This window comes from Homalodisca vitripennis, chromosome 7, assembly GCF_021130785.1.
Source record: "Homalodisca vitripennis isolate AUS2020 chromosome 7, UT_GWSS_2.1, whole genome shotgun sequence".
NCBI classification, from domain to species: domain Eukaryota; kingdom Metazoa; phylum Arthropoda; class Insecta; order Hemiptera; family Cicadellidae; genus Homalodisca; species Homalodisca vitripennis.
This window is the reverse complement of record NC_060213.1, coordinates 365,048-437,136: the sequence shown is the minus strand read 5'-3', so window position 1 is coordinate 437,136 and position 72,089 is coordinate 365,048.

Genomic DNA, 72,089 nt, shown 5'->3' with positions numbered 1-72,089 from the left:
CTTTTATTTGAATCATTTTATGTATAATGCAAATAATTATTAGTTTTTTATGTAATATTTACACTTATCAGTCAACGCTTGATATGCTCCAAAAAGTCAAGGTTTTCCTGTTTACCAACCATGGGTACGTAAAATATTCAAAACCGAAAATATTTTATTAAGTGAGTCTGTTTATGACATGTCAAAATTTTATGTTGACATAAATTGAAGCTAATTTCTATCGTAGTTTTAAAATACATGTATAATATGTTTAAGAATGTATAAGTCCTAATAATTAGAGCCTAAAAATTAGAATCCTAAAATAAAAAATACATTTCAAACATTAAAAGATTATAATATTATAAAAATTTATTTTCTTTCGGAACCTTGAATGGAAAATTTTTCAGACAGAATAAATTTGTAGTTGCTGAGGCTAGTTAGAAACAATGTTCACAAATATATTTATTTGACTAATTGATTTGTAATTATGATATAATGGTATATGTTATAAATTAATACTTTCATGTGTGTACAGAAAATAACTGTTACAGTACTTCCAAATCTATCTGTATTTATAGTATTTATAGTCTATCTGTATTGTAATATAAATATTTTATAAGTATTGAGTAATCCAATAGCATTTGAAATACTATGCTAAACTATATATTTTCCAAAACAAGTTTCGGTTTCTAGCACTTTGGTGGAACGTAGAACTCATGTAGTTGTTATATACTTTAGTAACGTGAGTTCTGTCTGTAAATGTTGGTAAAGAAAGAAACTGATTTTGTAGATTCTGGAATACGATTAAAGTGATTCCAATTAATCCACAGCAATACTGATGTTATTATTATCGTGAAAATACAAATGCAGGAAAGTCATAATTTTGTAGTAAAAGTCACAGTTCATAATTTCCAATCAAATGAGCTTGCTTTGTTGATTTACCAAACACAAGTGCTTTAATATAAATAACCTCTGCTTTTTAAACATAATAATGTTGCATTAACGTAAATTTTCACGTATAACAGATTTCTGGTCAGTAGACCCTGGAATAAACATTAATACTTGTTTTTAATGCAGGGTTACAATTAAGTCTGGGGACCTTTTTTTAATTTTTAAACTACACAATAAAAAATACCAAAGTTCACACGTGCTTACTGGTGATAGTAACGCACACATCTGCCCAATTAACGACCGGATAATCCCTTTGGGGGACGGTCCACAAGGAGTCAGACAAAATTCTTAAATAGCAGCATAGGTCAAGTTTTGTTTCAAATTAAAGGTCTTACTTAGCAGAGTACAATTCCGGCAAACCGGATTTCAAAAGGTGGATTTCATTCAGTAGTTTATAAGCTGCTGATTGTATTTTAAAAACTATTGAAAAATTGTTAAATTATTAAAAAGTATTACAAGTAAAAACCAATTTTTAAATACCTGTGATCAAAGTAAGTGTTCGAAATGTTCCCCTCCCATCATCTGACAATGTAGTAATCGAAGCCAGGAATCAATAATTATTACCAATTAACACAACTACTGTTAGAATGTGAAAGTGGCTCTTTGGGTTTTCCCAAAGAGTGAAATTTGACCCCCAAGTAAAACATTGACTGGCAACCGTTGTTATCTGCACGTATTTTGTTAGGAAGGTAACAGTTCAGTTTGCACTGAAGCTTTCAGCGGGTTTAGTTATGCAGATGGAATAATTTTCAGTCATTAACAAGTTTTAAAATTTAGTTATTAAATTGTTTATTTACTGTTATGTCACTTAGTGAGCGTGAAAGGATAACTCTTTTAATGATGCGTGGGTGGGGAGATAATGAAAAGATCATATGAAGCAGTTAAAAAGTTATTCAATTAATACTTTTCCAGAGAGATATACTATCTCTAAGTCCACAGTAATAAAAGACGGTGGCCCGTTTTGTAGAGACTGGTAGCGTTAACGATAGTGTCAGAACTAGAAAGACCAACAACAGTGACGGGTGATGGCCGCATCATTAGATGTTCTTCAGTCTTTTCGTCGAGAATCCAAATGAATCAGTTAGATCTGGTTGCAGAAACTCATGAAATTTCTCGTGAGTCAGTCAGAAAAGTGTTAAAAAAGGCAGCTTTCAAGGCGTACCGAGTACATGTGATTGAGGTACTAAACGAAGACGACTTCGATCGGCGGCTCGAATTTTGTGAAGTAATGATGGATAGGATTGACCGAAAACAAATCCTTTTGAAAGATATTTTATTTTCTGATGAGGCATCATTTATGTTAAATGGCAGTGTTAATAGACATAATTGTCGGTATTGGGACAACAGCAATCCGCACTGGAAAGAAGAGAGTCATACACAGCATCCACAGAAACTTAACGTTTGGGCAGGTATTATAGGAAATCAAATTGTGTGCCCATTATTTATCAATGGTAATTTAAAAATGGTAAGTCGTATCTAGCAATGCTCCAAAATGAGATAATTCCTGCACTACAAGCTACTCTTGTGTCGACAATTTCAAAGAATTTATTTCCTAACAAGATGGCGTACCACCACACTTTGCTCTCTTTGTTAGAGACTATTTGGATAAAATATTCTCTCACAGATGGATGTTAAGACGTGGTGCAGTAGAGTGGCCTGCTCGTTCCCCTGATTTATCTCCGCTGGGATTTTTTTTCTTTGGGAATACCTCAAAGATAAAGTTTATCGCACTAAGCCTTGAGATTTTGTGCGCACCTAAGAAATCTCATAGTCCAAGAAGCTTAAGATATTCCTCGTGACTACCTTCAAAATGCAGTGGATGGCTTTTACAACCACCTAGAACATTGCCAGACGATGGGAGGGGAACATTTTGAACACTTACTTTGATCGCAGGTACTTAAAAATTGGTGTTTTACTTGTAATTACTTAATAATTTTACATTGTTCAATTGTTTTAAAACTCCAAATATCACAGTAACTACTGAATGAATCCATTTTTTATTTAAGTCCGGTTTGCGGTATTGTACTCTGTTAAGTGAGAACTTTAATTTGATATCAAATTTTGACTATGCTGCTATTTAGGAATTTTGTCTGACTCCTTGTGGACCGTCGCTCAAAGGGATTATCCGGTCGGTAATTGGGCAGATGTGTGTGCGTTACTATCACCAGTAATCACGTGTGAACTTTGGTATTTCTTTCTATTGTGGTTCAAAAATTAAAAAAGAGGTCCCAGACTTAATTATCTCCCTGTATAACATATTACTCAGTAATATTTTTTTCAATGGCAAAAGTTTCGCAATTCATGACACGCTAGTCATTTAATACATATTAAAGAGACTTATCAAAGAAAGAACATTTAAGAACTCATATACTTATTCTAAGAACTGTTTAAAAAATAAAATTAAAAAACTGTACGATGTTATGTGATAATAACGCGCTTCTTATTATTTATCTATGCTTATAGAAGTTCGATGAAGCTATGTTTCAACAAATCTATGAGATGATTTGGGATAGGCCGGGGTATAGTTCAACATTATGGATAATATAAAATTTTAATCTTTGACATTTATGAGAAAGATGACTTAGCTAAGTTCTTAAGCTATAATGAAATAACTGCATAACCTAATTAAACATATAGATTTTAAACATATACGTAGGTTTTGACATACATTATACTTACAATGTTAACAGATGTTTCACTTAAAAGTTGTTATTATTGAAACTTTGATTAGTTGTAGCCGGTTTTTTTTTATTAAAATTATTTAAAATGTAATTTAACGTTCGTTACTAATAAGACTTTGCTCACTCTGTGTATACGGAATGTGACATAACAATAATTACCTTTGAATCACGTTGTGTCTTTGATGTCGCTAAGGCTTTTGTCAGTCTGAACCACCTTGTCACTGCTGACACTCTGATGTAATTAGGGATTCAATTCATGTTGGTACGCCTGATGTTCTGTTGTAATGTGATTTATTTGCTTCATCTTGATACCGTTTAGGGGTATTAGTGAAAGCCACCGGAAATATAATTTATTTTCATTATATTCTGCTTATATTTGTTCAATCTATGACTTATCCTGAGAGGATTATTGACTAGATAGACGGACGGCAACAGTGCAGTTCTGCATGCAAGAGTGGACGACTCCACAACACAGTGTGCGTCAAGTGATTACATTTCCATCAATCCAAGTCTCTAATCTTTTTAACAATCCGAGTTTGATGTTTTAAAACTAAACCCTGTACAGGTCTTTATTCGTAACTGTCAAAAGATTTTCCCTTTTTTTGATTACTAACTTCTTTTACTTTGAATAAATATATACTCCTTATGCAGAATATATGTGTTGAAACGATGAACTAGAAGCTTTCACAGTAAATGGAATAATTTAGTTCAGATACAATAGAGAATATCTTAACTTCAATAGAAACGTTCTATACTTGTTATTGTTGTGAGAATACATTAATTTAAATTTATTCTGTCTTTAATTGTAGTTTACACGATCAATAGAATGCTTTGAATGATCTTAATCGTAACCAAGTGGAAAGACTGTGGCTCTGTCAAAAATAGGTTTCAGATACGATTACCAAGTAGGTAGATAATTGTATTGCCTAATAGGCTATGTTCAACTAAAATAATATTTAGGTTTAAATTACATTTAAAAAATTTATAAATAAGGCTATATAAAAATCAAAAGGATTTTGGATTGTAAATGTACTCCTAAAGTATGGAAAATATGCCCGTTGTCTGTCAAAGAAAATAATATAGTTTAATGTAATTCATAGTTTTACTTATTATACTCTATTATCTTTCTTAACACTTAATTGATATGTATACCCAATACAGTACACAAATCTAAATAACTTTACTTCGAAATCTAAATAATCTTCCAAACGCTATACTAATAGGTTGAGCGTTAATGAAGCGCACACCTTAAATCGTTAAAATCTTTTTATTTGTTTATATCTATCTGTATACCTGTCAAAATGTTATCTTGAAAAAAACTTACCAAAAGACTTTTGCATTAGGCTTCATTTCTATATTTATTGTATACTATAAAATCATGTACGTATTGTAACAATAAGTGTATGTCCAGCGATGGAGTTTAGCTTATCATTGTTGAAGGATATCAATCAGCAGACTGACAAAATTTGCTTTTGTAACCAAAAAAAATTAGCTCGGACAGCAGGGCTGCTCTGCAGGAATTGGCCAACCATGACTGTAATTCGAAGACAGTCTGGGAATGCCATAAGGTCATGAAATTGCTGGCGAAAACCAATAAAGTTATTCTAACTTGGGTGCCTGGACATAGAGGAATCACAGGCAATGAAGGGGCAGACAGTTGTGCTAACTTGGGAGCCAACTGTCCTCTTACCGGTCCTAAACCATCGTGTGGGGTCTCATATAACTTAGCACGTAGATCAGTTACCAAGTGGATGGTTAACAAACACCTACAACATTGGAGAAATACTGAGGGGAATGTACAAGCAAAGCGGATGCTCAAGGGACCATCAAGGAACATTGCAGCAAATGCCCTTAGAATAAGTAGAACGGAGATCCGAAAGGTGACTGGTTTTATTACAGGTCATTGGATATTCCGAAGTCACCTGAACAGAATAGGTATTCCAGTTCAGGAAACACTGTGCAGGAAATGTGGCGAGGCTAACGAAACAGCCAAGTACGTCATATTTGAATGTCCGGCATTACAGAGCAAACGCTCAAGATCCCTAGGTGTTATTATGCATACGGAAGAGGGGTTGGAACAGGAAAGCATTGTTCAGAAGATCTCATGGTTTTGTAAAGGCCTGGGATTTGATACAGCTTAAACCTGGGAGAGGGTGCACAATAAGCCGGATGGCTGAGAGGCAACTACCAGGCCTAGGAAACCTGGCCCTCTGTTACAAAAAAAAACCTAGAAAAATACTAACCGTTTATCTGTCTATTTGACGGCAGCATATTCAAATAATTAAATGAGATATTGATTTTGATTTTGCATTTAACTTAAGCGAAGACTACGCGGCATGTTGTATGGCGTACTCATACGTTGTCATTAATAGCGAACATGACGGGCCATTATCTCATCATTATTTTATAATGTTTTGTACTTCTAGCATTCTTGTTCTACTGGCACAGTGGTAAAGTAATTGTGGTTATAAAAGAACGTACATTTTTAGTAGTTTGAAGCTGAAATAAAATTCAATTTGAAAATCTGTATTATATTTTTAATACAGTAAAGAAATAGTGGGACGTACCTGTATTTTTAAATCCACATCCGAATTAATATTGCAATTTTAACAGTATGTCGATTGTGAGAAAAAAATAAAATCTGTCGTTAGAGAAATCAGGATACCTAAAACTGTACAACTATAAGGAGAGATATCCAAAGAGGACTCTCCTATTCTTGATTTTGAATGTATTCTGATCGTTTTTCCTTAAGAAGAACTAGATTTACAGAAGTATTTCAATAAGTAGCAATTCTATCGTAGTAATTATTTTTTACTGTGGTGTCATATAACGTATCCGTAACAAACTGTTTATCAATAATGTCAGAAGTTCCATTTTATCTAGGACCAATATATAACTAATATCCACCAGGCCAAGTGGAATACCGATTACATTGAATGATGAATAAATTACAACCCTGGTTATTGGAGGGAAATAACAAAGCATTTTAAAACACACCTTGGTTTTACATGGGTTTTGTGGACAGACACAGAATTGAAAACTTTATTAACTCAGGTTTACAGGGAACCAACATTGAAATTACTCATTTATGCACACTACACCACGATCGCTCCTCATACCCTGTAAGAAAACCCTGAACACGCGTATGTGGTATGCAAATACTATATAACAATTAGAATAATATTAAAATATAATGTGAACTATATAATAAATGAAACACACGTGAAAAGTGTAAAATACGAATTTTTAACAATTTAACTTATTAAATGACATCTTTTTTACTTATATATTTATATCCACACAAAAATTGTTTTAATATATGATTGCATGTGGAAAATATTTACAAAATGTAATAATGGCGAAAAACTATAAAAATTAAAATTCAGAATGGAATAAAATAATTTAGAACATTATAAACCATATTTTTTATCTTCGTGAAGAAAATCTAGTAAACCAAAAAAACTAATATTTAAGTTATGATTAATGTCATATAACTCAGTAGTTTACGTAAGACATTTGGCAAAATTTGGGCAAGTTTTAGTATATCTAGAAAATACTACAAAGTATTGAAGATTGGTAGTGTACTACGTTTTGCATATAAGTTAGGAAAAATGTTTAATTAAACGTTTGATCTTTTACATTGAAATTAAATTTTCTTTCATTACTTTTATATTTAATCGACGTTATCCAACCCTTTTTATTCAAAACCGAAAAAATAATCATAATTAAAAATATAGTTTAAGAGTTATCAAAACAATTTTAAACTGAGCTGGGGTAAGTTTTGGATAGAGTAGTATAACATCCACAAAACAGGAAAGAGTAACAAGAACATTTACAGGATTTTTCAAAGCCAGGGGTTTAGCAACCAGACGCGGCGTAACACGATGCTGGGGTAAGTCTTGGATAGAGTAGTATATCATCCAAAACCCTAGGAAAGAGAAACAAGAACATTTACAGGATTTATCAAAGCCAGCGGTTTAGAAACCAGACACGGAATGACACGAAGCTGGGGTAAGTTTTGGATAGCGTAGTATATCATCCACAACCCTTGGAAAAAGTAACAAAAAGATTTACAGGATTTATCAAAGCCAGGGTTTTCGCAACCAAAGGCGTCACTGCACATAGTTGGGGGAAGTGATGGATGGAGAAGTATATCATCCAAAACCCTAGGAAAGAAAAACAAGAACATTTACAGGATTTATCAAAGCCAGGGGTTTAGCAACCAGAAGCGTCACTACAAAAAACTGGGGTAGGTTATGGATGGAGAAGTATATCATCCAAAACCCTAGGAAAGAGTGACAAGAACATTTACTGGACTTATCAAAGCTAGAGATTAGCAACCAGACGCGTCAATACACAAAGCTGGGGTAAGTGATGGATGGATAAGTACGTATATCATCCATACACACGGTGTACACAACAACTTCTTGTACACTACAGTGTGCTGGAATTATAGCAGATAGCGTTGCGTTCGGGGTCATAATTTTGTTAATTTACAATCGGAGTTGAGCCTTTACAGACAACACACTAGACGGGTGAAAGTTTTGGGCATACATTAATATGTGTTAAACCTTAGCATATAGAATCTATTAACATTTTACACTGTTAAAACGGCTTAACTACTTTGTAATAAAAAAACTATTTACGCTTGCATTGTAGGGAGATCCGTGGGTGGTATATTGTTTACAAACCTTGATCGATTTATTCAATTTCGAATAATTACATATTGCAATATAATTCTGTAAACCACAAATAGGGAAGTTTATTAATAATAAAATGGGGGCTTTTTAAATAAAACAAGTATTGAACTTTTAGCTGCCGTCACTTTATATATGAATATCTTAATGGTTTATCAATTACTCTATCAATTGTAGATTACATGAGTACATACCCAAAATGTATTATGATCAGAAAGAGTAAGTTTATCATACAAAACTAGGTGGCATTGTAATTTTGTACAGGATTGAGATTTCTTTGTAGCTATTGCATACATTGGTAGATTCTGTAGACTGAATAAATAAGAATATTGATTTTATTTTAACAGCCACCGTTCTATACAAAACAATTGATTGCGGTGTAGCGTTCTAATAATAAATAATTTAAAATTATATGCATATTTATCTAGGCTAACAATTAAAATTCCCAAAAAATTCACCCGTGGGCCGTCCTCACAACAGCGGTGTGGGTGTTATTTAACAGGAGAGTAATTAATACACCTGTAGAACATTGTGAAATTTATGGCGATTCTATTTGCTATGATTTAAGTAATATTGAGTTGCTTCAAGACATCTTACACACCCTGTAGTTATAGCATATTTGTGTGTAACTGTGGGCCTGCAGCCTTATCATGTTCCCCCTTTGTTATTGTCAATAGACTATCAGAAAAATACACAGAAAATAGAATAGTAGTCATAGAAGTGACCTATATTAGTATCAAGTATAAATTACATTATCAGGGATTTTAACATAACTACATTAAAATGTGACATTTTCAACGGTTTGAGATTCCCAAAATATCTCTTATCCGAGTTCTCAATGTTCTTAAACTGTGGTGAGGTTTAATTTAAAATATACTCAATGGGAATGAGTACTATGTGTGTTATAAATTAAATATTGACAATATTTATCATTCAAGTTCAGAAATATTTTCCGATTTACTAGAATATGTGGGTTAAACTATACTAGTAGTAAAATATGGTGTTATAGACAGCATTATACAATTGAGGATATAAAAAAGCTACTCTGATTTAAATATAGGTATAAAACATCGGTAATGTTATGGCTTGTACTAACTTCTATTGAAGTATTATGAGAAATTTAAAAACGTAAGAAACATTAATTTTTGTAATAAGTGAAGAAATTTTGCAAATTTTAGGTCTCCTCGATGTCATCAAGTGAAAGAATTAAAATACTAAATAAAAGAAAAAAGTTTTAATTACTAGTAATAAAACCTAATTCTAGAATATTTAAACAGTTTGTTAACATTCTGTAGTAATAATAGAGAGTTGATACTGTACCCGTGGGCGTATGAAGGTTCATCACGTATAATGAAATTCCGCGATAATTAATTGTAAACAGAGAGCTGATTGATGTATTCTTCTCAGTAAAATGGGACAAAGATGAACGATGTTAAACTCACTCTAATCTTAGCTATCTTTGGCGCTATGGAAATTAACTATTAGTTCTTTCTATTAAACTACAATAATACAAAACTAATGATGTACTGTGGTTATTATAAAGTATTAGTCATACCACCAAAGTAATACAAGTTTATTTATCTCATAAAAATATGAAATCCGCTTAAAAACACTGTGTTTAACTACAATATTTTTACGAATAGAAGCTAAAAAAAAATAAATTGACAAATTTAATATCGTAAAAATAACGTATCTTGGTTTTCTATTCATAAGTTTACATTTTAAATGTTATTGGTAGAACTAGAAATATATATTGGAATTTTCAGAAAGCTATAAAAATTATTTTTCTAGTTTTGTTTTTATTTTTATGTAATACTTTGTAACACAAAATTTAATGACCTATAATTGTACAGTATCTTCATGGTGTCCTAAAACAATATTTACACTCATATGTATTGCACAATTAAAAGAATACCGGTACTGAAAATCAATTATACCGGACGTAGATTACCATGCCCACAAGTAGTTACTTCTTGACTGTATAACACTTTTTATACCTATGCATTACATATTCTTGATTAGGGCAACAATGAACACGCTACTGGGGGATCAGAAATGACTTAGACCAAGTTTTAAGTCCAAACCCTTTTTGAAAAATGTATCCTTCTCAGATCAGGTATCCCTATAATTATGTTATCGTAGTAACAAGGCTAACTTTAATAATGCGTGTGAAATAAAATTCCTTCTATCTAGAAATACTTTTTCGAAATACCTGACATAAGTGTCATTGCTCATTTCTTTGTTTTTGTATGTCCTCAACAAGGGCTACTGAAAAACATGTACCGGTACTTGTGAAATATGTCTACCTTATATTCAAAATTATTGTTGTACTTCAATAAGGTATATCATAAATGCTCCCGCTGTAATAAATGTGGATTAGATATTTTTTTACTAGTCTGGCCAAATTGGTGCTAGTAGTGCTAAAATAGTTGGAGCTATTCATTCAATTTACTATATAGCAGAGACATTTTTTTGTATTTCATTGATGCTCATAAAAATTTTTATTTTCTGATTTCAAGGTCACAAATCCTAACTCTTTATATTAAATTTTAATTTTTCTTAAACTGATTAGGAGATTGCAAGGTAATCCAGTATTATCAACTATTTTTTTTTATCATTTATTTATCAAGGGTTTTTTAAGGATATCCTGGCTTATATATTGGCTTCCTTGGCATTGTGATTCATTTTACAGTTGCAGTGTAAATAGAGAAAATTAATACTAATATGGCTCAACTAGTCTTCATTTCCTAGAGTAAAAGTCCGAAAAACAACAAACCTTCAATCGCGTAAACGGTGGATAAAATTAAGGATATATCTCCCTCTTACACCATTACTGCTTTTTATCACAGTTGGTTTCTCAGTCTTACGTATGTATATATATTTTCTTCACCGGGACGACGGCTAACTCAACTATAAACTTAGGTTTCTGGCTGCTTGGCTCAAACATTTGTCTTAGTAAAGACTAATATTATATAAAAATTAAAAAAATTTGAATTCCATAATTTTTATACTATTTATTTAATATGTGCTTTAAAATTTGTTAATATAACAGTACTTTTTTATGTTATAATTACGCATTTGTAGCGTGTTAAAATACCATATAAAACTCCCCATTTTGCGTATGTTACAATATTATAAATTAAATGTTTAGTTACATTTAAAAAATAAGTTTTTAAATTACAAACCAGTAAGTCTGTGCCAGAGGAATTAGTTTATGATTACTATGTCATTAAATCAAAAAATTCGCAGTTAAAAGAAAACAACTTGAAGGACAACCATGAGTACAAAGCTTAGTACTAAAGCTGTACCTTCCTCTGATGAAAGTTGATAACCTTTGATGAAAGGTAATATCACACTCAAAGAGCTGCACATTTGGCCTCCAAACCAACCCTGCCCAGCTACAAAGAATACATGGGACATTTTCATCACGCAAACTCTCTTTCTCGTTTATTCTTAAGTTTAATAATACTTTTTTTCCGTTATATTAACTGGTTAATATGTTATCTGTTTCGTAGTGATCAATACTCGTAATATCTTACTGTCTAAAACTTCATTATTTTTGTAGTACTAATAGAATACGCTTAGAGAAATATATTGTATTTAGGTTCAATTGTTAAAAGCGTATTATCTGGTGGACGTTACCTCTATTAGGAACACAAATTACTGGTTACAAATTACTAAGAGTTTTACAAGCTCTTCTTAAAACAGTGTCGTTATTTGTCCATACGTCTGTCTGATGATCTGGCCCAATGTGAAACAGGTCTTGATAGAAAGGTGCTAAAGACTTGAAACTTGGTAGATGAATCTCTCTTTGTTTAAAGAAAGTAAGCAAAGGATCAGGGTGCAGTCCGTCCGTCTGTGTGTTTGTGTGGGAAATCTAAAAAGATATGTTCTAGATAATTTAAACTTCAAATACAGGTTCCCCTTGGCAAAAGTGAGAATTTTCCTGATTTTGAGGTGAAATTTTCAAAGTCAGTCAGTCCAAATTGAGTGTCTGTCAGTCTACCTGTCTGTCCGTCTACCTGTCTGTGCGATATCTATTAATGTAACGGATAATGGATCGCTTGTTTCCTGAAAAGATATCCACATTTAGGATTAAGGTCACCTGAGACGACCTTGGGATTTTAAGGATTTTAACAAGATTGCTGCAAAAATGATTTTTAATCCTGATTGGGGAACAGACCAAAAACAATTACTCCGCCTATCGAATGTGCACTTAAATACATTAGTCTACAAAAGTACTGTAGAAAAGTCATTTAAGTACGTTCGTAAAGTCTTTAATAGTCAGGCAAGAGGCCGGATCTATGACCTCGGCTAAGAGTGGGGTTCTGTACTCTATGGTGATGTGTGTATCAGCTGGAGGCTCATAAATCTTTTGCCATGAAAGTGTGAAGCTTCAAACGATAGAGGAAGCTTCACCCTACTGGATGGATGCAGTCAGAGCTTTTTGTAAATTGGTTGTCTTTTTTTAATGCAAACCAAATCCTCAGAAGATGATCAAGTTCTGTTGATATTAGATGGATATTCTACTCATCTAAAAACCACTAAAAATTAAGTTCATTAACATGAAAAGAGCTAATCATACAGCTGCTGAGTGCCTCTCACGTCAATGCTGTCATTAATTACAGCCCTCCAATATGTCTTTCATGGGCCCCTTAACACCTTTTACGTTCAGAGGGTTGAGTGATTACGTGGGCAAACAGTTTTTTTGGAAAAGCCTACAGTAAGGTGAATGTTCCACTCAATGCGGTGAACGGATTTAGATAACTTGGTATTGAACCGCTTGTATCTAGTGCACGAATCACATGGAGTTGGATAACGCTGAGGTCGTAGTAATGAATACTCAATTTGCAAAGTTTACCTATAAGTCTAATTGTGGCATAAAAACATAAAAGCAATACTTATAGATGTTAAAAGTAAAATAATGCACTGCCCCGTTGCTTCCAAATAGAGTGATAAGAACTAAATGTTATCATGGGTGTAGGCCTTGTGGTTCCAATGTTCTATGGGAATTTCGCATAAGAACTTAAACATAATTTAAAACATTAAAATTAACTTCCCTTCACTTTGATGTCGACTCTCAAGCGCAGGCGTCAGCATCTTGTCTCGGCATTGCAGCTGTAGCCGGAAAAATTTAAGATTAGTAGAATAGAAGTCTAATATATGATTGCTAGAACCACTCGAAATTAAATCAGAGATTCGGTTGAAGTTTAACTCGCCTAAAACAAAATCACGACAGTATTAAACATTTATCGAGACAACTTAAGACTCATCACAACGTGGTCTTTTTAAAAGGAAATCACCACACTATTATCAATATTAATCAGATAAATAAAACATCAACCAAGATAAGTTACTTTACTACTTACAACTTTACTTTATTCCACATTCAAAATTAGATGTCTCGCATAAAAGGGCTTATGATACGAAACTTATGATACGAAAATATAAATTTTAATTACGAACAAGGCACGCGAAATGTTACACGGCAGCGAGATGATCAGCTACTAAGTTCTGGACAGAAAAAATTAATACGCGTGCTAATAAAGTTATTAATCCACCAAGAATTTTGTTCCAAGAACATCGGATGTAACTTATATTCCAGTAACGAGTAACGGGGCTGCGAAAATATGTATTACATAAAATAGAACTAAATAACGGCACACGCTTAATGAAGACATCTTCTCAGAAGAAACATTTGCTGCAGCAGAGGCTATGGACACACTACTTTAATTACCTTAGTATCAAAGACAGAAGGTCTAATGCTATAGATCCACTACCCGCTGACAAAGATGCCGCCCCTTCATTGCAAGCTACTCTGCGAATAAAGAGAAATGAGCTGAATAAAGGTTATGGAGTGCTATTATTAGAAGGTCCATCTGTTAGTCGAGAAAGCTGAAAAAGAAGGAAAAGAAAAATTTATAAAACGGGAAATGGCTGATGAAAAATACTCTGCCTACTAAGATAGTTTATAAAAAAGAAATGGAATACGCAAGAAACCTCAGGTTAGCAATGTTATGAAAAAAGCTATTTAACAACTCAGACGAGGATAGAGATTGTTTAAATTTTAACCATTCATTTTCGGCTTCAACTTGTGATGAGCGTTAGATAAAGTGTCCATAATGTTGATTGTTTATATGAAAATAGTTTCTACTCCATACCAAAATCGCTTTTCTATTTTAGTACAGTTTTTGGTTTTATTTGATATTAAAAATAAAGAATACTAAAGAAATTATATTTTTTCTATTGTAAAGGAAATATACATTTCTTACAAGTAACCTTTTATAATTAACAATACGTTTCCTTAATCTAATAACCACAGTTTCACTACGTAGCCACTTGAAACTACCCCAGGGAGCACCAAATGGTCCCTTGTAAACATTTTGGAAAAATTTATTTGTAAGGAATTTACCTTTTAACTATCACAACGAAAATTTTATCAGATATATCGTAAAAGCTGTGTTATATTTTACACAATTTTCAAGGCGACCTTAAACCAGTAAAAATACTAAATAATATTAATCTGCCTGTTATTCCTATCTTTTCTCTAAGAATATTCATGACAATGTATTCATGTGAAATGTACTTTAGTTGTTTTTTATGTAAAGTACAATTTATTTAAATCAATTTTCTGAGTTGTTTCCATACTTGAGTAATTATTGTTGTTTGTTAATCTTTATTTTTATTTTTGTTATGTTTTGGATATTTATAACTTGTTATATCTTTGGATACTTATTATTTATTATCAAATTTTTGTATACCTATTTTGTTACTTTATGTACATTTTTCATCTGATTGTATTAATTGTATTTTCCGTTGTATTCTACCATCTATGCTTGTCTTTGTAAATTGGCTGCTGCAGTTGGAAATAAAATAAAATAAAATAAAATGTGATTGAAAGAAGTATACTTCCTTACATATTGTTTTATGATTACATACTTGAACATACTGTTATTTTACATTTCCTGACCAGTAAATAAACTGGATGACGTCATATAATTGAACAACTCCAGCCTTAAGCGCGCATGTAGGTCCACCATTAGCATGGTATTGGGCGGTGACGATAATAATACCGTGGCCAGTAAAAATCATTTGCACGTTATTTACCGTCCATTTCCTGGTACTTATTGAAGATATAATTGGAGTAGTTACTTTCTGGCAGTTGTTATTATATTAGACATTCATACTAAATGGACCCGATTTCCTGTTTATTAAATAGTGAACGTTTATAGCCTTAATAGTAGGTCCTACAGAGAATGTTAAAAACGTGGCATCTGACCAAAGTGTGAAGTGCAAGTCGATTCAGTATTTGATTATGTTGGGTTTTGTTTTGGAAATTGGACTTCGATAATAAAACAGCAGAGTCGATACTGAAACTTCCATGGTTCGGAAATTACATAAAACTAATACTTTTCTTAGTGATATTGCTTATTTGTCTTTATTACTACCTGCCAAAGAGAAGACAAATATAGTAAAAAATAACTAAAACTCATTCAACATTTACATCGTTCATCTTTAATTCATACATAAATTGAGTATTTTATTCATTAAATATATTAAATCAAATGTATTGAAATTTATAATAATTTATACTTTATATACAAAATAACCATTTTTATTATTACTACAAAAGCAATGATAGGCTATTAAATCATGTTTTAATGAAACCGACACACTATTATTATTAATACGAAGCACAATAATATAATAACTTATTACAAAAATAAAAAGCTTTATTTGGAATCAAGCTTAAATCAAGTTTATCAACATGATTTCCTGTAACGTCTGTTTTAGTAATTTATTAAAGATTAATTGCTATTTTAGAAATAAATATTTACAAAAAGAAGTTTTAGATTGAAGAATTAAAATAAGTTATGATGTGTGTTGTAATATGTCATGAATTTACAGCTTGTATGATTCTAACGCTAAATTACTGCGTATATATTTGTAACTTTATAGGATTAAGTGTGTAATTGATTACAAAATCGTGTTGTTTGTTATTTTTGTTATTACAATTGTTTGTAAATGTTAACTAAATCATGTTACTTGTACTGATATACTGATATTTTAAAAGAGTTTTACATTACGTAGTAAAAATAAATCGTTTACCGTTAAAAATGTATGCGTCAGGGTTTTAAAATAGAACATTACTGCTAGACTTGCTACATTTAAACGAACCAAAACCGGAAACGGAACAATAAACTAGGGATAACGCGAGTCCCAACAAAGAAAATCGCAATTTATTTCAGCAAGGGTAGGAATAATATTTTCTATTTAGCTTAGTTCCAGGCTGCTTCATGAATGATAAATAATTTAGATAAATGGATTCTGTTTTAATCAAGAGAATAGTTTTTAAAACTACGATAGTTTAAGTTTAAAAAATTAATACAAACATTATTTTAATCAACGCATTTTGCATTCAATTTAACAATAAAAATGAATTTAATCTTAAAAAGAGAGGAACCAATAATCTTGGTGGTTTTTATTGATAAATTATAGTACCTCTTGCTTATTTATAGGAAATTTGTATAGTAACAGACACAATACCGTTCTCATGTATATATGTAAAAGAGCTGAAATAATATTGATATGTTATACTTAGAATATTTTTCTATTGATTGGTATTAAAGTACAATTTTGTTAAACTAATACTTAATATTTTAGTTTTACAAGTTATTAATAGTTTCACAAATATTGCTTCAACCAGGAACATAGGTTTGTAAATACAACTGTAGAAATTGTAGAACCTTACCCACTTTGAATGCCACTTTGAATGCCACTTTGAATGTACAATTCTAATACCTCTCATAAGATTTTTAAAGCTCTAAAATTCCATATATCACGATAGTGACAATAATTATGTTAGGAAAGTGTTCTTTTCTGGTTTTAAAATGATCCAACGTTGAACTGGCTTTTAAACATAATCGGTTTTAATTTGTTACGAATACAGTGATCATGGTTATTAAATATATAAAATAAGTAAAATGTGAAACTGTTAGACAGTTTTCTGAAGCGTCAGTAAGCTTGGTAATTCTGATTTCAACTTTAAACATTAAAATCCATTAAGTATGATTAACACATTCGGTACCAGAGGTTGCACAACCAGACTATGTTGAAAAGTACAAAACTAGGTACTGTGACGCTTGGTTGCTAAAATGTGTCAAACGTATTATCATTATATATATATAAGAATAATAATTTATATTTAATGTCTTTAAAATTTAATATATAAAATATTTATTCTAAATTGTAAAGAAGTTTTTAAAGACAGTTTTTGTTGAACCTTTACTTTTTTCTTTACCACTCATTCAAACAATTCCACTTTTCTTCTGATAGAGGAAGTATTTGACTACCAAGGTACGCAAAGCTTGTTTTCTACAGATGGGTGACTTTAAACGTAAAATTTGCTTGTTCCCGTAAGGTGTTGCTAGTGTATAAAAAAAAACAAATTTAATATTTATTATCGTATAAAAATTTAGTGTTTGACCCCCCTACCTGAAAATATTTCACACAATCCAATTTTTATAACAAAAAAAGAATGCATTATTATGAAAAGTACACCGTTCATATGTACAGAGTAGATGTATAACTAGCTCCCAAATTTTATAAAAGATGTTAACATTTTTTTATCTTCACAACAGTGTGTTAGAGAAAAACATTGCAACTGTTATTCTGACAAAACAATATTTCCAATTTCAAATGGACTCCACGTTGAATATATATAAACCGCAGTAACCGTTTCAATTCATGGGTTTAATTTTGTGTTTCTTTATTATGTATCCATGTTCAGTGTTCTATGTCATTTTATATATACAAAAAATGCAATGATAAAAAATAACGGGTCTTAATATCTGCTAATGAATGAATGACTAAAAGGTCGAATGAGTAGTATGCTCCTAAAATTAGTTAAAACGGAAGACGATGTCTCAACAATGGCGTGTATATCACTTTAATTATGTATATAATAATGTGATGGAATTGTGTCAAAAATCCATTGAGACATCCAATGTCACCATTTCCTGCATGATTGTATATCGATAGATCTACTGTCACCGTTCCCTGCATGATTGTATATTGAGAGAGCTACTGTCACCGTTCCCTGCATGATTGTATATTGAGTGGTCTACTGTCACCGTTTCGTGTATGATTGTATATTGAGAGATCTACTGTCACCGTTCCCTGCGTGATTGTATATTGAGAGACCTACTGTCACCGTTTCGTGCATGATTGTATATTGAGAGATCTACTGTTACCGTTTCCAGCATGATTGTATATTGATAGATCTACTGTTACCGTTTCCGGCATGATTGTATATTGATAGATCTACTATTACCGTTTCCGGCATGATTGTATATTGATAGATCTACTATTACCGTTCCCTGCGTGATTGTATATTGAGAGATCTACTGTCACCGTTCCCTGCGTGATTGTACATTGAGAGATCTACTGTAACCGTTTCGTGCATGATTGTATATTGAGAGATCTACTGTCACCGTTCCCTGCGTGATTGTATATTGAGAGATCTACTGTCACCATTCCCTGCATGATTGTATATTAAGAGATCTACTGTCACCGATCCCTGCGTGATTGTACATTGAGAGATCTACTGTCAAAGTTTCGTGCATGATTGTATATTTGGGAGATCTTTTGTCTCTGTTTCCGGCATAATTGTATATTGAGAGATCTACTGTCACCGTCTCCTGTGGGATTGTATATCGAGAGGTCTACTGTCACCATTCCCTGCATGATTGTATATTGAGAGATCTAATGTCACCGTTTCTTGCATGATTTTATATAGAGAGATCTACTGTCACCGTTTCCTGCATGATTGTATATTTAAAGATTTAATGTCACAAATTTCTGCATGATTGTATACACATCAAAGCAGAAGAATGAAGTGATGTATCGTCACTAATCCTTGGATGATGTCTGCCGGCAAACTCGAAATGAGGTCATCATCTCAGAAATTACGTTAAGTGGTCTTTGATGACATGTAGCTGTAACTTCGTTACTCGCCCTGTCATCCAAACAATTCCTAGGGCTCTCCTTTAGATGATGTCACACTCTGTGATTGGTATAAATAGAAAGTACAAGACACAAGCTTAACTTTGGTGGTCCAGAATTTCAGATATAAAGTGACGGAAGGGAAACGTAAATTACGATTGATGATATTTGGAATATGTTTTGTCGATGGAGGTAGTATATAAAAACATCTAACAAAAATTAGGAAAGGGAAATTGTAAAATAAATCTCATATACGTCTACTGGGACGCAATTTTATATATTTATACGCCTATTTTTAGTCTTTGTTTAAACCACCATACCTACTTCGCTTCAATCAATATCTATAACTATAACAGACATACACTTTTTTATTATAGAGATGCCAAATAACAAAAGCTATTTGTAACAATAATCTAATCATTACTAATGATCTTTGCTACATGAAGTCATATAATAGTATATAATACCTAAACAACTTACTCGCATCGTTGGTATCATATAATCTACTTATTTAACACTTGATTTTAAATTTAGAGATTTAAATTAAAAAGAGAGCTTTAAAAGAGAGCTACTATTATATGCCTACATTTCAACCCTACTGATTCACAACATTTGCTCACTGTAAACTCCTTTACGACGAAATAAGTGATGTGATTGGAAACATCATATTAAACATCTCCATTTACCTAGTCTATTCTAAGAAATGCATACCTATTGCTAATAGAATGATCCATAGCCCCCTAAATGAAGGCATCTTCCCAAGCTGTCTGAAAGTGGCCAAGGTCTACCCTAAGCATAAAAGCGGCAAAACTACTGAAGCAGTCAACTACCGGCCCATATCACTGACATCAAACTTACACAGCATAACCTTCTGACTACTAGACAACATGGATTCATCAAGAACAGGTCAACAACATCAGCGGTAACACAGCTTGTTGAAAGCATTATTGATAAACTGGAACATGGCCAAATAGCAACCAGCATACTGCTTGATTTCAGTAAAGCATTCGACTGCATTGATCATAAACTTATTTTAGAAAATCTTAATATCCTTTGTATAACAGGAAAAGAAGCAAAATGGTTTAAAAAGCTACCAGAGTGACAGGAAACGACTAGTAGAGCTCACCTGTAAGGTAAACAACAAAATACAGAGAGTAAAAAGTACTGCTACAAAAATGTCCTAGTGCTTATTGAGACAAAAAACTAATCAACTCATATATTCACAACAGTTTCAAATAATTATTGTGGACTACCAGAACTAGAAACTGTGTCATCAAATAAGTACTTAGGCATGATACTTGATAACACCCTTTCCTGGACCTCACATGTGGACCATCATTGTCAAAATCTAAACTGCGGGCTATATGCTGTGCGAAGATTAGTGCAGATAAGTGACAAAGCAATAGTGCTGACTGCCTATTACTCGTTGTTTGAAGCACACCTAAGATATGGGCTCGTAGTATGGGGAGGCACAAGCGCAACAAATCTGCAAAGGGTGTTAGTAATACAAAAAAGAGCAATACGAACATTAAAAGGACTAAAACAGCAAGAGTCCTGCAGGGAAGCTTTTAAAGATTTCAAAATTTTAACAATAACCTCACTATACATACGTGAAGTTATAATATATGCTTTAAGATCAGGCCAAGCCAGATTGGTGGATTAACATAACTACAACACCTGACACAGACACAACTTTCAACTACAGGCACATCGATTCAGCTTGTATTAAAAAAAGCCTTCTTATCGAGGTGCTGCCTTCTTTAACTGGCAACCAAATGACTGACAGAAACTACAGGATAAACAGTTCAAGAAAGCACTTTCAGACTGGCTCAGACCGATCCGTATACACCATACAGGAGTTTCAGGACTGGAGGAGCCTATAGAACTGAAACTACTTTCATTATTATTGTTATGACGCAACACTGTACTCAATGTATATGTGTATAAAGATTGATTTGATTCTAAGATTGATTTGATTTTATTTGATTTGAGCCTCTCAAGAGATTCAGCCTCCACAGGTAATAAAAGGAGTGACTGGTGGAATTTACAATTATTAGCTTAACATGTATTGATCATATATTAACATACGTTACAAAAACCAATCACATCTCATACGATTAAATTATCAAACTAATATTTATCGCAATGCTAAATGCTAATATAAAACCATTGGGAGTGGATACAAAATAACGATTTTCCAAAAAGTTGCACTATGACTCATGAACCCTTGTACTTCCATAATCCCACATACGCATCCTTGGAATTCAAGTGACTTTTTATGATTAATTATGATGGAGTATTCTCTCCCCTGCACGTATTAGAAGAGCCTGGAACACAGCTAGTTTTCCCTTCTCTCAAGATCACATTACTGAAATGATAAAACTGCCCAACAGATCTTGAAAGGGGGTGGTGACCATACTTTAAAACCATTCCCATCTTGTATGTGTGATATACTAAAGGAAAACAAAGTTTTTTATAACTATGTAAATACGTTTTTTTCTAACTTCTTGTTCTAAATTAACAGAAAAATATCCATCACCGAATCAACTTGAGCGCCAATCACGAATAAGAGCGCATTCTTTTTAAATGGCATTCCAAACAATCTTGGTAAAATTTGTGTTATTTAAAAGATATTCAAAACTGTTTATTATATGTCTCTATTTAAACTCAAACAATCTTTGAATTTTTGAAATGTAGGAGGTTAAATTATAAATGCTTACGATTTGATTTTTCCACATAAACACAATTGTTTCATTTACTAAGTAATCTGTTTCTTTCTGAAAAGGGAAGGAAATTTTAGCCAGTATGACGATATGTTTCAGCACAGATGCTTACCGAGAATAAGGTACATGCTATTCCCATTGTCAATGGGAGTTAAAGTTTCTCTTGCAAAAATTCAGCCCCGCACCTGTCGCTATAACAGATAAAGCTGCAGGCAACATCGAATTATTTATTATATTACCTGTATATTCATACTAATACCCTTCATCTAGTTTCCCGTCAGAATAACTTGTACTATAAAACAACTACTTATAACAGACAAAGATTCTTAGCACGATAATAAGAAATTTAAATTTAAATTTAAAATTTTTCAGCTAGACAGTCCTAAGCTCAGTCAGTTGAGCCGTTCAGACGTGTGTTCTGCTACGTGTTACGTCAATTTAAATTTATTTGGTATTTTCTCACTACCCGTCCATAACTGTACACATACAGAAGATTTACATTAATAGTTAACGTTACTAAATTTGTTAAATCATGGTCGCTAATTGTGGTGTTTGCAATCTAGTCTGTGCTACTGACGGAAGTGAGGTTAGGTGTACTGCTTTCACAATGTGATAGTATCTACCATGCTAATTGTGTTAAAGATAGCCTAGATGAAGCTAAAACCCGATCTCAACTACAGACATGGAAATGTAAGAAATGTAAGGATAGCACTACTACGAAAAAAGGTAATAATACTGTTCCAATTAATGAAGGAATAACAAAAGACTTCCTAACACAAGCCTTAAATAACCTTCAAACACAAGTGTTTAAACGCACTGGCCAAATCGAGTAGTGAAATGGTTGAGCTTACTAACTCCATGCAGTTTATGTCAGATAAAATGGACACAGCTAATTCTCTAATACTTAAACTTAATAAAGAGTTTGCCGGAATTAAGAAAGAGAATGCTGAACTCCGTGCTGAAAACACTAAGCTTAAAATCTGAGGTTATCGATCTTAAAGAGACAGTTAGGTCTCTTGAACAGTACTCCAGGAGGTGCAACCGAAATATGGTGGCATTCCCGTAACCCCAAATGAAGATGCAACAACTAACGTAAAGGATGTCGGAGCAGCCCTAGGCCTACAAGTGGAGGATGCCGATATTGCAGCTGCCCATAGGATTCATCCTTCAAAGAGGGACCGACCTCCATCGCTGATTGTCCAGTTCCTGAAGAAGAATGTTGAAGGACACTTGGTTAACCAAGGCTAGATCAATCAAACCTTGACGGCTGATAAGGTAAATAATTCTTTTCCTCGACAGACTGTCTATTTAAATGATCACCTGTCTCCGAAGAATAAAATATTTCTTGCTGATCTCAAAAAGAAAAGTAGGGAGTTGGGCTTTGCCTATGCTTGGAATAGGGATGGAAAATTCTTTGTCAGGAGGGCTGATGGCGATAAGTGTATTAAAATTAATACGTATGAGGATATTCTTAACCTGTGTCCTAGGTAAATGCACATATATGGGAGCTAAATATAAATACTCTGTAAGTTATCATATGTCCTTTATTATTAAGCATATACGTAAGTTATTATTGCCTGTAAACATTAATAAGTGGTTTTAGTTTTGTTATTCTAAATAGGCCTAAGCATAAATTCCTTGACTTTATACTTTGAATTTTCCTAAGTCCGCTATAACTTACCTGAATGAATATAATGGATAAAAGTAGTCAAGCTCTCAGCCCAGACATTACACTCACAAGTTATTTTGATTCCCAAGGGTCCGAGCATTGTTATAGTTTTAATTTATGCTAATATTAGAAGTATACGGAAAAATTTTGATAGCTTTTATTTTAGAATTAAGTAAGATTAAAAAAAGGTGTACGTTTATTGTTCTAAGTGAAACTTGGATAAGTTCCGACGAATTAGAATTTATACAGTCTTTCCTGATTACAATATGTTTGCATACTGTAACAATAACTATAGAGCTGGTGGCGTTATGTGCTTTGTTGATGAGTGTATTACTTCCTGCCAAATGGAAAACTGTATTGATATCGGCTGATGTACTTCTTTTAAATATTAAAATTAATAATCTATTATTTTTTAACCTACTGTGCATATATAGACAAAATAAACTCTTCTGAGAAGGTCTATGTGGATGAATTGGCTCATATTTTAACTAACTTAAACAATAGCATATTGTATATAGGTGATATAAACTAAGACATTCTAGAAGATAACAGCTCAACTCGAAACTATCTCAGTACTATGAATAATAATGGATTAACTTCACTTGTTAATGTTCCGACTAGAATTGCTACGCTTTCTAGTACCTGTTTGGATCATGTATTTGTTAGGAATAGAAATTTAAATAATTTCAATGTTTCAGTTTTTGATATTGGGCTAACTGATCATTGTTTAATAGGCCTCAAGATTTATTCAAAATAACACGATAAATATTAACGATCGTATTATGAATATGTCCTCTCCGAATAAGTTTGTTATTGATTACGAAAAGGTTAGGTATAAATTGAGGGACATAGATAATGAAGATTTCTTCCAAACTGAAAACGTCAATTTTAGCTTATGATAAGTTTCATGATTACCTTGTTAAAATTATTAATGGCAGCAGATTGGACCCAACTAGTAACAAAAAAATCAGTAAGGCAAAAATACTTAGTCCATGGATTAATAAGAAACTTATACTACTTATCTCAAAGAGAACAAAATTATACAAAAATTGCTAAAAAGCGACCATACGATATAAATTTTACAGCTTATTATATAAACGTTTTTGTAAAAATTTGCAGTTAGAGATAGATAAAACCAAAAATGAATTTTTCGCAAAGAAAATTAGTAATTGCAATGGAGATGTATCACAACAATGGAAAGTAATCAATGGTATATTTGGTGAGGCTTCAATTAAATGCGTTAACAAAATAGAGCTGTGTGATGGGTCAGTAATCTTAGAACCAAGGGAGATTGCCGAAGAGATAAGTAAGTACCTGATAAGAGTACAGACTGATCTAGTGAAAGAGGGCCGACCTTGTACAGTCACAGCACCAAATACAACAACCTTTACACACACCCAACTCATTTTTCCTGATACCTACTACTATTTTCGATGGTAATTGGAATTGTAAAAAAACTTAAAAATAAAAAAGTCCGCTGGTATTGATGGCTTTAAATGGTAGAATTGATTAGAAAAATGTCATCGATTTGATTGCTCCTGCATTGGTATACATAATCAATTTGAGCTTCCAAAATGGAGTTTTCCCTGAAAAACCTCAAACACAGAGCATTGTATTACCAATTCTTAAAAAAACAAATTCAATAAAATTAGACAATTTAAGACCGATAAGCCTTCTTTCAGTTTTCTCTAAAATTATTGAAAAGATTGTAATAATTCGTCTAGTCTCTTTTCTCAATAATAGAAGATTTTTCAGTACATTACCAGTTTGGGTTTACAAAGGGGAAATCAACAGAGGACGCTCTCATTGACGTAAAACTAACTTGATATACGGTAGCTTAAAACAATAGTAAATTGACAACTGGTATTTTTGTTGACTTTAAAAAGGCTTTTGACCTGGTAAATCACAAAATACTCCTAAATAAACTTTGAGTCAGCCGTATCAGGGGTTCCGCCTTAAGCTGGTTTCAACAGCTACTTAACTGGGAGAAAGCAACAAGTGAGAATAGGTAACCACCTTAGTACTCCCCTCAATAACTGGGACAGGAGTGCCCCAGAGTTCCGTTATCTCTGCGACTTTATTCTTACTTTATATAAATGATTTATTACAAACTAATTTTAAAGGAAAAGTATTTGCATTTGCTGATGATTTGGCGTTATTTTACTCTCATTCTGATGTAGATTGCTTGGGAGATATTATGGCTCATGATATCGCAAAATTTACAAAATTGGTGTGAAGCTAACAGAATGATATTTAATGTTGACAAAACAAAGTATATTAATTTTAGCCTTTCAGATTACAACATTCCGTTTCACTTTAAAATTTCATGATTATAATTGTAGTTATATTGATTGCAACTGTCAACATATAGAAAAGGTCAATAACATTAAATATTTGGGTATAGTCTTTGATAGTAGGTTAACATGGGAAAACCATATAACCGACCTTCATAAGAAATTACGCATGTCAATAAGAAAGTTCTATTTTTTTGAAAAAAACTGTTGTGATAAAGAACTATTAAGAACATTATATTATGCACTAATCCATTCACGGATGCAGTACGGAATAAATTATTGGGGTGGGACGTTTAAAATATCTAATTTAAAAATTTAAGAGTTACTCAAAACTACTTCCTCAGAATAATTTTAAGTAAACAAAAACTGACAGTTTCATTTCCACTTTACGTTGATTTAAAAATATTACGATTCAACATCTGTTTGTATATAAGGTGTTAAGAACCTTCTTTATTAGAAGCGGGAATAATGGAAACCAAAAATTTGTTTTACTCTAACCGTAATGTACAACATGGTACAATAAGAATTCCTAAAGTGAAAAAGAAATGTTTAGGCATTCCTTCCAATACCTTGTACCTAAATATTTTAATCAAATACCAATTTCTTTTAGGACTTGTAATTCATTTAAAGCAAATTGTGCTAAACTGTTTAACTGGCTTTTATTGCAGGAAGATGTTAATCTTTTAAATTATGTCCTCAGATAGAATGTAGTTCAGTTAGTTTAGCATGAAATTGAAATTAGTATATTTACATATTATTATATTTATATATTTCTTATTTAATTATTTATTTATTGTTATATGTGTTAAATGATATATTGTTGATTTGGTATGGTTATTGTTAAAATGTAATTGTTATTGTTAAAATTTTATTATTGTTATTGATGTGTTATTATTAGTTTAATTGTTGTTATTCTGTGTTGAGTTATTGATATAATGAATACCGACATGTATGTGTGTATGTATGTATAAATGTATGTGTATATATTATGCATGTGTGTGTATGTATGTGTATATATTGTATATGATCTACAGTAAGATGAGTTAGTGCACTCAGTTACAAGAAGGAAGGAAAAGTTATATATTTGTTATTTCATTATTTATTTGTTACATGTGTTGAGTGATATATTGTTGTTTTGGTACGGTTATTGTTCAAATGTTATTGTTATTGCTAATATGTTATTGATATTGTTAAGATTTTATTATTGTTATTTATGTGTTATTATTAGTTTAATTGTTGTTATTCTGTGTTGAGTTATTGATATAATGAATACCGACATGTATGTGTGTATGTATGTATGTATGTATGTATGTATGTGTACATATATGCATGTGTGTATGTATGTGTATATATTGTATATGATCTACAGTAAGATGAGTTAGTGCACTCAGTTACAAGAAGGAAGGAAAAGTTATATATTTGTTATTTCATTATTTTTGTTACATGTGTTGAGTGATATATTGTTGTTTTGGTACGGTTATTGTTAAAATGTTATTGTTATTTGCTAATATGTTATTGTTATTGTTAAGATTTTATTATTATTATTGATGGGTGTTACTAGTAGTTTAATTGCTGTTATTATGTATTGAGTTATTAACGCCATGAATAACGACATATATATTGTATATGTTCTACAGTAAAAATAAGTTAGTGCACTCAGTAACAAGAAGGAAGGAAAAGTTAGAATTGGATTAGCTTACCCAGATTGAGGTTAGTTACACACAACACAATACTTGTATCACTTGTATTAATTACCACACAATCACAACTATTAATTTTCACAACACAGCCACTTGTGACAGTTTAAAACAAAATATAGGAAAACACAATAAGGATAGGATAGTAAATTGTAAATGGATAGTTTAGTATTTATTTTTGATGGATTATGTCACTGAGTATCCAGAGTGACGCCGGCTAATGCATGACTGAATGAGGCACCAATTTGGACAAACCTCTGTCTGAGAGCGAAACTGAACTTTGCTCTCTGAGCAGGTTAGACAACCAATGAAAATAAAATCACTGTTGGCCGGCGTTATTTCAACAATATTTGGATATTCATAGAAACCTATCAGCTCTGGTTCACGTCAGTAGTATTAAAAAAATAAATAAAATAAAAAAGAAAACACTACAATTGGAGGCTCGATTTTAAATAACTACATAAGTTGCTGGACTCTAGATTAAGTGTATTAATATTATTATTAGATTATATCACTGGCCACACTACTGGTAATAGTGGTCAGTAAATTCCGAAAAGTTATTGTGAATTATACTTTGTAAAATTATTGATGGAATAAATTATTATTATTATTATTATTTTTATTTTCAAAGCTTACATTAAAATGCATCAAGGCTCTGAATGTAGGTATCAAAATTGTCTTAGGCAGTGGACGATATGTAAAGTTGTGGTAAGGAAGATTTCCAGGTAGTTTAATCACAACACATATTTACAATACACAGGGTTTGAAGGGAAGACTAAAGGAATTTTTAAAAACGTACGAAGTTTCTAACGCTGTAAAAGTATCTTCTTCTAGAATAAAGCAACGAAACTCAGAATGTTACAATAAGTTACATAGTTAAGTTATTTTCACGTATATTTGATGCTTATTTGTTTTAACATTTTCATCCGTCAATAAATAATTAGTAACTACATATATTGTGAATGTGTTTATGTAAGGAATGTTAGCTTTCCACTTATCCAGCCCGACTGAATATTCATTGCGCGAACAATTTAATCCACGGTTGGTATGTTGTACATCTGACATGACACCACATCGTGGGACATCCTGGTTGACGTACAAGATGTATGTGTCACTGCCACATGACGGTCGAGTTGTCAACATACTGGTACATGGGGGTGTTTGGCATAACATGCCATCCGCCCTTAACACGCTATTCCGCACCGGTCTAATGCCTTTGTATTGTCATTATGACCCGACAAAGCCATTTTGGTGGCCTTAGATGATTTATGGTTCTGAGTGCATCTTAATAATGTGGTCAACAATAAACTGTTTTTATATATTATCCAAAAGTCACAATTAACATATGTAATACAAAGTAAAAATCACATTTTAAAATAATTTATTACGAAATTATATTACTTTCCATTTCTTAAATCATTTCAATTTTGTTGTAAAGAAAAACTTACCCAGGTTTCTATGATTTAAACATAAAAATTATTAACGCATCCTATCGTTGACTTTTAGAGATGACGTCATATGTGAATCTACCTTTTTCGACTAAGCCGGAAGGCACATTTTTTGGTGTGCTCAACTAGTTTCTTCACATGAAATGAAGAACGTCTATTATGGAGGCAAACGTAGGATTTAAAAGTCTTTTAAATCGCTTAAACTTCACTTCATACCTTAAGAAGGTGAAATTTTCCAACCCTCGAAATATACTCGTACTGTAGCAGTTAAAAGTCTTATTTGGCATTTAAATTTCAATATCAGCAACTAAATTTAACTCGTATCCCACCTTAAAGTTAAAGTTTAGTTTATTGAATCCTGACTACTTATTTGCTACGTAAAATTTACTTTATGGTTCGTCACCACGCTTTAACTGGACTGGGTGTTTATCTCAGCGAAGTATACACAAAATCGAAGATGTAAAGTTAGGATTTTTTTATTGTAATGTATTTTGTAAAAATTCGTTATAATCGGAATATAACTATAATACAGTAATTTGCTAATGGGCAGATAAATAATAACTTACACTCACTGTTTTCTTATCTCATACTAATATATAAAAGAAAATAAATTCTAGATATTATTGGGTCAAAAAAGGCATGTGTGTATTCGGAAAATCATCTCAATACAAACAAGTACAGAAAATACTTCATTCAATGGTATTGATTTTAGTAACGTCACTTATCAGTGGAGGGCTGCTAATTACAATATCCAAACGCGCAATTAGGGGTATTAAATACTTCCTTAAAATATGAAGAACTAAAGAGATATATTTAAGAATGTTTCTTTCTAAACACAACGTCAAAGTCTTCCGGTTCATACCTCATTGAAAAACTGTTTACAAAATTATAATATTTAGACCTCGTTGTGGAAATCCATATACATTCAAAAGATTTTTAATCTAAAGAGACTTTATGTCTTCTCTATTTTCAATATATTCCACAAAGAATGAATCTGATAGCCTACACATTACTAAAATATATAGATACTGACAAAAAATACAAAGCTCCAAGTATACAGAACCAAAGCGCTGACCGTAGTGACTGATTGTACATCTGTATTGTTTGTCCAAGCACATTGTTCTCTATACCATATTGTTTGATATGTGTATTTCCTGGATAGTTCAGTTCGATACAAATCCGATTGGTCATGGGTTTTAAAACTCTGTTTTGTTGGTTTCTACAACTTCTAATGTGCTTTATGGTATAAATATACCATATTACATTGTAATCAATGGCGTAAAATAAAATGTGTATTAGCGATCTAAATTCATTTCTTGTTTTGAGATGTTCAATTATTTTCATTAAAAATTAAATCTAAGGAAATGTTTATATTTTTTTAATTTTGATGTGTAATATAGGTACACCTGATAGATATGTTGGTTTAGGTTCCTACAATTTGTGTAAGAGAACGTTTATATGGATTTTATTACGAAGCTCCTCAATTTATACGACAAGCTGAGTGCTTTTTCCTGCCACAATGATTCTCCCCAAGCTTACTTGGACCTAAAACCTGAAACCCAAAGTATCGTTTCTTTTTCTATCAGTCGATATTAGTGTTGTTAGTAAGCACAGTAATTCTTTATGATCCTTAGATTTCCTATTCTATTTTAAAACATTTGTTAGACTAATTCATGAAGAGGAATCAAAGTGAAATTATTATTTGTGTTTAACTAATTGCCCCTTTCTTATAGTATCCACGTCTTGAGTTTTTGAAAAATTTTCACTAGACTAAGGATTTCAACAATGTATTTTTTATTCTACTACTCTCTCCTAACATGCTTGCTTGTTACCTTTTATTCTCTTTAGGAGCATGTTATAGTTTGTTTCATGTTAAGGTTTTTCAACATCCTTTCCTTAATTCATTCGTCTGGGGTATAATATTTAAGTTTTCAGAGAGGTCTTCACTGAAAAGAACCGCTAAGCATGCATGGTCCTAATTATGCTTTCTAAAACCCTTTTGAATGCAAGTAGAAAAAGTACTTCCTTGTCACAGATCGGTAAGTTTTAAAGTAGATTATATTTTCTTACTCACTATATCTTGAAACACAGAATACTAGTTTTCAAAGAAGTCTATATGTTTTATAGGCATTATATGATTTTTACTTTTTTACAGGTCCATTATGAATAGAGTTGTGAACAAACAAAATTATAACAGCTAGTAAACTTAAATAGAGTGGGGTTAGAGGTGGCTGGTGAAACTAGCCAAGTTCTTTACAACATCAATTTCTGTGGAAATTCTTAGATCTTTGGGCTTTTAGTGGGACAGCCATCACTTCAAAAAGCCACGTCATGTTTGGGGTGAAGTTATATCTCTCAAACCTTTTCCTTTAATGATAACATGAGAAAAATTTCAGTAGACTGAATTTTCTTTCGAAATCTAAGTACCAAACTTTAAATTATACTATTAATTTTGTATTTTTAGTGAAAATCAATACATTTCTTTCTTGTCATTTTTTTTTAATTTTTCATCGACACACAAATTTATAGTATATTTTTATTCTTTATTTCTTGATTCGTATAAAATGCTATATTTATCAAAATATACTTTTAAAAGCTTTAATTTATTATTTATCAATTTATACCAATGTACAGTGTGAAAATTGTTAACATATAATACAAGTAGGATAAACTTTTTGCAAAAATATTTTTTTACAAAATATCTTTTTTTTGTCTACTTTTCTTAGAATTTCTATTACTTATCTAAATACAAATTTTGACATGATGTCGTCATCAGAGACAGATTTAAGAATGATATCGTCATATCAGCATTATTGTTTGAAGAAAAAATACAAGTAATAGTTACTGGGTGACTAATTTGGGACTGAGAACCATCAAATTGTTGTGTTAAGGTTTTGAGTTCATTTTGTCGCATCTGGACGGACATAGTCATACAGCAAAACGTGTTTCTTGATAAAATGCAATATATACTTTCTGAAACATGAGAAACTCGTCTGATAACAAAGAAATTGTGACATATCTTCATCTTCACTGTAGCATTCACTTCCTGAATGAAAGTGTTGGTGATCATCAAGGGACAGCGTTTTGATCACATGTTGCATAAAACTATTTATCAAACAAATTCAATAAACTACTTACTTTGGTATTATTTATTCATATGGAGTCGTCCAAATACTGAGCGGTTCAAAGAAGGTCTAGTTATTACAGATTAAACCTATAGTTCCATAAGTTTATTTGTAATATTTTAATTAATATGAAAGTCAGCACAAACGGTAAAAACAAACAAATAAATTGTCAGAACAACTTATCACAAATAACTCTAATAACACAAGAGGTCGCGCCCACTCGCTAGTAAATAACACCCTCACACAACACTGAGATAAGATATTAAGGTCACTTGTGCATTGCGTCATTGTTGCACTTGCTACCGTAGTGCTACACACCCATGTTTTGTTACTTCTTGTGATTCACAATATATTTTTGGATTAAATAGTAGGGCTTATTGCATAGCGTTTAATTTTATCTAGTAAAATATTTTCCATCCTCCACAAAAAAACGTTATCAAAAGTCTCTACTCATAATATATGAGATTTTAAGATAGTACCGATGAGATTAGAGAGAGTACATAACTTTTGGAATTCTTATTTAAATAATACATTTCCATAGCAATTTTGCAATAATATAGATAAACTTATTTATTTATATATCAATACCTACAAAAGGAGGACTGACAACATTGCCTTTTATCAGATGGAAGCTAAATTGCAACTGCTTATTGAATTTAGAAGGAATCCCTAAGTTACAGAACTTGAGAGAACAAACGAGATGGAGTATTAAGTAAGATATTGTTGAGTAACTTGATTAAAGCTATATACACCAATTAAATCATTAAAACGTTTCAGTTTTGTTAATACTGAAAGGATTTTCAAAACTGATTTTCATCACACAAACAAATGATTTTACTTATTTATTATCAGAAAAATCAAGTTAATATTAGATTAACTTTCAGATAGAAGGTTAAAAACATGTTAAAAAAACTGTAAACTAAATATTTCGTATTCCACTAACTTGTGTGTTAGAAATGGCAATACCAATATAATAATGTATACCAAGTGCATTGTATTATATAGCTATATATCAATCAAACATATTATAAAAGAGGATTTCATGGCTGTATTGCTGAATAATATCTTATAATATAGTTTCCACCTTATTACTAACCAAACATAGGCTACTATTTTATTATGGTTATTAGAGAGGCACAGATTTGTAATTTTTCTTACACAATACTGATATTTTTATAGTATATATGTCATAATAGTTAACTTATATTTAAGTAACACATATTAAATCACTTTTCTGTTATCATCGAAAGTTTCATCATAGAGTACTACTATATGGATAGAAATAGATTTCTTTATAATTTTAATACGTTGCAGTAAGTTTATGACAGGTTTTAACACATGAATTGACTCATAGATGGTAAATTCTAAATATAATATTTTGGACTGCAAATCTAAACCAATAATATGTACTCCGTTTGCGTTGGAAGTTTAATATAACCTCCGGAGGAGAAGAGATCGAAGAGAAGATATGATTTCTGAATTTTAAAAATCTGTACCACACTTACATAAACGGAAAGGGCATAACTAAATTTGTATTTATCAAATAAAATGGCTATTATTCATACATTTAAAATAATATCCACTGATAACAAATTTAACATTTTAAAAACCAAAAATAAATATTAGTTTTTATTAAAGAGCAGTGAGGTCAGACTATTCTGATAGCACATATTTACTGAAGATAGCTCATCGCAGTGAATACCAAATATTTGAAGAATTTATTTTTGTCAGCCATGTTTCGAGGCGGTATGATCCGTGAAACTAATATATAGTCGTGACACTGACTGCGGATTAGTCTAGCATTAGCCTGAGGATCGTAGAAGTATAATCAACCAGCAAAACAGGAAGGAAGTATTGGCTGTGCTAGATAATACTGTGGCATACATTGGCTTAAGAAGAAAAATGAAGTATGGTCAATTCATAGTAGACTAACAAAAGGTATTTGTATTAGTATAGCCAAAATTAGGTATTCTTTTTAGCTCCGAAGAATAATGAAAGTTTGTTGTTTTAAAATAAAAGGCAGGATTTTAATTCAAGAACAATATTAAATTTTATAAGCAATATAAAGTATTCTATCAATTCATCGTAATAATTACCACAGTAAATAATTAAAAATGTAACTGAGAGCACATTAACTAATTAACAAAGACATAAACAGTTAATTGAATAACACGGAATACGACATCCATCAGCTTTAAAATTAGCCCACAATTGCATTTGTCTGATTTGGTTAGTGGCAATAATTAAAAGCCCATCTGTGACGTCACAGCAGAAATGTTGACTTCATTGATAATTAACAGAACAGGACATTGCAACGCACTTTTCTCTAAATATTCTGTTTGATGTAGCATATTTTTGTTATACAATTCTATAAAATATATTAAAGTAAAACATAAACATACAAAAATACAATTAAAATAAAGTTCCCTATAAAGTATTACCACAACCATTTAGAAATTGCTACTATTTAATCATTTTTGACCATAGCATAATAACTGATTGATAACTGATGCATCTTAATACAAATTTACCTTAAGTGTAGAATTTAAATTCAATTTAAAATTTCAAATCCACAGATAAAATCTGTCTTGATATGTCTTTAGCATTGTTAGATTACATATGTTGCTGTGTGTAATATTAAAACGTTATATTACTGTACTCAGTTTGTTACTAAATTGATTTACTCTGCAGGTTTTTAGTTTATATCATGTTAGCAATAGGACCAGTGTGAAAATACGGGGTATTTGTTAATCCCATGGTCATTAATTATGATTGAGCTAAATAATACCTAACTATATATCAATTACTTTTCATGGAGTTAATTAATTAATTAATTTTCTATAAGTCAGTTTGCTCTCGAGATATCTTGAGAACAGACAGAAAGAAGTAATAATTGTTCAGTCCCTAGAATTATAACATTGCTAGCGCTCAGCCAATTACCCGATATGATTAAACTCCTTATTGTCTATGTAGAAATAAAGCTTCGTGCAAAGTTTAAAATCAATAAGTCAGATCGTTCTTGAGATAGTTTGCGGAGGGACAGACAGATAAACAGACTTACAGACATAGAAAAAATGTTCCATCCCCTCGAGTCATAAGCTTCGCTATCACTCAGCCAATAACATTGTATCAATTAGAAAATTATTCTTATTAATGAATATAATTTAAATTGAAATAGTAAATTGAAAATATTAATTATTTCCTGCATTCGTGTTTACCTGCCGAGCCAGCATTCTCCTAAGTAGGTTAACAAGGTAAACAAGGTAAAAGTCTATATTATTTTATATCCACTCCAGTTCCAGGATTGAGTGTAAGCTTGTATTATGTAGGCGAGGCTGACGTTTCACACACCTGCTTGTTATTTCTCTCTCCTGTTGCAACATTTCATATTTCGTTACTGCTCTGCTGTTGAGATTGCTAATAGCGTTTAATATACTACTAGTGTCAGCGAAATAAACTAAATTTATGTTATTGATTAGTAGATTGTAACTGTCGAAGAAATCTTTGTTTTATAGTGATAATTTGTTTTAAATTAAGTGCATTCATAAGAATAATATCGGGACTTTGGATGCCCAGAGCTCTATACTAGCATGTAACTAAAATATCAAGTGAGGCCTAGAATATAATAACTTTCCATCCATACAGAATATGTTTATACAATTATAGTTTAGATCACTTAAAGGCCTTAAAATGTAAGAAATTCTTTAAATAATTACATATGAATAAACTGTTTCAAAATAATGGTTGCCAAGTGATAACATAAGTAACAAATTTGTCCCAAAGCGTTTATCCCATAAAAATACAAACTAATACACAGTATTAACTTTGATTCTAACAAAGTACATTTCCATGTAATCAGGTAAATGCAGCGATGTTATCGTTTAAAAGTAGTGGATATGATTTCCACTAGCTGAAGAAAGCGATTACTTGTACATACCTGTTTTTAATCTACTACTTAGTCAGCTAATACTACTTAAATAATAATAGTAATATAATATTGGTATAGAGCAGGTAGGTTCGTGGTACACGCACAGACTTACGTGAGACGGTAATGCCACAATTCTCATCGGGGTCATTCACAGATCTCCATATCCAGTTCTCGGTCATTGCTCGTATTTTTGACTTTTTATTCTGGAAATCGAGTAAAGCAATTTTTTTTGTACTACCATTATCATATTATGAGCTAAAATTTAATACGAAATTATCAATATTTATCATTTTAAATATACATTTTCAGTGAACTTACCAGATGTATAAGGATTGTCGTCATAACTTTACGTACAAATTGCATATATTACCAGATTATTTATGAACGAAAAAACAAATTCTACAAAATAAAAAGATATGAATTAAATATGACACAGCTGATATGGAAATAGATAACGAATAACATTATGTATTAAAAATCGATCCTATACCAAAGCCATCTAAACTAATAATGATTGGAAAAAATATGAAATCATGTCATCTCATGTGAGACTTTGCAGGGTAAGAACGTTTTCGACAACACCTATAAATTCATTAAATACCTGCCATAGTTTCTTCTTACGAACGCTACTTAATCAAAGGGGTAAAGAGATTAATGACAATAATCTGTTTCTTTGTAGGTGTATAAGTGTACTTAAGTACAGATTCAATATTGTGGAACATGTATTAGTCAAGTTACATTGATCCTAATTGGACTATAAGAGCTGTTTAGAACAAATCTATAAGGGACCTATGTAGATGTGAACACTTTAAATAACTACGCAACTTTCTTAAGTTAATTTTTACTCAAGTATGTACCTTTACACTTTTATCTAATGGCCTGCAGCCTAGCAGTTTAATATGAATGGGAGTTAGGCAGGCAAGTAAATAGAGAAAGCAACACGATGTTATTGAATTTATTAGATTAAACACAATATCGTTGATACATAGATTATTAGTATAAGTAAAGTTATTACCGGTGAAAGACTCAAATAAAGGGAAATTTCAAAAGCAGGAGAGGTCCACTTTAGCTAAACCCCTCCGACGATGTGTTATGATTTATTGTTGAAGAATTGTAAATCTGGTGGTTTCAAAAAATTACTCCGCGACTAGAAATGGAATATTTTCTTTTCTTTGACTCTTACGAAATACGGGACACTGTTATCTGTGTATAAAATTTTTTATAAATTTACTTGTAGGTATCAAATTAATGTGTAATTTTCCATGTAATCACTCGAGTCTGGACAATGATTAGAAGAATTTTATGTTGTATAAGATAGAAGTTCGCTACATCATGTGTCGTAACAGGCTTCGCTTAGGTTTTATAAAATATTTTAGATTTGTAGCTTATTTCATGAAACATTAATCTGTAAACAAATAGACAGACATATGATCATACAAAAATATTTTACTTAAAAAACTGCACATCATGGAACTCTTGATGCTTGCTTTATATAAATGAAGTTTCATGCAAAATTATGCATAATTTAAAGGTGACATATGAAATATTTCTCGATATATATATTGACATATAATACATTTAGATTTATGTGTCATTAAATTTTGTTTAATACCATTGTTTGAATAAAAAAGTACACATACGTTGTATGTGTTGGAATAGTTATGCTACATATGTTAATACCTTATAACTGTGAATTTATTATTGGGGTATTGCGTTTATTTACAAATTTATTTATACTGTTATTTTCCTCGTTACATTCACTTTTACCAACCCAAAAGTTTTCGCTAACACTCAGCCAAATCTCATGGAGTGATATTCACGATCATCAAACTGAGTGTTCCTCAAATAAAACTAAATCTTCGAGTATATAGGTATGTTCGTTTTCGAGATATTGTGTAAACGGAAAAACAGAGAGTCAAAAGTTACATTTTTCCACGCTTACGATTATGAATAGACTTCACTAACCTCAGCCTTTAATGCTTATTTCTCATTAACTCATTGTTAAGTTAAGTCGAAATTTTATAATTATTTTTGTATTTGCAGTGTTTTATAAATTTAATTATTATAAAATATAAAACAACTAGTAAGTATAAGTAAAAGTTAGTTTTTAACAGAATTATTATATTTTACTGATAGAATGTATAACACATTTAAGTGGTTGCACTAAAAAATTTCCTTTTCTATCAATGCACCATTATAACACTTTTTACTTGTAATAGTGTGAACACTGCTGTATAACCCAGATAAGAGAACAAACATGATACCATTTGTCATTGGATGATGTCACAGAAGCCGCGGTCTGGTATTGTGCTGAGGAATGGCAGTGACAAGCTGTCTTTGTTCTCTCCCTGAGCTGTTTTTTTTTACGTTCACATAGGTTCTATTCTGGCTTAAAATATACAGCCTGATATTGAACTAATGCCGTAAAGGTGCCTTAGTGAATAATATTTGAATGCATGTACGATGTAAATCCTGTTCTAGTAATAATGCTTGACCTACATACAGGATAATCAGTCTTTTGTTGTAAACGTTCTTCTTTATATTCTGATTCCTTAACAACAATGGATCATGAATATTACCTTGATACCTTGATCAATATGATACCTTAATGATATACCTTACGATAATCGAGAGTTTTGAATTTTATCCCCGATATCAGCGAAACCTATTATGTGATATATTGTTTGGCGTATTCCTACATTGTTTTAGTTACTGACATTTCAACATGATTAGAGTATCTAAGAGAGTAAAGATATTTGTTTCTATTAGCTAAGCAAAGAGCTTCAAATTCCATTTCCATGAATATTGTGTTAAGGTAAATTATATTCAGTAAAAACATTTAAACTTTTAAAACAGCATACACAGACCTGTAGAGTTTAATATAAACGAATTGCTACACACGTGGAAATTGTGCTGTGAGACAGAAAGTGAAATTGTGCTGTGAGACAGAAAGTGAAGGTGTTACTCCGGTCGAACAGCTCGAGCTGTCAGCCATAACTCACAGGATATCTCTCCCTCTCAGCCAACTGACCTTGTAACTGCCCTTCGTCCTTTTAGAATGTATTACAGTTTTCAAGACATAGGCCTTTGTAAAATGTCCCATTTTAGGTTTTAATAAATAAAGTGATGAATTTTTAAATAAGCATAATATGTGTTATTTTGAGTTCTTTTATTTTTTTCCATGTTTTATCTTATTTAGACCATTTTACAGGTGCACATTATATATTTAAATATTACTTACAAGAATACAAAGTTCGAAGAATTTTATAATTATTTACATTCGTGTAGTTGAGATATCAATTAATATTAGTTTTGAGAATATATCAATGAATATTGTTAAAATATTTGCTAGGCTAAATTCCACTATTTTGTTTTCACTATTAAAATTTATATAATTCAAAAGATGCTATCTTGCAACAAGTAAAGTACATTGTTAAAGTTTAATATACTCTTAGTTTATGTTAAAGATTTCTAAATGACATAATTTTATTAAGACTTTTCTAAGAAATCATGTAGGCCATATTCGAGATTATTGTGTTGGAACCCTTAATAAAAATTTTTGTTTTTACTTTGAAATATATCATGGATATTAAGGCGAAATTTCTTTGCACTTATTGACTAAACCCATGTGATTTTTAAATTGTCATATTGGAAAGAAGGAGAATGAGCCACACTATTTTGCGAGCTATATGCAGTTAATTAAACGTTTAAGTAAAAATTCTTATATTAAGTTGGAAAGAATATTACTTTAGCTATTTCTAAATTTTTATAAATGATTAAGGGTGATAAAATCGTATATGTAATTATGATATTACAATTCCCACCAATTGTTTGAAACAAATTCTTTGTAAACCATTTTAATATAATAATAACAATATTTTAATTTAAATGTTAAGTTCAACGCCAGTTCAGCTTCCACTTTGTGTACCGTCTGGGATCTGACGTCATCATTAAGTTAACTCCAGTAATCTGGTCAAGTTTTGTTCTGTGGAGTTTCAAAAGCTGTCAAATAAGATGCTCAAAATTATCTCTATATATCCTTCTGACATCACAAACAACTACATTACAATTTATACAATTCTAGTGTAAATACAGGTCTCCCATTGTTTTATAAGGTACACAATAGTGAGGGTTACGATGTTTCTGACACAATCTCTAAGTAAGATGGTGGGAAAAGTTGATTTAGTATAAATGATGAGTTTACTTCCAGTTTATCTTATTTGCACAGCGTCTGGAATCGGACGTCGAGTCCACATCAGAGACACCTATAGTAAAAAACATAAAAAGAAAGTGTGATTTAGGTTAATAGATATTATCTTTGCATCATCAGCTGCACACATATCACCGATTTCTTTTTTGGATCTCTTCATACGAACATGAATCTAGATTCTACGAGTCAAGTCTGTGTTGGATTCCAGACGAAACAAACAGAAAAGGTAATCTGGAGCTAAACTCGATATTTTAAAGTTATTTTAAAACTATATCCACATATATGAGGTTTTACATTCATTTAACCATGCCTAAGAAGTTTCAGAAAAATTTATATCTTTTTGATGTTCTGTAATAGTTTATTTTATTCTGATTATGACACTTTAAGGTGTAGTTGCAGTCATACTTCAATGCTCTGTTATATGTACGCTTAAGATATCAAGGAGTACCCAGCATGTAATATTACATTTTTATTCTAGCAAATATTATTTTTATCAAAACCGTTAAACCTGTCTGAAAATAATCTCGAGAATCATACGTAATATTTTTAGTCAATAGAGTATACTTTCTCCAAAAGGAATATAATAAAACCATAAATATCACTTTTCGGAAATAATGTATCACAAAGAAATTTTAAAACTGCGAGTATCAGGTTATTTATTGTTATGGAAAGTGATTGTAAAAATTACATCAAGTTTGGAACAGAGAACAAAATTCTAAACAGTGAACAGGCCTCAGACAGAGATTAGGGTTCATTGTCAGAATTCTGATAATAGGACGTAATTCTGATTCATGTCAACTTTAAATACACAAATCGTTATAATAGATAAAAGTAATTGTAAAAACAGTTATCAATTAATTACAATGTAATGAGTAACTTAGCATTATTTGCACTGCAGTGAAAATCCCCATCATTTAATTTTAAAGTACACAATGTTGTTTATCGATGTTAAACTTAATTACAATTATGTACTAGGAATAATGTACTAGTGTGTTATCTACAAACGTAAAACACGCGTAAATTCATGATGTAATATATTTTTAGTAACGTGACAAGCTTCCCTCTTGTTATAGATAAATATAACGAGAACTAAATTATTACAATAGTTTAATGTAACACATCGACGAATACAAATTAAATTTCGAAGCAAGACATTCATTTACCGTTGTAAGTTTAATATAGATTTTTACATGAAAGTATTGTGATTAGTATAGATTACATCTGAAAATACTTTATTGTGTTATGTTATGAACAACTGCACAATTAATACAACTTTTCGTCTTCATGTACGTGCAGGTGAAATAACTTGAACTTCATGACACAGTCGGCGCGTAGGAAAATTTCAAAGTATCCGTATATTCTAAGCGGTTCAAGCATTACGTATGCTTATCAAGTGGACAGAGAGAAAATGGGATCTCAGTATTTCTATATTAAGTGTATTTCTATTACAGGCGTTCAGAGTTCTTTGCAAAAACTTTTAATTATACAAAAAACTGACAGAGAAATAAATATGTTTTTGTCTTAACAGCAATTACGAAATTGTAGAAACTTCCCACTGACATTTATGCCCTCCTTACGTGCTTCAAGAAACAGATTTAACTTAATCTTACTGACAGTTTCAGCATACAAATATTTTAATCTCAGTATTGATTGCTTCTGGAATACTTCAAAATATTATGAAATATTCCCCCGACACTATAAATGACTGCGTTCCTATTGAAAACTTGTGTCCCTGTCTAAAATAGAGTGTAAAAATGTGCTAAGTCTGGAATAGCGTATAATAATCGTATATGGAAAATATATTCACGAATTATTGAAATAAACACTGTTTACCTAACTTAATATATGATCAAATCAGATAAAAAAACAACTGAATAAAGGCAAAAATAACATTTAAAACATCATATAAAGGAAACTTTTTTCACTATACTGTACCAGGATTATATTTCAACTAAAGAATTGTCAAGAATGTTTTTGTAACTCAAGCTGAATTGAATCCTGAATCAAGTACCATTTCAAATAGAGAGCCTAAACACATTTCTAGACGACTCTATATTTCCTAAACTGACTGTTCACTGGCCTTTTACTTTAATAATTATACAATACAATTAAACAACATCAGAGCATTTTTTGCATTGACGTAATGTATAAGATTATATGAATAATTATTCAAATTATTATTTAGCATTATGTATATTGTATATTCTCTGACTAACTATAAGAGAAGGAATAGGTAGAACTTAAGATATAAAATTTAGGTTATTGTAGTCAGCAGAAACTTAAATTTGAAACCTTGCATGGGTAAATTGGAATTTTGTTCCGTAGGTTTCACCTTATTCTGTTTGATAATTCCTCATAGAGGCATTATTATTTTTACATTCTGTACTTTTCAGCCCCATATAAGTGTAATGAAATACCTGTCTTGAGAATGACTTTACATTAGAGATGTATTTTTTTAAACATGCTTAAAATGTAGAACAATTTCAGCTACTATAGAGTTTCAGATGAGTCTAAAAACAAGTACATTAGTTAATATAAAACTTGCAACATAATTTGTCCAAATATTCGTGTTTTGTATAAATTTTATAATAAATTAAATGTTGTGAATAAGTAAAATTATACATTTGCAAGGTATATAAGTCACTTATTCGTCGTAGCTAGTAGAGTTATATGAGTTCCATTAGAGTTGTATTTTTTTTAAACATGCTTAGAATGTAGAACAATCTCAGCTACTATAGAGTTTCAGATGAGTCTAAAAAACAAGTACATTAGTTAATATAAAACTTGTAACATAATATTTCCAAGTATTCGTGTTTTGTATAAATTTATAACAAATTAAATGTTGTGAATAAGTAAAAGTATACATTTGCAAGGTTTATAAGTCACTTATTCGTCGTAGCTAGTAGAGTTAAATGAGTTCCATTAGAGTTGTATTTTTTTAAACATGCTTAAAATGTAGAACAATTTCAGCTACTATAGAGTTTCAGATGAGTCCAAAAACAAGTACATTAGTTAATATAAAACTTGTAACATAATTTTTCCAAGTATTCGTGTTTTGTATAAATTTTATAATAAATTAAATGTTGTGAATAAGTAAAATTATACATTTGCAAGGTATATAAGTCACTTATTCGTCGTAGCTAGTAGAGTTAAATGAGTTCCATTAGAGTTGTATTTTTTTTTAAACATGCTTAAAATGTAGAACAATCTCAGCTACTATAGAGTTTCAGATGAGTCTAAAAACAAGTACATTAGTTAATATAAAACTTGTAACATAATATTTCCAAGTATTTGTGTTTTGTATAAATTTATAACAAATTAAATGTTGTGAATAAGTAAAAGTATACATTTGCAAGGTTTATAAGTCACTTATTCGTCGTCGTAGCTAGTAGATTTAAATGAGTTCCATTAGAGTTGTATTTTTTTAAACATGCTTAAAATGTAGGACAATTTCAGCTACTATAGAGTTTCAGATGAGTCTAAAAACAAGTACATTAGTTAATATAAAACTTTCAACATAACTTTTCCAAATATTCGTGTTTAGTATAAATTTTATAATAAATTAAATGTTGTCAATAAGTAAAAGTATACATTTGCAAGGTATATAATTCACTTATTCGTCGTAGCTAGTAGAGTTAAATGAGGAATTTTTTATAGCAAGTAATATTTCGTTCCAGAGAATGAACATACCGTATGGCAAAAGGCCAGGAGCAGCTTCCAACTTATTTACATGTTAAAATAAAATTGAAATTCACAAAGAACCAGAGGTTGATGATGTGACGAGAAACATATTTATGAAGTACTTGTAAAGGAACTCAGTTATACGTATTCAGTGGATGTATTAGCTTTTATTCTCCCTCTCCATTACAAGTAAGCCTCCAGGCTGGTTTAATAGCTTTTTAATACTCTTCATATGTGCAATTCAATCAAGTTTAACTTCCTCTTTATTTACACAGAACACATCCATATATTCATGTATCAAGAGCATTTGCTTTTAGACTTTTAATAGTCAACAGTATCCAAATAATGTTCTAAAAATACAGAGGAGGTTATAAATACCCTTTTTACAAAAGCTCAGACATTAATTTTTAACTAGTGTTAGAGTATACGTCTCGTATACATAGAAACAGACAAAGTTGATATTTTCAGTAGAAGAAGAAGATTTGGATTGGGAATTGAACCTAAACATATGTTTTGTTTGTTAATTATACAGTTGACGATGAAAATGCTCTTCTAGTCGAAATACACAAGTAATTAGACTAATATGATCGCTTAAATGTATAACATATGTAATTTTATTTTATAAAACTGAAAGGACAGGCCAATTTTTAGTGCGATTAACCGTAATATATTTTAATACGGTATAGTTTTGTTAAGCAATGCGTCTTGAAACTCTTTCAAGTGGGTTGTTCTCAATATAAACTCCGTTAACTACATTAAAAGCAACATAAAAGGATGTGGTAGTAAGGGTGGTAAAGTGACCGTCCTACACAAGAATTACTTGCTGCCTGATATGTGAAGTATTTGACCGCTATCTGAAAAGAATTCCTTTTAATGTTCCAGGCTTCTCGTGTGTTTAACACCAGAATAGTTGAACATTTATTTACAACCAAGTTATTCTCCTTATAAGCCCTCAAACTTATTTAACTAAATTAATAAATTCATCTTTTAAGAATTAGCCTACCAAATTAATACCTTAGGATCTGTATTTAAAATTATGTTAAATACTAGAATATGTTAGTGGAATAGTTACCAAAAATAAAAATTTTTGTTTTTGGAAGGAATACATATTTTTTATTGAAACGTGATTAGGCACTCAATTTCTGAATATTATCATACTATGGAATATTAGATAGTGAAATGATAGTGTATTAATAATTAATTTATATAATTTATTCACGGTAAACCCATTACATACAAATATTGCACAAATTGGTAGAAAAAGCCGAATAGAATAATAAATAGTAAAGAAGTTAAAAATATTTATGATTATAGTACCAGAATAATTTGAATTAATAGCATAGTAATAAAAATAATTTAAATGTAGACGACGTAATAGTAATAACACATTAACCACGTATTAAAAATAAATAATATATAACAGCAATATAATGATAAATAATATAATATCAACGATATAAAATAAAAACATGTAGATGTACATGTAGATTTTTTCATATACCCAATGTTATACTCAGAATTACAAGTGGTTTCTAAGAACCACTGTTAATTGTGGCATACATCTATTCAATTATGAATAAATTTTAGTCATCAGGATTAAAGGTCAAGATTATTTATATAATGTAAAGCAATTTATATAAAAGAAACACACTTCATTCATCAAATCTTTACTTCCGATATTACGTCTGTTCTACGAACAATTATTTCCATTCCTATCTTGAGGCTACTCCATAGTGATACAATAGTGAAGTAAATGGATATTATTTTGAATGCGGTAATAGGCTGAGAACTCTATTATGATATGATGCATTATAAAAACCAATTTTTCTCATTGTTACTTATAAATAGGATTTAACTCTAGGAGTGTGTTTAACCTTTTGACCGCAGTCCAATTATTTTGAAACTGATGTTTGGATTTATATCATCTTTCAAAGGCCATCCGTTATGTAAATATTTATTTTTGGTTGAGCTGTAGCGAAGTCTATCACTCGTAACTGTACGATATATAGAACAAACTTACCTATTGACTTTAGATTCTTCAAACTGTACAATCGTATGAGATTTAAAAATATAATGTAATAATTCATTTAGATTATTCATCTATAGAAACAAATATAATGTAGGGAAGGTCAATATTAAAAGTTTGTAAATAAGGTTTAAGCCTATCACTTGCTAGTAGTCAAGCCCTTTTCTTTCTACCTTGGGGATACTTTTTTTATGCATTATGTCGGTTTTAACACAGGACATATTGAGAACTAAATTAGATATAGCTTTGAAATTGTGTACGCAACCTTTTTCGCTATACGGCGTACGTGGTATTTTGTACTAATTGACGTAAATCAATAAATCCCAAATCAATAGATTTTTTCCTATTGAAGTTTTTAAAATATACATAAAATAATCACAATTGTGATTATTTGCAATACTTTAACTTGTTTTTTGTACTTTTTAGACTATTTCAGGAAGCAGTTCCACTGGTGACCTCTGAATAAACCCTTGGATAGTCAAAAGAATATGAATGATATGTTTGATGTTCGATTCTCCACCTTTACGTGGTCCACAACCTAGATTATAAATTGCAATTTTTCGTTCGTTCTGGTTTAGTGTAACTCGATGCCTTACACTATAAATTAAGATAAAGTAAAAAAAAATATTTTGTTTATCACAAGACATAACAGCAGTAATAAAGTTGTATTTTATGGTATGGGTGAATTGAAAAATGTTAACAACACCTGTCCTAAAAATAAAGTTAATTATTTTATGAATTACGTTTTCTAAGAAGATTTTATGAACACTTTAAAACGCGTAAATAGAAACCTCGTTAATAAATATACTTAAATATAAATGTCATAGTAATTAGAGTTTTAGCTGTATAGTAAATATTAAATTAAAAATATCGTTTACACTTGGGATGTCACCATTTCCATAAAAAAGGTGAGATCAGTTCATTGTAATTTTCAAAGCAGTTAAAAGCCGTCTGTACTGTAAGTCATCTTAGTTGTAGCCCCATAAGAGCAATTAAACTTCATTACCGTTTATGACCTTATGTTTACTAGTATAATAATGAAGGTGTTGAGTTTTAAAACATATACTTAAGACAAATCCAAATGCTTTTAGTATTTTGAGAGTTATTCAGGAAAAATATAAAACGAAATATTCCATAACGGTAGTATCACAGAGTGTAAAGGTGCAATGAGGTTTAACATTGATTTGCGGAGAACATCTTAAATTAGTTTCTGTATAACCGACTCTCAAAGTAAACACTGTATGTTAATATAAATTCTGTATTGGTATTTAGTGGCTGCCAGAAACCAAATATGTTAATTAGTCAAAGACCACAAAGGAAGTCACACATGCGGGCGCTGTTTCTCGGTCAAACATCCGCCAACAACCATTAGCCACACGTAACAACATACTTATTACACAGAATGATCTTAACGTGTGTTAAAATCGTGCTAAACATCTACTCATTTGACACTTGAAAACACCATATTCTGATAGGTCTTGATGAACATAATTCAGGGATACCAATATCTCAATTTCGAAAAAAAAAATGGAAATAGCGTGTTTTTCATATGGGATAATCATTTTCAACTTTAATAAATAAACAAATAAAGGAAGATTAATATTGATCTTTCAGTAATAAGTGAAAATAAGTGTTTTATTATCATATTACGTTTCAAAATGGCGAACGTTTTAAGTGCTTAAAATTTAAAATAATAATGTTTTTGGAAAAAATAAATTTTTGACAATTAAACATAAATTGTTTGTTATATAGTGGGACGTTGGGTCTATAGCTGTTGTAAAGCACTGAAAGAATTACCTGCCAATAATTAGCTAAACGATTTTTATGATTTACCAAAATAATTTTCTATTATTTCCATGAATTAACAAATCCCAATAGGTTTACAGTATTATGTCTTTAAATATTTTAACAACCCACATTTCTACAACGTAATATAATTAAACTAATATAAAGCCCTCCTTAGTTATATACCATACAAACATTATTTGGCCAAATATAGCTTTTCCCTGTAATACTTTCTGGAATAAAATTAAATTAAAATGTATTACAGGAAGAGTGATGATAAAATAATAATTTAAAACACATGTTTATATTACATTGTTTGTTCTCCTGACATTAAGAAGAAGCGCCCAACACATTACCAGGGAGTTCGGCTACACACAGTATTTAAAGTGTGCTGTATTAAAGCTAATCGTCATGTAAAGCTAACTAGAGCTGGATTGATGAACTATGCTACGAGCATAGCCATATTTATACTAATTGTTATCTCTGTAACATTTTTTAAATTTTTGTAACCAAAATCAAGGCCAAAATACATCTAAGTGCATGTATTTGAGAAACAATCTTCATAGTAAGAATAATACTGTTGTGTCCATTAGGAACTTTGCTAATGTTTGATGAGGACTGGGATTGGTATAGTTAGTTGCCAATTAACTATTTAAAAGGAGATTTAATATTGCTGGTATTCACTGAACTGATATCTGTAACGAACAAAAAGCCAATACACAAATTTAAGAGAAGTTTGAGTGAGAAACTTTCACCAGATCCATTTATAGAGAGCCTTGCTGTAACATTTCTTAAACGGAACCTCTTTAAATTCCATTGAAAGGAGAGCGTCTTTCAGGAGAACTGAGAGTCGCACAGGACCAGACTTTCAGGATGAACCTGCTTTTAAACTCTCTTAGTGTCCAAGACCGCTTTACAGTTCCAAGGAAAGCTCACTCTGTGTAATGATTATGTTACTAATTGCTTAGGCTTTTTACATAAAAATGTAAGGATCATTAAAATTAAGTAATATGCACTAAAGTAGGCCGCACTTAAAGAGTCCAACGGTGGCCTGTGCGTCTGAACCCCCACCCTCCACCCAAAACACGCCGTGAACAATACTGTTGCCGGTTTTACGAGTATGAAATACTACTGATCTGTATGTAGCAACAACAAAAAACAAGATTTTTGTTTACAGTAAATAAATATACGGACGTTTGTTTTCATTCATATCTATTTCAGACAAAATTGTTAATCAATCAGGCAGTATTTACCATAGTCACCATTTGCTAAATCTTTAATATTTATAATCAGAATCATATTATTTTACTAATTCCAACTATGAGGCAACTTAGCGGTTTTTATATAATATAATTTTTATTTTTTGTCGTGTTTCATTCATAAAGTAATACATGCAGTATACTCATATTATCCTTATAAAGTAAATTTTATTTCAAAGACATTCAATTAGTGCAAAAATATTGTAAAAACTCAACTTATTGTCATTTTATTGACAAATCTTATTACAACAGAATAAAGGCGCATAAAAACATTAAATTAAAAATTAATAAACTTAAAAATTACATTTTCATGGCTTATTATATATTTATGTAACTATTTCCTAAATCGGCAGCACGTATTAAACCTTTTATACTGAAACTAATATTATTTTTTGGTGAAAAAATTATCAGTTTTACACAAATGACTGTATTTCAAGTTAAACGTAAGAAGTTTCCTGCTCAAAAAGCAGTTAATTTTAGTTTCCAGGTTCGTTATGGAACCTCATCAACCATGTTACAACAGGAGGGGAACATGTTACTAAAGGGACACTTCAAAGAAGCCGTCCCACACAAAAATAGCTCTCTGCCGGAGATGTGAGCAATGCTACCACTACACCAACAGAATTCCTTTGAAGGTCTTTCTTTTTTCTCTTAATACAAAACTTAATACATACTGGGAAATTAATACATATCTGAATAAAACTATAAAAACGTCCATAAAGATCTTTTTGTTTTCCCCATTACGGTTTTTAAAATTTACATTATTCACTATTAATATTACTAAAATCGTAAAGTATGATTATACCTTTTTGTGATATCCTACATGATCCACGTCATTTTAATTTAAATACATATTCTAATATGATATTTTATCTTTCATTAGCTATTTAGGTCCGGTATCAGAAAAACATAGCGATTTAAAAATTTTCGGTTTTTTTTTTAGTTTTTGTCAACATTTTTTACAGCAAATATTTATCATTTTGCCTCATAAAAAGGAATAACATAAAAGTGTGTATTAATAATGTTAAAAAATACTAAGTAATAATCACGATAAAAACAGTTGAGTATGGTCTTTCAGGCTATATGGCAAACAAAAAATATTATTGTAATTTTTAATAAGGCAGTAAAAATAATATTTATTATATATTTCAATCTGATTAATATTTTGAAGCTTCATTCCGTTCTGCTTAATACATTCCTTAATAAACAAAGATTTAGCTGGACAACCCGTGTAATCCTAGAGTTCAAGAGGATTTTAGGGGTTGTAAAGGATTATAGAGGCTGTAAAACTAAGCAGATACAAAACCAATTTACGATAACATTCCATTTTGCCGAAAGACGGGGAAATAGTTTCGTTTAGAGCTGCCCGAATGAGATAAGATCGGTTTCTATGAAAGACCACTTAAAACAGGTAACCATTGATCAATTTTATTAGTATACACATCAACATAAATTAATGGATAAATTGTTTTAAACTTACAGAACTCTAGCATTAAAATAACGGACCTAAATTTGTACGTGTATGTGTGCTTATCAAGCAAGTGCTTTTGTAATGTATACACGTTTATAACTTCAAGGTTGGCAGACAAGTATCTTATGCTCTCAACAGACAAAGTAAAGATTGCCAAGGACGGAAATGATATTACATCCCCTATAAATATACTTTTTACTCCTTTATTATTTCCTACGTACTAGAAAGATAAAGTAACACATATTTGCCCTACGCTTTCAATAAACAAATTAAATATTTATGGTGAAGATCAACATACCATAATGGTTGTTATACGGTTGAAATCACTAGGAAGAACTATGTCTATTATATTAATTATTCAGTTTTTCATTTACCTATGAAATCCAATTTTCACTAAGACACTGAGAAATTGTTATTATTTTGATGTACTATGATTATTATTTTTTAATGAATGATTAATTACTTTACTATGCAATTGTTAAAAATTTATAATGATATAATAGAAAGTAAATATACCCTTTATGACAGAATTAGAATTTTCATACTGTAAGTATAAATTTTTTTGATCGAAGCAACAGGTCATATGCTATTAGTAGGTAAGGTCATGCCTCTCACCTACATCTTCATTTGCATTATACATTTGTTAAAATGCATAAAATATACTTCTTCGTTAACAGTTTAATATAGCTCATTGTTATTTGCAAAATTTTCTTCAGTTGGCTCAAAGTATTATATTTAAAATGAAATTTTAAACTATTCCTCCACATTCAGTAAACGCTTGGTATCCAGCTATATCATAGAACTTTAAAAACTGTTTTAAACAAAAAGTAAACATGTAAGGCACACTTCAAAGAAGCCTTCTCACACAAAAATAGCTCTCTGCCAAGTATGTGAAGAATGTTACCACTGTTCCAACAGAATGTCTTTGAAGGTCCATCGTATTTCCTGTAATAAAAAAATCTACTAGTAAAAGTATATTCAATCTGGTTTACGCCCCATACATACAAAAATTTTTATAATGAAGAATCTTATACCCCATAACAATACGGAATAAATTTTTACTTTTTTAAACACAAAATATTGTATATTGTTATTAAAAAATCATCCCGTATGAAATATTTTTATCCCACCCAAAGCAATTCGCATCTTTCAATTAAAATGCGAGTATATTATACTATGATTTTGTGGCTATTTATATTAACTAGATATAAATACGCTGTAAAAGCCATCTGCTACATAAAACCAAATTAGGTGCAGATATTGGTATTAGTAACTGTTTTTGTAGCATGCTTTACATATAAAGATAAAAAGATTTATTTACATTATTGGAGTAGAAGTGTCAATAGTTCTTTATCATATTTTATTTACAATTTATGAACTGATAAATTTTAATTATATTGTTTATAAATGTTTGTTATTGTTATAATCTAAAAATATTATGTTCAAATCTACAATAATGATAAGAAAAATTGTTTTAAAGAAACAGGATGTATTTGTTACACTGTGGTTTTTATTTTAGTACTAAGACACGAGTAATAATAAATAATTTATTATAATTATTTATAATTTATTATTCTCGAACTCCAAACAGAAGAATTTATATTTATTCTTTAAACTAACTTTTTTACTTTTACTGCAAATTTAAATAAATAGAGGTTCCTTTGTATAACCCTTATAATCCTACAAATCGAGAGGATTTTAAGGGTTATAAAACTAAGCAGAGACTAAACCTGTATCCGATAGAAACCAATTGTATCTAAATTAGGAAGATAATTATGTCCAGAGATGGATGAAAGTGATTAAGATTGTTCGTGTAATGAAGGGCCTTTTAAAATATTTAATCAAGAATAAATTTCATTGTACGACGTAAAGTACTTTATCATTTTCATATTACATTGTTTTATACTGACAGTAACCTAACATGAAGCACGAGCTTAGCTTATATTTTAGGTGTACTAATAAATCTAAACATACATGTCTGTTTGAATAAGTTCTTGCAATCGTTTTATTTGGCTTATTATTATCTGAAAATTAAACAATAAAATATATTATGCTCTCAAATTAAATATTTTTCATGAATATCACCCATTCATAGAAACTAAAATGTTGTTGGCAATCCCTAAAAGAACAGTTTTTTGTTTACTCAACTTCTCAATTTACTACAGCGATGAAATCTGACAAACGAATGCCCTTTGATTTCCATAGATAAAGTAAATATTTTTCGCAAATATCCTCCACCAATATATGTTGAAATCCCTTAGAATAACTATTATTTTAATATTTTAGTTAGTTTTCGATATGCTATGAGAAATACAATTTCAGTTATAAACGTATAATATTTTATTAAATTAAAGAATTAAGATTATTATATTTTAACGTTTGTAATGAATAAATTCATTATGAAATTTTGAAAAACTTAAAGATACATTATAAAAGAATTATCCTCTTCAGCTTACATACATTCGAGTATATTCTTGATCGGCGCTAAATAGCATACGCTACTAAGCACTGGAAATACTTCAGATGGTACGTAAAAGGCAGGATTTTAATTTTTGTTTAAGTTGCGTTCTTGGATCTACTTATATTTTATTAATTGTTTCAACAATGTAAACAAATGTCTGCCTTTCACTCTTCGACTGTATTGCTCTAAAACACTGATCTTTAAATCCCAACACTCTAAAAGTTACATTATTTTTAAATTCATCTAGAAAATTTAATTTAGTACCTTCCAGTCCCCATCATTAACCACAAGAGTGTTTGTTCTATGAGTGTTATTCAGAGCTGAGTGTTTTAATTTCCTATCATTCTCTATAAAACTGCGTGTGAAATTGGGAGAGGGGATCTGCTATTTGAAAATTGTAGTATAATAATAAGTAATAATGTATAGTTCTGAAGAAATTAGTACATTTATATTTATACTTCGTATGACAGGAAGATTACATGTAGATCTGTACGTTTCTGCTTAGAGGGTGGTATCGTTGAACCACTCTTGTATTCCTCTGGGATAACCCGTCTTCTCAGTTGACAGTTAAGGAGTTCGTGACAAGAGTACTTGTGTGAAGGAAAGATAAAATGTACACTATTTATATCAAACCTAGGAGAATAAATGTTTTATAAAGTCCATATATATTAAGAAAAAGGAATATTTATTCAAGCAATAATCAAGTTCATCTAAAATTTGATTATCCGAAAGCTGCAAAGTGCAAAATTTGCCTTCTTAGTTCCTATGATTGTGAAATCACCTTGAAATATTTTGGGATTATTTTTACTTATAAAGTACTTGCATTCTTTATTATTATTTGTTCCAAATGTGTGATTTCATCACTAATATAAAAATGTTGTACTTAATGTAATACAGTTTAATCTTTTACGGATCGACATAAAAACTTGATTTCCATCATACAAACGTAGAAACGGATTTTTATTAATCCATTATCTAGTATCTTTTCGACAGCACGATACAAAAATATTAACAGTATACATTTTGCATAAGACTTTGACGTGTTTCTCTGCGTTTGTGTACACAAAAGTTTACACGTCTGTAAGTCAACATAAAGCCTTTAAACTCTTGTTTGTCTTACAGTACGTAATTTAGGATAAATTTATGAATAAATACATTATTTTTATTGTAATTTAATTCTTAAAACCGATATAAAATACATAATATGTTAATATTTTGAGTTGTAACCCATAATTGTATGGCATGTACTGAATTCTGAATGCATATTTAAGAGAATATACGTATAACTTACGTTTTTTAATAAAAATATTTGATTTTAGAAGTATTGTGTTGGAAAAAACAATATTAAAATGTCTTATTAAACTATTATTAAGTCTTGAACTTTTTATTTTTATTGCAATTACAGTATTTTTATCTTAAACGAAAGTGCAACAATTTGAAACTACTGTGGAATTTTCTTACTTTATAAATAAACTTAACTTATAATGAGGACAATACCTATAAAAAATTTGCAATTATTTTATTTAAAAAGTATTATACGTTAGCTATAACCTTTTTTTTTATAAAAATTTGCATAACTAATTGAAAAAAAGTAATACTAAGTATACGGTAATCTATAGTTATTTAAAAACAAGGAGCAATTCTTCCAACTGACCCGAAACATTTATGCAAAGAATTATATAGGAATTATATACTGAGAATTGGTTTGCATCATATTTTTTATTTTCGCAGGACACAGATACGTTGAATGCTGCGTTTGTGTTTTGATTGGTTTTCACAAGACAGAACTGTTTACAAGTATAAAAAAATTTTATTAATTGGCTTATAGGTATAAATATCTTGATACTATAAAAAACCTACATATAGGCTCATTATAGCCTATTGTATTGTCCCATAACACTAAATTATTAATTTTTGTTTTGTAGATTTGTAAAATATTTTTAATCTAGTCATGATATGAAAGCGATTTATGTAACTAAACGGTACATTTTTATTCGATGACTCCGTGAAATAAAATTTAAGCCACTTAGATTTTATTAGTTGCTTTGTACTTATATTTAATATGTTTCAGTTATATTAAATCAAGTTAAGTTTTATTATCATTTTAAATTACAAATTAGCCAAATTAATTTAAACTTTTAGTTTAAGTCTATAGATCTCGGTTATTATTAGCATTCTCAAAACATAGCAACAAATTTATTTGGACTCAATTATATATAGAGTAATTAATTGCCGAGTGCTATAACAACTTCAATGTAAATGTTATTTTATGGAGTTTCAATTAGTTCCAACATCATCGAAGAACTATGTTGGTAACTGTATTCATCATTTATGAACATAGGAGTTCTATTTTCTAAAAGGAAACTGACTTCTTTGGACATAAATTAGTTATTGCTGGAAGAGTTGGTTAATGTTGGTTCAATTGAGTTTATCTCCAGTTCACCTTACTGTTTTTTTTTGGGGGGGTGTGAATTATGACGCTGTTACAGATTCACCCCTGAAATTTAGAGTCGTGTTGTTCGTTTGAAGTTATCCAAAAAATCAGCAACGAAAAAGCTCAAAATGAAATTTTTGTATCTTTTCAACATCAGCGACACCAAGACTAAAATATAGTGTCTTATCTGGAACGAAATTGAGTCTACGATGTTTTAGACACGTTCCATAAGTACAGTAGAGCAACCAAGTATTCTACAAATAACATATTGTGAGGGTTGATTCAATATGAATATAGAGTGTAGCTCCAGTTCACCTTCCTTTTAGTGCAGTGTCTGTAATCGAACGCGGTCCTAGACTTGCCTCCTTGAATCTGGAAACTGGAATGGATCTCTTCAGACGAACTTGGCTTCCGATTCCAGGAGAAATATATAAACACGTGGCAGATTCCCTACGCTGAAGGTTAATAAGAGGAAGATGAACTGGAGATTCACTCGATATTCACATGTATTTCTTTAATTTTAATATTATGGTGCCTGCTTATGAACTTATCTGTGTTTATTTTATAATGTAACGTTAATGATTATAGTAGTTAGTTTTTAAATATATTTGTTATCTTGCCGATGTGTTTTCAGTAGTAACGTTTATATTAAAAATAGTGCTATAACAGTAACCGACAATAAATTCTATTTTAGGTTGTAATCAACTCAGATTTATTTAATTATTATTAGTTACAGTTACGTGTAAATGGGTTTTAACCTATGTCCACCACTATAAATGTAGAATAGGATCCCTTACATAATGCCTAGCATGAGTTTTATACGATTACAAATTGAAATAACTATGTTAGTATTTACGTATCGTTCTAAACTAAAACACACAGCTTGCTATAAAGCCTCTATAAATTAGTATGGAATTGTAAATACGTTTGGCTTCAGATCGTACAGGAAGATAACATTACGTCTTGCGTATATATATATATATATATATATATATATATATATATATATATATGTGTGTGTGTGTGTGTGTGTGTGTGTGTGTGTGTGTGTGTTGTGTGTTTTGTGTGTTTTGTTAATGTTTCACGTGGTAAAGTCTATCATCAGGTAAAGTTTTTCATACAAGACCTTTTTCACGTATTTCAAAATTTATACAGTAAAGCCTAGTATTGCATACACTCTTGATTCCTTGTTTTAAAACATCAAAATTGTGTCATCGTACAAGATATTACATATTACAGCTACTTTTACATACATGGAGTCTACGAAATTCACCGAAACACCGCTGCTAAACCAAATCGACCCTGTCTCTGAAATTCCAGATACTTTTGAAATAAATAGCCTCACACATTCCGTGTTACGTCTAAGACCGAAACCCATCATCCACATTTAAATTTATTTCCACTAACTTAATGATTTTGAAGCTAAGTGTTTACGATTACCGTTATGGAGAAAGGTAAAATCATTGATATTTTATGTAACAATCAATAGATTATTGTTTGTAAAATGTTTTCATGTTGTACGTGATGCAGCACTTACTTCACAGTTAGACGTATTTGTACCACAGTCCATGTTGTGATAATTGGTCCGAACTTGAAGATGTTCGTTCACGTTTGGTTATATACCTGCCAAACCTTAAAATGAGTATATGTATAAACATATTCATGAATATATAGGCTATATACTGAACCATTTTGAAGACGGTAAAATAATAAAATAATTATTATTTTACTTGAAGGATTGGTTGTGTTATGTAGGTCTGATGATACTCTCCTTGAAAGTGAAAGGGCTTTAAAAAATTAAATTTATACCATTGTTTGATTTTAAATGAATGCAGAATGTTATATTAAATAAGGAACTAGCTGTTTCTCACAGTTACGTATGAAATTTTCTGCTCTGCATCAGGGACATCAAAGACGTATATACTATATAAATCATACCAAGTGCTATCGAGATGCCATTGTCATTGTAAAATATTCATATCCTTAGAATATGAAAGGAAATGTTCATTTTAGAATAATTGAAATGTCAATTTAAAGACCGGTCATTTTTATTAATTAGGATACCTTTAAATAGTAAGATATATAAAAAATATTAATATTTATGATCTAAAGACAGTTTTTAGATAAATAACTGCGTAAGTAATGATAACTCGAATTGAAAAACATATTAACCTTAATTTATTTACATTTCAAAATTTTGGAAGAGAGAGGTTATTCTGACCCCTGTACATGTCTATAATATAAAAAAATTTTTAAAGAACATTCGGTCTCCATAATAATTACCAATAATAATATAAAATCCAATAAATTTGAACTAATCCATTTTATTATTCATATAATAATTTTACTTAACTATTTAATTCAATATTTTGACCTGAATGCAGAAATTAAACCGGCCAGAATATAAAAATTTATTTTCTCTCTCGCTTCAGGTTTACATTACAATATATTCGTTCAGATGTGGGTTATTGCTGCAGGGTTTGTATTCATAACGTCTACACTTCTTTCCAGCTATTCCATTTAGGGAAACTTCTAGCGCTGTTACAACATTAAACGCCTACGTTAGTATGAATGAAGTTTTTTTCGGAAATTCATTTTAAAAGAATTATATCAATCTCTAGAACCGTTGCCTTTATTATGTTAAATACTAGCAGCTTATGAAGTTAAGCTGAATTACTTTTTAGAATACTCTACACTTATCGTAAGTTGAAATGGATTTGTGGTTAGCATGAACGCGTTCTAACATTTAAAGCCATTCAAAGTCATAAGAAATTGATTTTCTAAAATTGTTTATCACGCTTAAAATAATTAACTACAAAATCTAAAAATTTAAAAATATCAAATGTACCTCGGCTAATAAAATTATAACCCGCTATTATATGACTTTTAAAATCAGAACAAAAACGAAGTGTCGAATTCATCTTCTAATTCTTCTGCCAACTACCATAATTGGATCTATTGCTCCAAACCCTTGTGTGCTGTTTTCATCATGTTATGTTTAGTGCACCTACATTGAGCAGTACATGTTTTGTGATCTCTACACGACTGTGAACCTTTGATACATGATTTATTTGACGTATAATTTGGTCGTAATCATATAATGTTTTGTGCTTGCTTAACCCCTTATATTTAGTATTTTTACAACTAAAGAATAGGGTGGTCTGAAAGCCTCGAAACGCAGAACTCTATCCAGTCAATTCTTAACGATGTAAAATGTTCAAACATGTGGTTCCATTAAGAACGAATATGGTTATGATCCCTTCAAAATGGTTGTGAATTATTTTCTAGCGCACGAATTTATTTCAATTCCACAAATTAAACTTATTCCATTATTTGTAATTTTTTTTACTTTTGAGGGATAATTTTAAAGAGTAGGATGATAACATTTGCCATTGTTAGATGTAACTAAACTTGATTCTTGTAACCACTTCAGGGCACAACGCCAATATTCTTTATCTATTCCAGAAGTCATAATATATTAATAAGTGCATATTTGTGACCTTTGCCCTTATTTTAATTAAGAAATCAAGTAACTCGCTGATAAGCTATCCCATGTACTTGGTTTGAAAATGTCACAATTCAAGTAAGGCAAATAAAAACAGATTTCCCTGTAAATAATCCACAATTCAACGCTTTATAGCCAGCGTTAGAGCAGCATTTGAGAGTCTGAAAATTATAATTTATCCCCACATATCTGCCTATCTGACTATCCGTATTTCTGCGGGCATGTTATCTTGAGAACGAACTTATAAACTACATCAAGTTGACTGAGATGGATATCAATCCGTGAGATTTACCCAATGGGTGGTGGGTAATAATGATGGCAACGTTGAGTAGCAGAATAAATATATTTGTAAACGCACTGACTACAGTCATACTACTTGAAATTTTGCATCTTCATATCTGCATTTAAATATAATGTAAGTCTACACATCAAGGCAACATAAAAATAATGATGTTAGTTGTTTTAGGATAATTATTTTGCACGTGTTAATACGTCTCATGTCAAAACAATAAACACACAGGCAGTAAGAAATGACATTTTTCCATCCCAATGTGTAATAATAGGCTTCGCTAACGCTCAGCCAATTAAAAATATGCTGAAACGAATTTTTTTTGACACTCCACAAAGTTTCACTACCAATAGATTCCTTAAAGTCTCAAGAGTGTTCAACTACCAATATCTATCTTGATATTTCTAACTTTTAGTAATTTTATTAAGATGCTGAATTGTAATTACTCTTTGAATCTAGTTTACGTTACAATTCTCAGAAGCTCCACCAGCAAATGATTCCTTAAAGTCTCAAGAGTAATAAACTACCAATATCTATCTTGATATTTCTAACTTGTAGTATTTTTTACTAAGATTCTGAATTGTAATTACTCTTTGAATCTAGTTTACGTTACAATTCTCAGAAGCTGCACCAACAAATGATTGCCTAATGTCTCAGGAGTAATCAGGAACGAGTATCCAACTCGATATTCGTTAGTAGATGTCAAAGTGTATTAATGTACAGATTTAACCAGAGGAATGATTCATCTTGATTACGTTCCTTATTACTGATAAAGTTAAGTTGACTTTAAATTTATTTTAGATTCTACTGAAAAATAACTGTATATAAACACTTATTTACCATTTTTAACTGTATTGTTTTATGGTGAAAGAACCATATACCGTATAGCCTACCACATATCATGCAATATATATTTTTTATCACTGAAATGTTGATGTTGAGTAATGTACCGAATGTGTTGGGATTAATCTAAACTAGTAAGCCTAATTTGAAACTTTTTGTGAATGGTTGCATTACTAAATCATCTATAAAATCGTTATCACAATCCTTATATGTCCCTATTATACTTGTAATGCAATTACTGTCTATAGATTTAGTATGAGGTAGTCTCTCTAATAGGTAAAATCATTTCTATTACTATATTTTGATATTATTCACAGTGAAGTATGTATAATTTTGCAATATTTGTTGATAAGATTATTATATTTACCTTATATTGTTTGATAGTCTAAACTGGCACATTTTGTTTACTTTTATGCTCCAAGGACATATTAAATTAACATATAAAATTAATGAAACCGCAGTGTTGTTGAAAGTAACAAATTAGAACCGAAAGTATGTAAATTGTATGAAATATAAACTCGGATTAGTTCTAGAGAACATGTACACTTAAAATTTGTCATGTACGTGCATTTTGTGATGTAATAAATAGAGCCTGAAAACAACAGGACCCATAAAAGGATAACTTGTTGTTCGAAGTCAAATTTTAAGAAAAGAATTATGTAGAATGAAATTGTAAACAAAAAGGAACCGCTGCGCTGGTTTTTTTCTCCATCACAATATACTAAACTTAAAAATTCTGACGTTTTGTAAAAATTAGCGATTATCAAGTCAAAACGTCAAAGACGTAATCTACGTAAAGGACCAGTAATGGAATTATTAGATAGAGAAAGAAAGATTTTGATCTCTCGGACATTCTAATTTTTTATTTACGAAATTTGGTATTTACAATATTAGTTCATACCGAAAGTCAGACTAAACTCCACCGTGAAGGGTGGAGGGGGGTCGTACAATTTTAATATTATTGGCAATCCACACTCGTTGTTTAAATTTTAAAATAAAAATCAGGACGATGCGATGTTAGTAGATAAGGGCAGAGTGTATTTGCCCAAACATCTCTATACTTAATAAACTCAAGTTACTCAACAATACTTTAAAGTTCTAGCGCAATATTATCCCCGGTAGACTTATTCCTTTGATGAACAAGCCCTTTCTAGATATTTATCACTTGGTCCACTTATTCCAAACATATTCAACTCGTCCATGAAAACAGCCCCGGCTGACTTATTCCTTCAATGAACAAGCCCTTTCTAGTTATTTATCACTTGGTCCACTTATTCCAAACATATTCAACTCAACCATGAAAACAGCCCCGGCTGACTTATTCCTTTTGATGAACAAGCCCTTTCTAGATATTTATCACTTGGTCCACTTAATCCAAACATATTCAACTCAACCATGAAAACAGCCCCGGCTGACTTATTCCTTTGATGAACAAGCCCTTTCTAAATATTTATCACTTGGTCCACTTATTCCAAACATATTCAACTCAACCATGAAAACAGCCCGGCTGACTTATTCCTTTTGATGAACAAGCCCATTTTAGATATTTATCACTTGGTCCACTTATTCCAAACATATTCAACTCAACCATGAAAACGGCCCCGGCTGACTTATTCCTTTGATGAACAAGCCTTTCTAGATATTTATCACTTGGTCCACTTATTCCAAACATATTTAACTCAACCATGAAAACAGCCCAGGCTGACTTATTCCTTTGATTAACAAGCCCGTTTTAGATATTTATCACTTGGTCCACTTATTCCAAACATATTCAACTCAACAATGAAAACAGCCCCGGTATACTTATTCCTTTGATGAACAAACCAATTCTTCATACACTTATTCCAAACATATTCAACTCAACTACGAAAGCAACCCTCTGTTCTTTTAATCCCCTCCCCCTGAAAACATCTCTGTTTTTCCCACGCTATGTCCTTGGTTGAATTAAACACACTGATCAACTTTTTCATCTGCTAGGAATTATTATCTTTGGTTACGTACTGGTCAGGTAAACAAGGCACCTTGTCCCTACCCCATTGTGGTTCTGAATTTCTCAGTAAACAACGTCTGACCCACTTCCTGCTCTGATAGAAACTTCTTCAGGGCTCAGGTCCTGATATTACAAGAACACGCCTGAACGCTGATATTTAAAAATTGTTTACTACTTTAAAGAATAAGAAACATTTCAAGGCAAATTTTCTCAAAAGTACAGTACATCGTTAACCTAGGATAGCTAAAATCTGAATTCTAAGAAAATGTTCCAGACATTGTTACCGTATCTCATACATTGAGGCCATAATACCCTTGAGGGTAAAACAATTCCTTGAATAAAAAGGAAACATACTCGTACATAAAATTAAATAAATAATACCAATTCCCATCTCAAAACGGAGACAATCAAGTGTTTTATATCTCAAAGTGAAATATTTCAAAAAATATCAATTCTACTACAAATTTGCAATGTACGTTGTTACGTATGTTTTATGGTTGTAATAAAATTTAAAGTCACATTCAGAAATGTAAGATGTTTTGTTATCTTGGAACACAAAACACCTACGGCAGTTTCAACAGTTGCTTGTATAACGCTCAGAGAAGATACTTTCAGATCCATGAGGCAAATAATATAATTGTTGGTTTTTGCGATGTGAGAGCTATTTATAACTAGACATTTCTATCAACAGAAAAACAATTTTACATATACCTAAAGACTAATAAGCGTAGCTCTTTTATTTTACTATCAATTTATATAAACAATATACTGTTGGATTTTTCCAAAAAAATATCTAACTAGATACAGATCTTTCTAATTTGCTCTAGTTTGGATGCTATTCAACATATTTTATTTTAAAGTCTTTTACAGCTTTATAAAAGTTGTTATATAATGTATATTTCAAAATTTCATCCTCATATTCATTTTAAATTTTAAATTTCAAAGGAACCCCTAGGTAAAACTAAACTGTGTCGGTATGGATATTTCAATACGAAACTGCTGAGATTACAATAAACTTGGAACTCAGAAGTTTCCCAATTTCGAAAAAAACCAGACTTACTAACATATTCATAACTAAATTTTCAATTACTCTGTGGAAAGAAAATGAAAGTTTACTGCAAAAATATAAACACAGTTTCCTCCACGCCAGGGCCGGTACTTATTCGTACATAATCTCTCGCCGCCAACAAAACCCCTTATTACTTCACACTCGGTACAGACCTTACCCGCTTTTCTCATAAGTACTATTTGTGCTGGGTTGTTATTTAATTATTGTTTCGTAGTAAAATACGGTATAACTTATATGTTTCTCTTTAATACCAAGATAAAAAAAATTCTTCACAATTGTCTAGAAAAATACATATACGCTTGAATTAAGATAATTTCGACGCTTACAATCATAGCTCGATATTGTGATCATTCATGTACCAGAAATTTTGAATTAAATATATTTAAGTGTGCTCATAAAATTACTGCTTTAATTAAAGTTCCGGTGTCAATTTTTCTTTAATGTAATATTTTCACTAAATTAACGCAACTCACAATATTTGAAACTAGTTCAAATTGAAATCAGTAAGTTGTTGCTACATCATTATTAGTGATAATACTAGTTTAATCATTTGACTTAATCATTGGATCTTATTATCCTTTCAAATCAACCCTCACAAATAAATAACAATAAACATAAAATAAGAAAGTAAACCAAAATTATTTTGTACGATGTATTATTTTTTTCAAAGTTACGCCATTTTACATACATTACATACAATTCTTCCACTTGTGTTCTTGATCATAAACATAGTTTGATATTTAGCTGCATTAAAGTTAAACCTTATAAAATTAAAATTTTTACTTTATTATTTAGTGATTTGTCTTTTTAATTTTTTGAACAAATAATTATGTACGTATTCTACATATTTTTAACTTAAATCTCCGTACTCTCCAAATGTTATTAATTACAATTTAGTTTCTTTCTCTTAAATACAGCTATTGAAGTATACCATTATTACCTTATTACCTACTTGGTTATACATAAAGGTTTGTAAATTGGATTTGTAGTGTCATTTGATGTGATAAAGATTTTCTACAATATTTTATATATTTACCAAGCTCTTTTATGAAATGTTTTTTCCCTTACAAAAATAAACAAGAAAAATACACGATTGGCTTTTAATGAAAATTTTAATTAAAATGGTTAAACAATTTATTTTATAACTCCACACATTTATTCTGTACAAAGTTATGATTACTGGCAACTGACAGAGACTGACATACTTAATACCTGACGTAATAGTTTATGACATAAAAATATTCTAATAATTGAAAGAAATTAAACAGCGATGGTTTTCCTGGAAAATATTGAAAGAAGTTGAAAGTTCATTAAAATATAACAAGTAATCCAATGATAATTAAGTCTCATGGATAATAATTTACTAAAGTAAATCAACACAAGCAGGTAATTCTTTATTACTTACGTTAAGCAAATACGTAGCTACTAATGACTATCCCTTGATAATAAGGAATAACGAGATAGGTGGGTGTATACAAAATTACACCATAGATTTTAGGTTTTTTATCAAATCGATCGATGCAGTTATATATTCATTACAATGTAAATCATTGGATTGGGAATGAAAATAACAGATACTTTTTGATAAATTGAAGCAGAGGTTTATTTTAATTACAGCCGTCTTAAATGAATTTTTTTCACGTTTTCTTTAATCATGATACAGATGCTCTGTAGACGTCAGTGTCTCCATTACTTCAAATCCTGTGGAATTATTTAGTAAGATGAAAGTAACTTTTATACAGTGTCATCACAAGAAACAACAGTGTGAACCTATCTCGGAGACCTAATAAAACAAGTGGAACAGAAGAAACACCACAGCAATTTTCACGTTACAAAATTCAGAAATGTTGCTTGCAAAATTTGTAGCTCGTTTCATTCACGAAATATCCTGCGAGCTTTGATCCTCTCCAAGGATCATATTGAAGGGTTCACATTACATTGCTGTTTTTTTAAAATAAAATACAAGATAAAATAGTATATCTGATAGAAGTGTCAGCTAAATGTGCCTTAAAATTTTCTTTAATTTTATAATATAAATTAGTAAGATCAAGGAGATTAAAAAAAATTAATTTCATGGTAATTGAGAGGATTAGTTCATTATTTACGCTCTAGCACATAAACGTTCAATATTGTTTCATATGTTTCATAAATTGCATTGCACTATATATGAATACATAATAAAAATTACAACATTGCGTGTATACATTATTTACAATACTTTTAAAAGGTGTGATAAAATTACTGTAAATGGATAAAAATAACGAAAATCAAAAGCTTTTCTCCTAAGTGAATTGAGAATCTCACAATCTTGGTTTACAAAGATCCAGATAAAAGTGTTAAAATGCAGAAGAGGTGGTAAACTATCCTGTCAAACATATAATCCAAATCGGTGAAGGAATCGTAAAGGTACTATTTAAATTTTATATTACATTTGTTCAATCCTGAAAAACATCTAATATTTTACATATTTTTTTTACCATTTTCTTGAAGCTTAAACATTTATTATTTTAATGGTGTAAAAATAAATGTATGTACAATTTATCAGAAAAGGTTAAATTGGACCGCGCTAAACGATTTTAACTTCATTCTGTAGAATATTAAAACATATTACATGCACAACATATATTTCAATATCTCTATAAAAATATATGTAGTCCATACGATCAATGAAATAGGGGTGGACTAGTAATAAAAAACTAGGTACTAACAGTGTAAACGTGTAAAATATGTTGAACCCTTAAACATGTGTCACGTGGCAATAATTAAATTTATTGAAATTTTAAGTAAATATAAATTATTTTATTTCATGATATTTCATCGCATATATAGAATTAAAACGACAAGTGTAAGATATTTGTATGTAAAAAATTCGTTAAGTACATATTAATTTTAAGTTAGTAATGTCTATAATATTATTATAATGTGGAAAATTTTAAATTATAATTCTTGATAAAGTTTTAAGTATTTATTTTTAATTTGGTGAATAATTTAATGTGTTTAGAACAGTTATACATCACTCTTGAACATATAGAATAATAGAATCATTTATTTATATTGTTGTTTGAGCTCCACAGTTAATAAGTAAATGGTGCGCGATCAAATATTATATATTGCGTCATTTGTATTTAATAGTTGTAAACCTACATTTGTTGCTTACTTTCACTGATTAACTTATTTATGTTCTTATTAATGTAAAAATAACTGGCGTTTCCTTTAACAAAAATAAATACAGAAGTACTTATGTCTCATAATGTGAAGGCATTAATTTCATATTATTTGAAAGAGTAAAATAATATTTATTTTTATAAAATATATTAATTGTAAGATTTACCTGAACATAAGTTCATCTCATACAGGGTTTATTGAGAGATCCTTTTACATTATTTAATTAGAACTAGATAATTTACGTGCGTGCCTGAACAAGGATTTCAATTTAAATCAATGCAAAATGCTGTATATTCTGAAAAATAAAGGATATATTTTCTATGTCTATTTATTCAAAAATTAATCTTATCAAAGAACAGTTTTGATGGATTTTAATTTTTTATGTTAATTTTTAAAGTGGAAAATGACAAATTAGCATAGACTTAAGTTCAAATTATGGCAAAAAATAGATTCACTTTAACTGTTAGGACGGAAACTCTTAGAAGTTGATAACACTATTCTGCTGAATAAAGTATTTAAGAAAATGTTTCCTACAAAATTCCCAAATGTACCAGAACGGTTTTCTTTTCAATAAACAACAAATTAAAATGATAATATATGAATTGTATTTAATTTAAATGAATTTAGACTGGGATTGGTCTTACAACACCCAATTATATGAATAAGTATTGCTGGTACAAAATATAAATTAGTTTCCTGTCTTTTTTAATAAACCAAATTATGCAATCAATTCTTATTACAACCATATTTACTAGTAATGCATTCAGTGAAATTGCAAACCGGGGATCAGTAACAGTTATACAGGCTGATATTGCACTGAAATCATGAGCTGGAGTAGATCAGCTTAAACATTGTTTCAAGCTTTTAGGGGATTTGGTTTACCAGAGCTTGGCTACTTTACTGTTGGACATGAGGAAGCACTTCCCTTACGAGTATCCTATTTAATGATATTTAACATAAGAATAATGTATTTCAAAGATTTTATATAGCAATTTTCTGAAATAAAAAAATTTTTATTTGCATGTTAGTTTTTGTCATCATTATGATAGAAGAGTGCAGTTTCACCCACAAACGAAAACACAAACACAGATAAGGTCATAGAATTTTCTAAAAGCTACGTGTTATATTAAATAAAGAATCGATGTAGATCACATTTGTAGCTGGTTGGTAAAGCTCCAGCTAATCAAAATAAAGCTTCCCCTTTACCTGAATAGACGGAGATACATTATTGGAAGTTTCATTAAAACAGTGGACTGAAGCTAAATTTCCACTATGGGGCCAAATTTTATCGATAATTTGTTTATAGATCTGAATGATATACTTGTAAATAATAATAAGAATCAAACAATTAATCGATTTTTATTCCTTTCAATTTGTTTTTAATTAATTACAGTTTTTAGCTTTTCAGAGAAGAAATATATTAATAGACCCTCTGTGAATCTACCACCGAGCTATAGAACCAACTGTTCGTGGAAGGCAGGTTGGTCCTCATTGGACTTGTTCTTCTAAAGCTTGGCGGCACTGAGATTGTATTAAAAATTTTAAGTTTAACGTTCAATAAACTTTGATAGTTAGGCTAAATGTTATCCTATGTCACGTGTAAATTTTAATATGAATGTACTCAATTTGTGTAAGAATTTGTTTTTCTGTGAAATCAACCTGGAATGGATTCTTATTTAGCACCCATTCATCTGTAGAGAAGTAAAACTTGATGAATTGAGCCTTATGTTACTGTGTCCCATTGGAATGGCACTCGATGCCTCTAAGTAATTCTTAAAACTATTGTAATAAATAAAAACAAATGGCCTCCAGATGGAATATAATTGAACTATATATTCTGCTTCAGAGGTAAGGTGTAATTTTCTTGCTTCTGACCCTACCATAATGTCTTTCCTGTAGCACTAACTTCATTTCGCCTAAATGGCCTTTTGACTTGCGTTCATTCGTCTATAAAATCAATAAATATATATTTAGTTAGTGGCACTAACAAGTCACTACCAGTTGGTAGTGGCTTTGGATGTAATGCGTATTAAGAAAGAACTATATCGCTCTCCCTGTCTCAAATGGCTTCATACACAGAAGCGAAAGACTAGCTATACAATGGATTATACAGAACAAGAAAGCTTTGTTTGTTTTGTATTCAGACAGCTGATGGAATATGGCTGAGAAAATAAAAGCGGCAACAGCTGTTCGTTCTGGCGGCAGTCTTTGATATCAGAATATTTCTTTTGTAAACAATTGTACAGTATAGTCTCTGCATTGTAAAATGTAAACAAATTCAAATTTACTTTTAAATTGATAGAATTAAATCTGTTAAAATTTTGATGAACTGAACGAAATAGCATTATAGAGGAGGAGAGGATTAATTTAATTAACTTGGAAATTCAAAAGTTTCGTAAGTACTTGCAATAAGAAGTGAAAGACGTTATAAGGCTTTTAACCAACGTAATTAGTGGCATTTACCATTTAGCGGGAAAGTAATCATCAGGCTGAAATCGCACCTGCTAATTTAACTGGATTAGGTACTAATTAATAAAGAGTATTGTTAGCTGAATGTTAGTAAAGTTTGTTAATCGGGGACTCTAAAAGTATCTGTTTGTATATCTGCACAATTTGTGAAAAATGGTCTCACCTATACACTTGAAATTTTGCACGGTTTCTTTCTATATAACCAACATTGAGTTTGATGTTGGAGCATCGTTCCATAAGATTTGACGGAAAGAAATCGAATATATTTTGATTGGTCTTACGGGTAGAAATATCAGGCGGGAAAATTGGAGAGTAAATTAAATTAAGAACAATCATACTAAATTTTAAAATGTGACACTACATTTTACATGAACCTCCATTTTACATCTAGGCAAGAAAAAATACTAAGACACCATCATTTAAATCCGTGGGATTTGGCTTAGCATCAATCATTAAACTGGCACAATTTCTCTTTTGTCTGCCAGGGGGATATAAAATGTTTTTGTATGATTTTCAGCCTGTGTCCAAATGTATATGACCTGTAGTCTATATATACTGCATTTAACTGTAGTCAAGCCGGTTTAATACACGACTCATGGTTTTGTTTACTTTTATGTAGTACTATATATTCTTCTAGCTCAGTAGGTTTTCTCCCATTCGTTACGTGAACAACTCCTTCCTGATTTCCTCTATTATGTATTCTCCTACTTTAATGTATAGACATTATTGAAAAGACATTAATGTATTAGATGAAATTCCTTATTATTATTCAAGATGTGTCACTCGTAAGCAGCTACGTTACAGTTTAGAAATTTATTGACATAATATACGAACAAAATGTATTAAAATAAAAGTAAAAGTAAAGTAAAGAATGTCTTATTTTACCAGGCGAAGTTAGGGGCTAAGAAGCCCTCTCTAACACTTAACCTGGGGACCAACGGCTTAAAGGTGACTTCCGAACCACCACCAATGGCCGGGCAGGCGGGCCGCTTGCAAGGACAGGATCGCTCAGCGGTCACCTGTCCAAGCAGCAGCCACGCTCGGCGTTGCTTGATCTGGTTATCTTGCGATAACCGCCGTACCCACTACACTGCGCCACTGGCTAAAATACAGTGGATTGATTATTTTTCCAATTTCAAAATTCAAATACCAGCAAACATGTTTTGAAGATAATTCTTTCTTTCTTTGTTCATACTGTTCATAATTGCGTAATACGATTAAACGCTAAAATGATTTCAACATTTCCTGTACAAAACTACACGTAAAGTGTGTAATATTTGGAAGTTGTATAATATATACTTTATAAAATATGTTAATCAGCGTTACAGATAAATTTATTACGAGATCAATTGTTTGGCCTAAATGAAAAACTGTTACAGAAAACTTGATTTTCGTTGAAAATGTAACGATGTTAAGATTATGATAATTAGTTCTGATGGAAACTTTCCTCCAGCTACTTGACATCGTCTCGCTACATTCCTTACATAATACTGTACTAATTATTTACTACCAAGGGTACAGTTCTTTAACTTTTGTATTTAATTCCTTATGTATCCACTTATATTTTTAGGTTTCAATATGTTTTGTAATTTGTGTTTGATTGTTCTCCTCTTTCTTTCTTGAAAACCGTCACGACCAACCTTTTAATGCACTAGTCACAATAAACCTCACTGACTGCCGAAAACATAAAACTATTACTAAACTAGAATGTTATAGTAAGTATAACGTTATAGTGTGAGTTATTAAAATGGGATTTTACATTGTCACAGTTTGTTAATTTTTGAACAATATTGATCAAATGTTACATATTGGTTTGGGCATAATATCATTTTTATTATTCCAGGAAGCGACATAAAACACACCGATAAATAAAATTCAATAATAGAAGTGTTATAATATTATGCACATCTGAAATCATTACATTTGCAAAAATGTGCTGGGGGTCTAAATAAACGTATGGCCTATGGAAAGGAATTAGAAAATTTGCGGAACAAATCTTACAATTTTGGAAAACTGAAGTTTGCATACTGAACAGAAACCATTGTAGTAAATGGAGAAATGATCGCACGTCTGTGCTATGGATGTTAGTTGTCAGTGCGATATGACCTAAAATAAAAAGTACTAGCAATTTCAAATTAAAAGAAAAACATGTTTTAGTATCATCGCACATCTGAATCATTAATAATCAACCAATTTCAATTAGTGTTATATAATATGAAGTTCATTGAAGGCGCACATTGCGCATGACGCGTCCTTGGATCAGGTGATAAACATCATGCTGTGTTGCCAATTTTGTTCTAGATTTGACGTATGTTTAATAATAACTAGGATTTAAGGTCTAAGTGCCATAGAACAGTATGCAATAAATGGCAAAATAACAGTCTTAAAAAACAGTGATAAAAATAGCGCGTGAATTTAATCTGTAACGTCTGTTGAGTACTATGTCTAAAGATTTTAAAAGAGTCAGTCAGCTTCTTCCATAAAATAATAGTTAATTATACAGTTCATTTATGAAAATATCATGGTGTTTTATTAAATTTAGTTACGTAAAATAAAGAATACAACATATATTAAGACTTAGTAGTAAGCGCTAAGTCTCTAAAGAGGTAAAACACATTTAATATTGTAAATTGCTTAACTATTTAGATGCTTAGTTGGCCAAGGTAATGAATGTTATGTTACATCATTAATTTGAGAATCAATTCTTGTACGATTTGATAAACTGTGATATTTTGAAATATGTTGATATAAAACTCAACGGACTTAAAAAGCATTTTAAAAAGGTAGTTCCTCTTAACAGCATTATTAAGACAGAATCATTTGGAACAAATATTAGGAGTCAATAGGGTCCAAGAAAAATTTTGCCCTCTCAATATTTCATTATTTTCTTAATACATAAATAAATGAACTTTACAAGCAACTCTTTAGAAATTGATGCATGTGCGAAGGATACATCTCTGTTATATACTAAAAATATGTAATTAACTTTGAAAAGAGCGTAAAGTAATCATGAAATCATAACAGCTTTTTTTCAATAGTAAATCAAAATTTAAAAATCACTTGTGGACTGGTACAGTAACAGTTTTACTGAGCTCAACTTTCCCGAGGTTACTTTACCGGCAAAACCTGTGTAAAGTATGAGAGAGATAAGGTACTGTTAAACAGAATATGGCTTCCAAGGGAGGTGTATTGTGGAATCCATAAAAAATATTGTTTCTACACTTCCTTCTTCGTCG